This window comes from Chrysemys picta, chromosome 1 (assembly GCF_011386835.1).
Source record: "Chrysemys picta bellii isolate R12L10 chromosome 1, ASM1138683v2, whole genome shotgun sequence".
NCBI lineage: Eukaryota > Metazoa > Chordata > Testudines > Emydidae > Chrysemys > Chrysemys picta.
The window spans coordinates 318,737,202-318,809,018 of record NC_088791.1 but is presented as its reverse complement, the minus strand read 5'-3'; the positions used below and the strand labels follow the sequence as shown (position 1 = coordinate 318,809,018).

At 46.5% G+C, this 71,817-nt stretch overlaps 1 protein-coding gene across 4 annotated transcripts; it reads right to left on the bottom strand.

The window, feature by feature from the left end:
* Window positions 1-47,874: 47,874 nt before the first annotated feature.
* LOC101948749 (vitelline membrane outer layer protein 1-like) lies at window positions 47,875-71,527 on the bottom strand. Of its 4 annotated transcripts, none has more exons than XM_065581515.1 (3): window positions 68,107-68,554; window positions 49,815-49,918; window positions 47,875-48,254 (listed from the first exon to the last, which is right to left on the bottom strand). In XM_065581515.1, the coding sequence occupies exons 1-3, from the start codon at window positions 68,275-68,277 to the stop codon at window positions 47,960-47,962; spliced, it is 570 nt and encodes a 189-aa protein (XP_065437587.1). In that variant the 5' UTR covers window positions 68,278-68,554; the 3' UTR covers window positions 47,875-47,959. The 4 variants fall into 4 exon arrangements, 3 of the variants coding, with proteins under 3 accessions (XP_065437587.1, XP_065437588.1, XP_065437586.1); XM_065581516.1 differs by lacking the exon at window positions 68,107-68,554 and adding an exon at window positions 52,346-52,574; XM_065581514.1 differs by lacking the exons at window positions 47,875-48,254; window positions 49,815-49,918 and adding exons at window positions 64,634-65,007; window positions 66,568-66,671 and having other exon boundaries at window positions 68,107-68,488.
* Window positions 71,528-71,817: the final 290 nt, after the last annotated feature.

The window sequence follows — 71,817 nt, the reverse complement described above, 5'->3', positions numbered from 1 at the left end:
ATCGATAAGAATATCATGCGAGACCGTATCAAATGCCTTACTAAAGTCTAGGTATACCACATCCATCGCTTCACCCTTATCCACAAGGCTCGTTATCCTATCAAAGAAAGCTATCAGATTGGTTTGACATGATTTGTTCTTCACAAATCCATGCTGGCTGTTCCCTATCACCTTACCACCTTCCAAGTGTTTGCAGATGATTTCCTTAATTACTTGCTCCATTATCTTCCCTGGCACAGAAGTTAAACTAACTGGTCTGTAGTTTCCTGGGTTGTTTTTATTTCCCTTTTTATAGATGGGCACTATATTTGCCCTTTTCCAGTCTTCTGGAATCTCTCCCGTCTCCCATGACTTTCCAAAGATAATAGCTAGAGGCTCAGATACCTCCTCTATTAGCTCCTTGAGTATTCTAGGATGCATTTCATCAGGCCCGGGTGACTTGCAGGCATCTAACTTTTCTAAGTGATTTTTAACTTGTTCTTTTTTTATTTTATCTGCTAAACCTACCCCCTTCCCATTAGTATTCACTATGTTAGGCATTCCTTCAGACTTCTCGGTGAAGACCGAAACAAAGAAGTCATTAAGCATCTCTGCCATTTCTAAGTTTCCTGTTACTGTTTCTCCCTCTTCACTAAGCAGTGGGCCTACCCTGTCTTTGGTCTTCCTCTTGCTTCTAATGTATTGATAAAAGTCTTCTTGTTTCCTTTTATTCCCGTAGCTAGTTTGAGCTCATTTTGTGCCTTTGCCTTTCTAATCTTGCCCCTGCATTCCTGTGTTGTTTGCCTATATTCATCCTTTGTAATCTGTCCTAGTTTCCATTTTTTATATGACTCCTTTTTATTTTTTAGATCGTGCAAGATCTTGTGGTTAAGCCAAGGTGGTCTTTTGCCACATTTTCTATCTTTCCTAACCAGCGGAATAGCTTGCTTTTGGGCCCTTAATAGCGTCCCTTTGAAAAACTGCCAACTCTCCTCAGTTGATAAGAAGTGTGAGAATACTTACAAAGGGAGATAGATTCAATGTTTGTAATGGCTCAGCCATTCCCAGTCCTTATTCAATCCTGAGTTGATTGTGTCTAGTTTGCATATCAATTCCAGCTCAGCAGTCTCTCGTTGGAGTCTGTTTTTGAAGTTTTTCTGTGGTAATATAGCCACCCACATGTCTGTCATTGAATGACCAGACAGGTTAAAGTGTTCTCCCACTGGTTTTTGAGTATTATGATTCCTGATGTCAGATTTGTGTCCATTAATTCTTTTGCGTAGAGACTGTCCGGTTTGGCCAATGTACATGGCAGAGGGGCATTGCTGGCACATGATGGCATAAATCACATTGGTAGATGTGCAGGTGAACGAGCCCCTGATGGTATGGCTGATGTGATTAGGTCCTATGATGATGTCACTTGAATAGATATGTGGACAGAGTTGGCATCGGGCTTTGTTACAAGGATAGGTTCCTGGGTCAGTGGTTTTGTTCAGTGATGTGTGGTTGCTGGTGAGTATTTGCTTTAGGTTGCGGGGTTGTCTGTAAGCGAGGACAGGTCTGTCTCCCAAGATCTGTGAGAGTAAAGGATCATCTTTCAGGATAGGTTGTAGATCTCTGATGATGCGCTGGAGAGGTTTTAGTTGGGGGGCTGAAGGTGACAGCTAGTGGTGTTCTGTTATTTTCTTTGTTGGGCCTGTCTTGTAGGAGGTGACTTCTGGGTACTCGTCTGGCTCTGTCAATCTGTTTTTTCACTTCAGCAGGTGGGTATTGTAGTTTTAAGAATGCTTGATAGAGATCTTGTAGGTGCTTGTCTATATCTGAGGGGTTGGAGCAAATGCGGTCATATCTTAGAGCTTGGCTGTAGACAGTGGATCGTACGGTGTGTCCTGGATGGAAGCTGGAGGCATGTAGGTAAGTGTAGCGGTCAGTAGGTTTCCGGTATAGGGTGGTATTTATGTGACCATCGCTTATTAGCACAGTAGTGTCCAGGAAATGGACCGCTTGTGTGGATTGATCTAGGGCTGAGGTTGATGGTGGGATGGAAATTATTGAGGCACAGTGACAGGCAGTGAAGTAGAAGACTGCCTGAGACTGCTGGAGAGCAGGAAGCTAGATACACTCCTTCCCACCCCTCCCGGAAGGAGAAACCACAATAGTGACCTAGCCAGAGTGCTGAGTCATGAACAGGATACTTCCTGGAAGTAGAAAGGGGCAGCAGAAAAGTAATGGACAGGGTGTGATTGCTGGAAGGGGTGTGGGCCTGACCAAGCTAATCCCCAGAACCACTAGGAAGCAGCGCCCTCCAGCAGTGAGTGGAGCACTCTATCACAAGCAGACACATTCACAAAGAGATTTAAACAAAAAAAGTTTGATCAATCACAAGGTTTAAAATATCATTTGACAGCTGCCAGTGGAAAATGGACACCATGACTCATGCCATTACAGCAGCTGAATTGATTCAGTATTCCATTGTTCATATCCAGGGTCTCTAAGTTCTGTGTCTCAGGCATAAGCAAAAACTGCTGACACAAAACAGATTCACCCCCACTGGGCTACCACTGTGTAGGTTCTCAAGGCCTCTAGAAAAGTGTCAAACTGTTGAGAGATTTTTCAGAAAAGAAACAGCTGTGTCTGTCTGTCCCCCCCCACCCCCCACCCCGGTTTAGATCTAGGCATCCACAGGTCGGTTCCTACCCCATTACAACCCCATTGACCTCCACTTTTTATAGTCTAGTTACCTAAGCAACGTCTTCACAGTTTGGGTGATCAGATGTCCCGATTTTATCGGGACTGTCCCGATATTTCCTTGTTTGACCCGCGTCCTGACCGATGTGCGGTCGGGACACTGGACAAACAAGGAAATGCTCCAGAGCCCAGAAGTGCTCGCCCCTCCCCACCCCCCCCGCTCCGACTCCGCCCCCTCCTCCCCTGATTGGCTCCCTCCCCGAATCCCCGCCTCTTCCCCAGGCTCACCATTCCTCCTCCCTCCACAAGCGCTGGAGGGAGGCCCGGGAGACGCAGGGGAAGCGCGGGGCCGGGGTGAGTGAGAGTCCGGCCTGGCCCCGAGCAGGCAGGACTCAGTCGGGCGGTAGGGAGAGTAGGGGGCGGCCTGCGGGCCAGGCGTCGGCTGTTCTTCCCCCCCGGGCAGTGGGACTTGGGAGCAGCCGCTGCTGCCGCTCCCACTGCCGCGGGGGGAGGAAGCGGCCAAGCACATGGTGCTCGGCGGCTGCGGCTCTGGCGCCCGGGCCCGGGCCTGCTGCGGGGACCCAGCAGCGCGCACGCTGTGCCCAGCCCCTGGCCAGTCGCATCTGGGCTGCTGCCCAGCTGGTGCAATCCCGCAGGCGGCCCCGGGGCGGAGGCATCGGCAGCCCCGTTTGTTCCCCTGTGGGACCTGAGCGGGACGGGAGGGCTGGGGCCTGCTGCCCCCACTCCGGGACCGCCGCGGGATAGCACCAGCTGGGCAGCAGCCCAGAGGCGACTGGCCAGGGGCTGGGCTGGGCGCAGCGTGTGCGCTGCTGGGTCCCCGCAGCAGGCCCGAGCGCCAGAGCCGCAGCCGCCGAGCTTGGCCATCGGCCGCTTCCTCCCACCGCGGCAGTGGGAGCTGCAGCAGCAGCTGCTCCCGAGTCCCACTGCCCAGGGGGGAGAACAGCCGCCGCCTGGCCCCGCGGGCCGCCCCCCTCCTCTCCCTACCACCGACTGAGTCCTGCCTGCTCGGGGCCAGGCCGGACTCTCACTCACCCTGGCCCCGCGCTTCCCCTGCGTCTCCCGGGCCTCCCTCCAGCACTTGTGGAGGAAGGGTGGGTTTTTTTTGTTTTTTGTTTTTTGCCTTGCCTCCCCTGCCACACACACACACCCCCCCGCATCACCCTCCCGCCCCCATGCGTCCCGATATTTGACTTGGGTGATCTGGTCACCCTATTCACAGTTCACCTTGTCCAACAGTGGCTGGGGAACCATAGTTCCCTTCCTGATGGGGTTCAGACATCAGGCAGGTGTCACGCCTGTCGGCCTGACTCATGATGGCCTGGTTGTCATAGTCAGGTTCTGGCATATGCAGCAACAGCTGGTCCAAAGGGCTCCCCTTGGCTTCACCCTCCTCTTCAGAGCCATCACTGAAGTAGTGCTTTCTGTGCAGGTGACCCAGCACGTTGGAGCTAAAACGAATTCCATAGTTCTCACAGGCGTGGGGAAGGATACCATGTTTCCTCTGCCTTTCTATAATTTCTGAACACACATTCTTGAAACCAGATGCCCTCTTCCATAGGGTGAGGAGCTTCTGGGGGCAGCACTGCCAACCAGCCAACTGTTAAGCTCCAGAGGGTGGAGTTTAGAGCCTAGACACTTGTGCTATACCTATTCTGATAGGACATCCCAGAAGGGAAATGTGTACCAATGGGGCTGGAACCAATTCCAAGTGGTAGAGGGCAGTGGGAGGAGTTCTTAGAGGGGACACACAACCCTCTTATGGATGGGCCACACTGCCCTGGCCACCTGCTTCTGGCCACTGTGTCAACATCGGCCCTGGAAGTACCTCAGGGGGATGGAGGGTTTTATGGGGCCAGGCAACAGGGTCAAAATTTGAGTGACAGTAGACCCTTACACTACTTATGGTATGCTGTACCTAGCAGGAGGCACTCAATACCACCCAGGAACAGGCCCTATGTAGAAGAGGTTAGCCTTATATTAGACAGCATGCAAATAGCATGAGCTGCTTTGTAATCTGAATTGAATTAATTGATCTCCCAGGCTACTAATCTTGAATTTAGTGGGGGAACTTCCAGAGCAGAAATTTGCAAAGATGGACTTAGCTGTTAAACCACTGCTGGGAGTATACATTTAAAGATGAACGTAATACAATTAAGGAAAAGAACATTCAAAGTCTCATCCTGAAATAAACGAGACTCAAGCAATAGCTAACAAACGGAGCTGCCAGATTACCTGTAGAGTCAAGGGGACAGGATTCAGATATGGATTCCCTATGTCATTATGACCGGATATAACTGGCTAACCAGTCTGCATTCTCAAATGCTCCAGGATGTGAGGAAAGGTTAAAGAATGCAATTACAAGGTGGACTAAAAATTAGAAGGAGTGTCAGGTGCCTGCACATCTTACCAGAGTCACTATCATGAGCAAATGTTTTTCCCTTCTCCCTCACCAACTCCAGAATGCCATCCCCAGAGTAGGGCACAGTGGATGGAGGTAGACCTCACTCTGCATGCCTATCCCTGGAGGAAAAGGAGGAGAGGAGATGGTCCATGTTCCCTCACTCTGGGGTCTGTCCTCCCAGCTAACATGAAACATTTTCTCCAGGGTCCCATCCCCACAGAAGGATGAGGGGGAGCCCCCTCACTCCCCAGATTGGGGATAAAAGCAAGCTGACATTTTCAGGGCAACTGGACCTGTGTTCCCCCTCCATGGTCCCTTAAAAGCACCCACTTAAAGGTTTCCACTCCCAGCTGTCACCTCTTTTGAGTGGAGACCTGTATTTCACTCCCTCCCTGCCTTACAGTGTGATATCCCTAGCAAGCCAGGTTGCCTAAACAGGTGAGCACCTGCATTTTGCTTTCCCTCTGAGGGTTATAATCAGTGCATTGCCCACAGTTATAAGTTACCACACAGCTCCTTCTAATCAAGCACATTTATTCTGAATGTAAAAGCGTGACACAAACAAAAATAATAAAAGTTCCTACTCACATGCTGAAAAACTTACCAAAGGTCACTCCCAACCTCTGGTAGGTTTTAGTCCTTCAAACCCCACAACTGTTCATCCGTCTTTGATCCAGAATCTGAACAAAGGCTGGGCAGATCAGCCTTTTTTTAAATACAGTTTTGATCTTAGAGACTAACAAATTTATTAGAGCATAAGCTTTCGTGGACTACAGCCCACTTCTTCGGATGCATCCGAAGAAGTGGGCTGTAGTCCACGAAAGCTTATGCTCTAATAAATTTGTTAGTCTCTAAGGTGCCACAAGTACTCCTGTTCTTCTTTTTGCGGATACAGACTAACACGGCTGCTTCTCTGAAACCTGAGTTTTGATCTTGACCTTCATCTTCAGTAACAGGCAATTTGCAAACAAGGACCCTTTCCTCAGGGCATAGCTTTAAAAGAATGGATTTTTGCATAACCAGAGTTGAGGATTTTCATTAACTTCTCCTTAAGTATTCCTCAGGAAATCCATTTCACAGTGATTGTCCCAAAAATCACTACTTGTCTGGCATGTTTTTTAATTAGTATTTTGAACTGCTGAGTCTCACATCTGTCACATCTCCCCCTAGAGAGGTTACATACAATCCTGGCCCACAGGAATACATAAACTTAATACAATAAGATTTTCCCAGGAAATTGCTTTATCTGTCACACAGGCAACCTTTGATCTGGGGCCTATCCGTAGAGTCTGGAGGGATAAGCAGCTGGGAAATCATTTATGTAGAAGGGATGAAAAGGAGGAATCCTTCATTTCCCTATATCTGGAATAAAGACCAAGTATCTTCTGGGATCCTAGAGTAGAGCAGGAGCCAACCCATCCCTATAGTTGGGATAAAGGGTAGGTGAGACACAAGCATCTAGCTCTGTCTATGCGGCAACCTGGTGCCCATCGACTCCCTCACTCCTGTACTTCTAGCTCTTATGTGGCTAGGAAGTGTGTTTGGGTCAGTGCTGGAACCAAAATGGAGAATTCCCTAATTTTCTGGTATTTGAGAGTGGGGTTTTCAAAAGCGATAGGGAGTCAAGCACCCGAGTCCCATAGGAGTCAATGGGCGACTATTTTAAGATGGTAGTTGGGTGTATAATTCCCTTAAGCCCCTTTGAAAATCCCATCTTGTATTGTCTATCACAGTATAATGCCATAGTTAAAATTAATGTTTTGTAGGAACCCGTATTCTCTGCTTTAATTGTGCACTAGCTATTTATTGATTGATTTGCTGGGTGGGGAATATGTGTTTTGCCATCATTAGAAACATTTAGGGGAATTAACAGTGTGAGTACAGCTGATATGGGATGCTGGCCTCTCTTGTTGTCCATCATCTAGATACTCCCCACTCACTTTCTTTGATCTATTGACATTTTGCAGGTGAAAATATGTGGAGAGTGGGAGCAAGTGGCCATCTCAAGACAGAAGCAGGACCAGTAAGCAGTGTTATGGCAGGTGATATTACAAATAGTCTTGCCAGTTCTTTTTGTTAGTATGCAAGCAATTATTCATCCTGGGGAAGACATACTGTGTGTTGTTGTTAGCTTTATTATGCAAAGTTCTGGATAGAGGGACCTGTGCAAGCAGTGTGAGAGTTTGCTCTTTGCCCTGTACTCTGACTGGAGTCAATTCTTGAGGTAGGGTTGCTCCCTAGAAACTGAGAATTGGCATTGGGCTGAGATCCTGCATGCTCTGTGGCCATTTCTATTCCAGGACTGGAGGATGTAAATAAAAACAAGTTACACTTAGAATATCCCCACACTTCACATTGCTGATTTCTCTTTCAATAGGAAGCCAGCCTGCAAGTTCCCAGACATCTGCAACCACTTGGGAGAATGATGACAGCAGGAAGCTTTGCCCACAAGAATGGAAAGGGAAGCTGAGCTCTCAAGAAGAGCTTGGATTTTGGATAGACATCTGGGGCAAAGCTCAGATGTACAAGGCTCCATTGCCTGCCATATAACAGGACCTGAGAAAAAGTCTCACTGAGGGAGAAAGCAGAAAGCTTTCTAAGAAGGGGCCAGCAGTTGGAGCACAGGCCAACCAGAAGAACATGCAGTAGGTAGTGGTAGGGAGCAGGGAGAGGAAGGGGTGATGAGAAGTCATCATTTTAGGGGACAGAGCGCATGTGTTGTGTCTTGTGCAGCCCCAAGCACAGAATCATAGAAGTGTAGGGCTGGAAGGGACCATGAGAGGTCATCAAGTCAGCGCTGTGGCAGGAACAAGTAAACCTAGACCATCTCTGACAGCTGTTTGTCCAACCAAATTCTGCAAGGACAGGGATTGCACAGCCTCCCTTAGTAACCTACTCTAGTTCTTAACTATCCTTATAATGAGGAAGATTTTCCTAATATCTAACCCAAAGCCCCCTTGCTGCAGAATAAGCTGATTATGATGCTATTATGACGATCTTGAGGCCATACTGAGTGGGGATCCCACCAACAACAACAATGGATACCTTGTGAGCTCCAGGAACTGCAGACTGAAGGAGCAGCTCCCTGAGGAGGGGGAACATGGAGGATGTGGGGCTGACCAAGAGCCAGGACTTCTTCAAGACCCAGCTGAACCCAGAGAGAAAACCTATTGAGAAAGGGGATGAGAACTCAGATAGGTGCAAATTTACTGCATTACTGTACACCCTTCTATTTTGTTTTCTCCCAGGCCCCTGCAACTCCCTCTCCACACCCTTCTCCACTTATCTTCTGCTGTCTGCTAACCCCTTAAATTAACAATGCCTGTCTGTACAGTTGTTTATCGGTGAGCTCTGCTGGGGTATCTTTGAGGATCACCCCTTGTATCCCTGCTGAGACGCTCACCATGATAAGGAGGAAAAAGAGAAAACAGGCAAGAGAAGACCTGTTTTCAGAACTGATCAAGACTGCCAGTCCAGAGCCTGTGAGACCCAGAAGTTATAGGACCATCTGCTAGATGAAATACAAAGATCAAGAGGGATGACAGAAGGACAGACAGGTGCACCAAGACATCCTGCAGCTCCTCAAACACCACACACAAAGGCTTGAACACATTATGGAGCAAAGCACCAAAAGGGCAACAGCCCAGGAATCACAACACTGCCTGGACAGCAACACCTTCTTCGCAGGGCCATAACCCCCTACTCTATCCCCAAGACACCAGCACTCCTTACAGCAGTATCCCTTCGGCTCAACCCCGGGAGATAATAAGGAGAACTGCTTTGAATATACCTACACAGACCTGTGATCCAGCTCAGTGTGGCCAGCACCTAGCACTTCTTTTTTTAGTAGTTTATTATTGAAAAAAAAAGTTCTATTTTGTGAAAAAAACACATTTATTTACTTTGTCTTTAAATCAGGAGACACAACCACCTCAATGCAATAGCTTCACGAAAATTAATAAGTCAGTTAATTACTGTATGTGCAATAACACAAAGGGTCTCTCTATATTGCACTCACGGGGTATGATTGCAGCTCAATTAGTACAGCCACCCTGCGAGTAATCACCCAGGGTTCTGGGCATCACTGCCCCAGTACCCAGCTACCTAGATTAAAGCTAGCTCAAGTGGGTCTACTGGAGGTGCAATCTTGTGATTGCAGTATAGACATACCCAAAGTAACACACTGAATGGCGATAGCACACTGTCAAAGTGTGCTCTTAAGACTCCCTCCATACACATCTCATCTCCATGGGCTCCAGTAACTAGCCTTGTGTCAGGCTATGTGTATGTCTGCTGATTTTCCATCTGTCCACCTCCCTGCTCCACCCTGGTGGTAGCATCACCACCTTGTCCTCACAGATATTATGCATAACACAACATACATCGACAGCGAAGGCATCCAAATGAGAACTCACTCTGCTGAAATAGCGATGTGGCTAGCAATATGCTGGCAGACTTTTGGCTGGTACTGATTTCCAGTGCAGACAAGCCCTCACAAAAGTAGAAGAGGGAGAGCACAAGAAAGGAATGAGGACAGGGAAGGAAGAGAGAGGTCAGCACTAGTGGCAGCCGAAAGGGAAGCAGATTTTCCTCACTGAATGAGGTTTAATTTCTATAGGAAGGCTGTTCTCTCCCCTCGTTATGTCACAACTCCCATGAGAGCTCTGCTGTGGAATGAGGGGAATAAGAAGTCCTGATTGGACATCCCAGCCATAGACTGTAGCCAAACATGGAATCCAGCCCTTTCCTCTGAATGACTTTGACATGCTGTGACCTGGCGCACGGGGCAGGAGCACCACCCAGGTTTGGCTTGGCAACCCCTCCATCACAACGGGGAGGCAGAGCCAAATTTGAGTGAATTACATTGTGACCTGGCACATGGGGTGGCAGCACCACTCAGCGGCATGATGGTGAGGAGGGGGCATGGCCAGGCCAGCTTTGAGCGAGTAGTGTTGTGACCTGGAGCACTCAGATTAGGTGTAGAGGCTGATGGGTCAGGCTGGCTGGGAAGAGCCAAATTCCCCCCCCCCCCCCATTTAAATGACACTCCGCAGCCCCTAGGTTGACATTTCTCTTCTAGATACCACATGGCTCCATGATAGCCAAGTCTCTCATGATCATTAATGTATTTATCCCACCATACCTCTGTGAGGGAGTGAAGTATCCACTTTTTGCAGGTAGAGGAATTGAGGTACATACTCTTGGGGGAATTCTGCGCCAAAAAATAAAAATGTGGCGCACAATATTTTAAAATTCTGCAAATTTTATTTGTCAAAACAACATTACATAATCACACCAGTTTCAATTATTTTGGTAATTTATTTCAAAATACCTGTCAGCAAGTATGGCTGTAGCAATACAGATACACACAAAAGTTATGAGTTTTAAAAAACAAAGAAAAAAACTTAATTTTGCAAAGCACACCCAGCATTCAAAAGAAGCCATACAATTTGCCACAGATAAATCCCAAGGATGGAATGGGAACTAGGAAGTACTGTTGTTTACACTGTTCTATCTCAGCTGTCAAAATTCCACTTATTTTCATTACTCATATGGTGAGTATAAAAAAAGGCATTAGCTGCCTCCAGTTGTCCTTGAAGAAATAACTGTGGAAGGGAAATAGAGTAACAGATAATGGATACCTAAGGTCTCAGATATGCAATACAAAGTTCAGTCCTATTTGTCCCCATATAGAAATAAAATCCTGTCACACAATAATGATTAGAATCACTCCAGAGTCCAGCTGAGAAGATATATAAGTGCACACAGATTAAATCAAAGAACAAAAGTGTTGCTTGTCCAACAATAGATGTGCTGATTCAGTCTCAGCAGTACAATACCAGCCACTCACCTATTGAGATCATGCTCCAGATAGCTAATTTACATGATTATCAAAATGGTTATAATCAGAATGACAATAATTCATCTAGCAAAAGCTTCCTGGGTTCTGGTATGGAAAAGTGCATGGCAATCAAAGTTCTTCACACATGGGGTGCCAGCGCCTAGAACAGGGGCGGGCAAACTACGGCCTGGGGGCTGCATCCAGCCTGCACCCCCAGCTGGAGCCCCCCACACACCCCAACCCCCTGCCCCAGCCCAGAGCCCCCACCCACACCCTGAACTCCTCATTTCTGGCCCCACCCTAGAGCCTACAACCCCAGCTGGAGCCCTCACCCCCTCCCGCACCCCAACCCACAATTTCATGAGCATTCATGGCCCACCCTACAATTTCCATACCAAGATGTGGCCCTCGGGCCAAAATGCTTGCCCACCCCTGGCCTAGAAGCTCCTAAGCAAGATATGGTCCCATTCTGCTAGGTATTATATGCACAGAGTAAGAAACATTCACTGCCCCAAACAGCTTGCAAGCTATATTGAGAAGACATACAAACGGTGGGAGCGGAAATAGAGGCAAAGAGAAGTGAAGTGACTTGCCCCACGTCACGCCAATGACAGAGCTGAGAACAGAACCCAGATCTCCTGATTCCCAGTTCAGGGCCTAGCCACCAAGCTGCCTCTGAAAATAAAAGTGTATATACATTGGCACCTAGAGGGATGGTTGGATTGCAAATGCATAGTTAAGCACAAAAATAGATAAGCCAGAAAGAAAAGCAACTTTCATAGCATGCATATGCATCCACCTTTGTGTCTTCAATGATGCAGCAATTGCACCTTTGTGCTTTTATTATGTTGGTACCTAGGTCTCTCAACAACTTTAACAAACTCAGAGCAGGTAGGTAAGGTCCTTGGGAAGAAAATCTAAGGGAAAAGGGAATTCAGAAGAGCTGGCAGTTTCTCAAGGAGACCGTATTAAAAGCAGGCGGCAGAGCTCCTCCTCTGAAGCTGCGTTCTCGGCAGCAGGGGTCCTTCTGCTCCAGGTCTTTGGGGCACTTCGGCGGCAGGTCCCGGAGCAAGTGAAGGACCCACCGCCGAATTTCCACCGAAGACACGGAGCGGAAGAAACCCCTCTGGGCGGCCCTGGTTTTCGGTGGCGTTTCCGCGGCCACTTTTCTTCCCACCCAGAGGAATCGCCGCCAAAATTCCACCGAGGGCAACGAAATGCCGCCCCCCACATCCTGCCGCCCTAAGCAACCGTCTAGGGTCGCCTAGTGGAAGCACCGGCCCTGATTAAAAGCACATCTGCCAACTATCCCAATGCAGAGGAAAGATAGGAAAAATATTAAGAGGCCAATATGGCTCCATCAGCAGCTCTTTAATGACCTGAAAATCAAAAAAAATCCTACAACAAGTGTAAACATGGATGAACTGCTAAGGAGAAGTACAAGAGACTAGCACAAGCATGTAGTGACAAAAATCAGAAAGGCTAAGGCACAACATGAGTTAAACCTAGCACAGGACATAAAAGGCAGTAAGGGAAGGTTCTTTAAATACATTAGGAGCAAAAGAAGTGTAGGTCCTCTACTTCGTGGAAAGGAGCACTAATAACTAATGACATCAAGAAAGCTGAGGTGTTGAATGCGTATTCTGCTTCAGATTTCAGTAAAAAGGTTAATGGTGACTGTAGTGGTTTTGGGCCAAGGTTCGGCCCTCCGCGGGGCTGTGGGGTATCCCACCGCCTTGCTCTGGTCCGGCGGCAGTCGGGGACCGCAGACCCACAGTTAGGGGCTCAGGCCCGTAAGCAGGGGCTGAGCCAAGAGGTCCGAACGCAGGCCCTTAAGCAAGGGTTGAGGCAAAGTCTATAGCAGCCCAGGCCTTAAGTCAGGGCAGGGCAGTAATCAAATAGTCAATCAGAGGCCCAGGTCCCTAAGCAGGGGCGGGTCAGTAGCAAATAGTCAATCAGAAACCCAGCCTCTCTAGGCCAGGGAAAAAGAGGGAGTCTGCCACCCAAGGAGTGGGTGGCAGGGGGGACACAGGCCCTCCCACTCCACTGCGTCCCAGCCCGGGGCCCTAGCAGCGGCGGAAACTCGCTGCTGTCAGTGGGGATTCTGGCCGCAACACACTGACATCGGCTCTGGCAGTGTAGCAGCCAGACTGGGGTCGGCTGCCCCCAGGCTACTTCCACACTCCCCCTCGTATGGTACCTGGGCCGTCCTACTGTCCTCGGTGCTCTCCACCAGCATCGGCTCCTCAGGGTACTGGGCGAAGGGCAGGCTCGGGTCCTCCTCGGGATAGCTGGCACGGGGCAGGCGTGGCCAGTCCTCCTCAGGGTAGCGGGAGAGGGGTAGGCTCAGCAGGCCTGGTAAGTCAGCAGGCCGGTTGTGGCCTGCGGCTGTCTCCCAAGCGGGAGCTCAGCCAGAGACGTCTGCTGTCTCCGCCGGCGTGAGCTCTGCAAGCAGGCTTTTATACTTCCGGGTCGGCACCTGACCTCCAAAGGGTGGGCAACGGACCCGGTGGCTCCGCCCACGTCGGGATTAGGGGAGGTTCAGCCCTCAGCGGGGCTGTGGGGTATCCCACCACCTCGCTACAGTGACCAAATAATATTAATTGCGTTGAGTAACAACAAAAGGGAAAGAACGTACATCAAAATAGGGAAAGAACAAGTTAAAAAATATTTAGATAAATTAGTTGTACAGTATTCAAATTGGCAGGCCTGATAAAATTCATCCTAGTATACTTAAGGAACTAGCTGAAGCATCTTGGAACCGTTAGCAATTATCTTCGAGAACTCATGACTAGGGCCCTACCAAATTCGTGGCCATAAAAACGTGTCACGGACCAGGAAATCTGGTCTTTCGTATGCTTTTACACTATATTATACAGATTTCACTGGTCTCCCTGTGTTTCTCAACTTGGGACCCAAAAGGGAGTTGCAGGGGGGGTTGCAAGGTGTTTTTTTTGTGGGGGGGAGGGAAATCGGGATATTGCCACCCTTACTTCTGTGCTGCCTTCATAGCTGGGTGGCCAGAGAGTGGTGGCTGCTGGCCAAGGGTCCAGCTCTACAGGCAGCAGTGCAGAAGTAAGGGTGCCAATACCATACTATGCCATCCTTACTTCTGTGCTGCTGCTGGCGGTGGCTCTGTCTTCAGAGCGGGGCTCCCGGCCAGCAGCCACTGCTCTCCAGTTGCCCAGCTCTGAAGGCACCGGCGCCGCCTACAGCAGTAAAGGGCAGCAATACTGCACCGCCTCTATAATAACATGACCACCCCCCACTCCTTTTTGGGTCAGGCCCCTACAATTACAACACTGTGAAATTTCAGATTTAAGTAGCTGAAATCATGAAATTTACTATTTTTAAAATCCTTGACAGTGAAATGGACAAAAAATGGACTGTGAATTTAGTAGGGCCCTACTCATGATGAATGGCAGAGGATTGGAGAAGGGCAAATATAGTACCTATATTTTAAAAAGGGGAACAAAGAGGACCCATGGAATTATAGACCATCAGCCTAACTTTGATACTTGGAAAGATACTGGATCAAATTATTAATCAATCAATCAGTTTGTAAGCACCTAGACGATAATAGAGCTATAGTGAATAGCCAGCATGGATTTGTCAAAGAAGCTATTCTGCCATCAGAAACAGGAAACCCAGAAGAAAGTGGAGGGACATTACATAATGATAAATGACATGGACTAAACCCAGGGAGTCAAAAAAAGGAGTGAGGTCAGACCGAGGGGATGCATTCAGGTGTGTTTCTTGTGCTTTTTAAGAGGAAAGTGTTTAGGATTAAGAAATTCCTTGGTTGCTGCTTTACTGTCCTATTGTCCCTGAAGGAGGGAAATAGATAACCAGAGCTCCCACAGACAGGTGCCTCTGAGCGAGGAGGAGAAAAGTGTCTGAGGTACTGGTTCCAGGTGGTTCCAGGTGGCTGGACTGCAGGATTCTACTGCCCAAGAAGGGTTTTAGACACAGGGAGTGCACCTGAGTGACTCAGAGCTAGGAACAGTGATCAGTCACTACTAGATCGAGGGAATTTAGCAACATGTGGGATTCAGTGGCTGGGTCCAATAGCAGCAGACTAGTGTCTGTTCAGAAAGCCAGACTGGGCCCAGTTGGGACCGTGAGATTTTATTAATTTGATCCAGGGCAATGTTCTGCCCAGTTGTGCTACTGAATAACTTTAATTGACTATAATGAGAGTTAAAAGCATGAACTGCTGAGATAATTGGGCCCAGATGTTTTCCAGCAAAACACAGGGCCTGATCCTGCCCGTTGCTGAATGCCTCCAAGGCTCATTGACTTCAGAACTAAATTTAGCTTGCTATGGTCTATCCAGTCAACATGAGTTGTGGCTGCTACATACAGGTGCACCTTCCATTTTAAATATTCAGCATTCTGAAAGGTATGCCACATAGCAATTAGGACATCTGCTCCTGGGGAGATTTCTATTTGCATATTAAATGAAATGCTTTCTCAAAAAGCACTGAAAGCAAATAAGAGATGCTGACAGTATGAGAACTTTCTAAGACCATACACCAGTATAAAATTTCCAAAGGTTAATAGTTGTGCTTAGCCACATAAATGACAGATTTTCTATTTAAATGTCTAGGATTATTAGAAAGACAGGGTGGGTGAGGTAATATCGTTTGTTGGATCAACTTCTCTTGGTGAGAGAGGCAAGATTTTGAGCTACACCGAGTTCTTCATCAGGTCTGGGAAATGTATTCAGGGTGTCACAGTTAAATACAAGGTGGAACAGATTGTTTAGCATAAGTAGTTAACATAAGGATACCATTCAAGGTGAAGCGGACTGTTAACACCCCTCCAGTCACAGGGGAGAAAGGAAGCAGGCGAAGGGGTTGTTAGTGGGTGAGACAGGGTATGCATACCCCGCACTGGAGAAGAAAGGGTTAACCCCACACTGTTGGTGACGGAAGTCCCGCCCCTCAGGTCATGCTGGGCATGCTCCAATTGCTGCCTCAGTATAAAAGGAAGCAGCCCAGCTCATTCTGCCCTGAATGTCAGAGAGGAAGGACCTTCAGCTGAAACTCCAGCTGAAGACTGCCACAGCCCTTGCCTGCAAGAGCCAGAGACCCTGTGAGCCGATTTGGAGGCCTGGAGCCCAAGAAGCCCCAAAGGACCATCCGCACTGAGGAGTTTGGAGACCCTGACATCCCACAGACAGCAGTTTCTGGAACTACAGTACCCCAGGGAGACTAACTGCGGTGATATCGCCACCCTGCCCCACCTCAAAGGGGGATGGGGTGTGCATACACTGCGACAGTGGGTTACAGATTGTTGTAATAAACGATAAATACAGGGTCTTTGTTCAGTCTAACAATGTTATGAATTTCAGATCCCAGACATCTTTTGAATATGGTGTGCGGGTTTCCTTTGAAGATGGAGGACTGATCAGATATGGAGTGATTGCTTTGTGAAAAGTGTTCATCCACAGGTGATATGGAGTTTTTGGCTTTTATCATTTTCCTTAGCATGGTGATACTGTTGTTGACGTCACTAGGCATCACCCTAGGTAACTTGGGAGGGTGGAAGGCCACTAAGTGTCAATGAAGCCTTCCTGCACTAGGCCTAAGTGAACCAAACTCTATCCTTCCATGTTTAAACTCTAATCAACCTCAAAAGCCAGGTGCAATTGGAATATGTAAGCAACCAGTTATCTGTGTGCAACCCCCTGCTCAAGCGGTAATAATGAGGCTGCATGTTTCTGGCTGAAGGGAAAAAGGACAAGATAACAGTTTAAAGAAGTTACTAACAAGCTAGGCTTATAGCTGCCAAGAATGACTTAACTATTACCAGGGATGGGAGGGGTAGAGGGAGGAAGGGGGGGAGAAAGGGAGGGCTAGAGGGGAAAGGGGGGAGGGTGAGGCTTAACTGCAAAATGTATAAAAGAAGAAAAACTGTTCCTGTTAATGTGCTTGATTTGAGACTTGCCAGTCTCCTTGCACCGCTTTGGGATCCCAAATAAACTTTGTTTGCTTCTCCCCCTGGTGTCTTTATTGGCGCGAAGCACACCGGGCAACGAACCCACTGTTGCTGTCCTCGAGCACACCTGTGCTGGCAACAGTTTTGGCGCCCAACGTGGGGCTCGAGGCTGAAATTTAGCCTTGCCCGGACCCCTCTCGGAGGTCGACGGATTACAGCGACGCCCGACGCCCAGCGCGCACCGGTGACTTTACCGGGGGCCTCGGCGAAGACGTGGTTTGGTCGACCCCGGAGGGCACAACGGTGCAACGCGCTTGAGTAGTGGAGAAGCAGCTGCGGGCGACGGTGGGGAACCGGTCCCATGGATAGGGCGACGGTGCAGAACCGGACCCTTGGATAAGGTAGGAACAGTCCAGTGGGGACTTTATCTGTCTTGACCTGGGGACGCCCAGTGTCTACCTGTTATGACCTGGGGACGCCCAGTGTCTCCCTATGGGGCAGGGACAGAGTATGGCAGGCAGGGTAAGGTGTACACCCTTGGAATGCATTCTGGTGAACTGGAAAGTGTTTGGATCGGATCCGTTGGTTAAAAGTAAACTGAAAAGATTCTGTACAGTAGACTGGCCTCAATATCAGCTAGAGGACCAGGAAAGGTGGCCACCGGAAGGATCACTTAATTATAATACGATCCTTCAATTACTTCTGTTTTGTCAGCAAACGGGTAAATGGAATGAACATATGTATGTACAGTTGTTTATGTTGCTAAGAGATAGGTTAGATATTTTGCAAAAGTGTAATTTGACTCCGACAGGTTCGGTAGTAGCTACTGTTAGTCCCCAGAACCCCCCCCCCCCCCCCACAGCTGTAATGGCAGGTCCGGTGTCCCCTTCGGCTATCACACCCCCACCATATAAAGACAAGGTGTCTCAGGTCCCAGAGATTGCCCCCTCGGTGGAATTTTATCCGTTGATCACTGAGACCGTGGTGTCCAGACATGGCTCAGATAGGAATCAGGCCACTACTATGCAGGTTTACACCCATGTGCCTTTTAACCCAGTGGACCTAGCAGCCTTTAAGGCACAGGCAGGGGAATTCTCTACGAACCCAAGCAAGTTTATCTCAGTCTTTGAAGGGTGCCTGGCTAGCTGTAAGCCTGACTGGGATGATTGTAATGTCCTTATGCGGACCCTGCTGTCTGAGATGGAGCGTAATCAGGTTGTGTCTAAAGAAAAGGAAAAGAGGCAAGCGAAAATGATGGTCGCAGCAGTACAGGCTGGTGGCAGGGGAAAATTCCAGGAAGGTGGAAGGGGCCGGGGAATGAGAGGACATGGGCGTGGGTGCCCTGGCTCACAGGAAAGGCGTCTGGGTCGCAACCAGTGTGCCATATGCCGGAAGGAGGGACATTGGAAAAATGAGTGCCCCGAAAAGAGAAGGTACCCCTATGATGGCAGTGGAGGATCAAGAATAGGAGTGTCAGGGGAGACGGGCTATCCTGCCCCTGGAATCCCGAGTAAACATGAGGGTGGGAGACTTGGACATCAACTTTTTAATAGACTCTGGAGCTGCACGAACCGCCGTAAATCAACCCCTGCAGCTGCCTGTGTCAGAGTCCCTCACTGTGGTGGGTGCCACAGGGAAAGGAACCAAGTGCCCAGTATATGCCCCAGCGGAATGTGCTTTGGGAAACAGAACCCTATCTCACAAACTGGTTTACCTCCCTGATTGTCCAACACCTCTACTGGGACGGGACCTGCTTTGTTGCTTAGGAGCCACCCTGCATTTCACCCAAGATGAAATAAACCTCACCTTACCCCCAGAGAATACCTGGATAATGACCCTTGCAATTGAGCCCTCAGACATGCAAGCCCCAGAGTGGAGCAAGTGGGAAGACAAAAGGAGGGTTAAAAAGCAGCTTTGCTGGACAGTGTTGGCCCAGGGATTTAAAAATTCCCCCACCCTTTTCGGCCAGGCCCTGGCCAGAGACTTGGAGGAGTGGGACAATGAGGACAGGGTCCTCCTCCTGCAATATGTGGATGACTTGTTGATTGCTGCTGTGGGTCTCACTCCTTGCCTTAAAGCCACTGTGAGCCTCCTGAACTTTGTTGGACTCCTCAAAAGTGGGTGTGCTCGTTCTGGTTTGTTGCTCCAAAGCTCTGTATAGAAGTTATTTTGCTGGATAATGGCAATGTGTATGTGTTCATTGTTGGGAAAAGGTGTATGAGTGAAGAGTGGAAGTTTCCTTTGTAAGTTAAAAGAAGCCAAGAAGGAGAGAAGGAAAAAGAACAGAACGAGTTAACTGAGGGAAAAAATATAGCTAGCAAGCTCAGTCCAAAGATAAGATGCTGGCACCATCCAAGGACACTACCCAGAGCTAAGACTTGGCCGACAGCCAAGAAAAGGAGGGGCCTGAATGGGCCCAAGCAACTATGAGATCTGCAAAACACTGTCAGGCATTAATGAAATGTGTTAGGTTTCTTTTCTCACAAATAAAAGAAGTGCTACCCAAAGACCCTAGCAGCCCTGCCATTCATTGGAACAAGGAAACTAAGTCTACGTAAGGTCCATCAACAAAAAACTGCTTTGGCTCCACACTGGAAAGGCCCTTTCCAAGTCCTGTTCACCACCAACACCGCTGTGAAGTGCCAAGGACTGCCCACCTGAACCCAGGCTTCTCACTGTAAAAAGACCCCTCCACCTCGGGAGGACTCTCCGACTGATGATAAGCCTATTTAAAGACAGGGTGATGTGCTAGTAACCTCTCCCCTGTATGATGCTAAACCACACTGTTTCAGGAAAAGAGAAGAAGGAACACTTGCTTCATTGAAACCACAAAGTCCAGGAATTCCTGACTACAAAAGACATTAAAAACTGACGCTGGTGAAGAAACAAAGAATTATACGCTGGCAGGGAGGCTCTTACACCCCTGGCCTCCCAGGTACAGGCTGAATGTCTAGTCTGCCAAAAGAACAACCCTCGAGCTGGAGTGTCAGTGCCACCAGCCACTCTGGAACCTACCCCAGGCCCGGGGCTGGTTTGGCAAATAGACTTTACTGAGTTCCCCCGGACCCATGGATTCAAATACCTTTTCGTCTTGGTGGATCGATTCAGCGGATGGCCTGAAGCCTTCCCACGCCATAACAACACTGCCAAGACGGTGGCTCTGAAATTTGTCAAGGAGGTCATTCCCCGCTTCGGCCTCCCCCAGTGGATGGAATCTGACAACGGAACACACTTTACATCCCAAGTTGTTCAGAAGATATCGGATGCCCTGCAAATCCCCTGGAAGCTCCACACTCCATGGCGACTGCAGGCCAGTGGAGTAGTGGAACGCACAAATCAGACACTTAAGCGGCACCTCTCAAAGGTGTGACAAGAGGCTTCCCTTAAGTGGCCTGATGCCTTACCTCTTGTTTTGCTCCACATGCACGCTCTCCCAAAGGGCAGGTTAGGGCTCAGTCCCTTCGAGATTATGTTTGGAAGGGCATGGCCTATGAACGGTACACCGGTTCTGGCAGGGGAGTGGGAAATGGGGTGTGGCTTTTTATCTCAGTACATGTGCTGTCTGTCTGCTGTTCTCTGTTCTCTCCACAGGTATACCAGAGATTTGCAGCCTCTCCCTCTGGATGCCCCTGTCCATTCCTTGCAGCCAGGCGATTCCGTTCTCATTTGGACCTGGAAGGACAAGCCTCTCCAAGAGAAGTGGAAGGGACCCCACACCGTCCTGCTGGTCTCCCACACAGCAGCAAAGGTCAAGGGACACAAGAACTGGATTCAATCACTCCCGTCTGAAGGCAGTGCCCGCTCCTGAACGGTGGACCGTCCAGCCTACGGAAAAAGACTACCAGCGACGACCTGAGACTTAAACTGTTATTCAAAAGACAATAAGGCCTGCTGGGAATGCCCTGTGGTCTCTTTGGACAGTCGCAGCGCACTCCCCATGAAAACTCTAAGCGTTGGTTGTGTTTACTCTCTCAGGGCCGGCCTAACCTGGTGGCCTGGTCCTTTTGTTTTTAATCTGCCTACTATTGGTAAATGATATTTTGTAGGTATTTGGGGAATTGTAATTGTTAGGCCCTAGGGTCACCTGCCCAGCATGAGTTCAGGTCCAGGGTCTGCCACAGTGGTACTCTTTGCCATAGGGACACTCCTTTCGTTACCTCCCATTTCCCTCCAGGCACATGTGGGTTGGAAAGGGATCCCTACTAACTTGGAAACAAACACATATAAGTCCTTGAAGGTTTGCTTTGCCCAAGAGTTTAACCTCTCTAACTGCTAAGTATGCCACCTCCCAAGTCCCGCACCACGCAGCAGGGTTACCCTGAAGGGTAGTTCCCCAAAATTGGTCAGATATCTGTTGGGGATGGTTCAGTAGGGGAAGAAATACCTCGGGTACCCCCTTGTCACAAAACTGTACCATTGAATCCCAGTATGCATTAAGGGACAACCCCTGGCTGCCCCAGGCAGCGTAAATCTTTGTATGCCACCTCAGAGCCCATTAAGGAAGAAGCTTATGTCCCAGAAAATTCACAGGACATTAACAAGCACGTCCTGTCGGCCGAACAGGCTTTCAAGCAGTGGAAGGCCCAGGAAAGGAAACCCACAGTTTTCAATTCCCTTTGAAGTTGGTTGCCCGACCTAGGGGGGTGGCCTTGTGCGTCTCCTCCTCACGGGTGTGGTACTGTGCCTGGTCACCCTCCTCCTGATTGCTTGTTTTAAGATGCTCCTCCGTAAGCTTTGTGCCCCCCGTTCCTCAAAAATCCCGGCATACCCTCTCATTGAAAACCCCAGCTTCATAGCACTTAATCATAGCTTGTCCACAGAATATGAGAAAACTCAGCCAAAAGCTTGTTGAGTATTCTCAAAGGAGGGAGTTGTTGACGTCACTAGGCATCACCCTAGGTAACTTGGGAGGGTGGAAGGCCACTAAGTGTCAATGAAGCCTTCCTGCACTAGGCCTAAGTGAACCAAACTCTATCCTTCCATGTTTAAACTCTAATCAACCTCAAAAGCCAGGTGCAATTGGAATATGTAAGCAACCAGTTATCTGTGTGCAACCCCCTGCTCAAGCGGTAATAATGAGGCTGCATGTTTCTGGCTGAAGGGAAAAAGGACAAGATAACAGTTTAAAGAAGTTACTAACAAGCTAGGCTTATAGCTGCCAAGAATGACTTAACTATTACCAGGGATGGGAGGGGTAGAGGGAGGAAGGGGGGGAGAAAGGGAGGGCTAGAGGGGAAAGGGGGGAGGGTGAGGCTTAACTGCAAAATGTATAAAAGAAGAAAAACTGTTCCTGTTAATGTGCTTGATTTGAGACTTGCCAGTCTCCTTGCACCGCTTTGGGATCCCAAATAAACTTTGTTTGCTTCTCCCCCTGGTGTCTTTATTGGCGCGAAGCACACCGGGCAACGAACCCACTGTTGCTGTCCTCGAGCACACCTGTGCTGGCAACACTGTGGTTTCACCAACATGCAATAAATGCCACAATAATAGCTATTGGATGAGGTACACCACATGTTGTGATAGGCCTGTTTAAGACCCATGGATCTTGAAAGGTGTGTTGTGCGGGGTGATGATCAGTGTAGATACGTCTACAGGTTTTGCATCTGTTGTTCTGGCAGGATCTGGTGCTGCTTTGAGTTGGTGTCCTGGTCTGTGGGGACCTTATTTCAGTTGATAAGCTTGGAGGGTTGTCTGAAGGCCAGAAGAGGGTGTTCAGGAAAGATTTCTTTCAGGAAGAGGTTCATTGATTATGGGTTGTAAATTGAGGATACCCCAAATCGGTTCCAGTTTGGGTGGTAGGTGACAACTAGGAGCGTGCAATTGGAGGGGGGTATATTTCTGATTGAAGCAGATTCGAGGAATTTGGATGGCCCATTCCATGATGTAATCTACTTCTCTGTTGGAACATTGTTTGGTATAGGTAGTTTTCAGTGCAGTAAGGTGTATAGCCCATACTTTCTGCTTGGAGCATATTCTGTGGTATCAGAATGCCTGGTTGTAGATATCAGATTTCTTGGTGTGTTTGGGTGGTTTCTGGATCTATGATGGCAGGTGTGGTTATCTGTGGGTTTCTGGTATATGTGGGTTGTCTATCGGATCCCTTTATTGAAGTTGATGCTAGTGTGGGAGTGTTCCAGAGAGTTTAGTGGACAGATGGTGGTTGTTGAAGTTGTGGTGGAAGTCTGAAGGAATCGAAGTCATCTATCCAGAAGATGAAAATCATCTATGTGTGTCAGGTATATCACCAGGTTCATGGTGCATTTATCCAGAACTTCTTCAAGGTGGCTCATGAAGCAGTTTACATATTGGGGAGCCATCCTAGTACCCATGATTTGGGCAAAACTCCATAACCCCCCGCCTGCCTTTCCTCTCCCTCCCTTCCCCCCTGCCCCCATGACTGGAGGGGTGTTATCAGGCCACTTCACATTGAATAGTCCCTTGATGCATTAACTACATATGTGAAATAACCAGTTCCACTTTGTACTCAGTGTCAATTAAATACATTTCCCAGACCTGAAGAAGAGCTCTATATAAGCTTTCGACTTGTCTCTCACCTATAGAAGTTGGTCCAATAAAAGATATTACCTCACTCACCTTGTCTCCAATATCCTGGAACCAACATGGTTACACCACCACATGGGTATATTATTGTTATGATTAAAACACAGAAAAGAAACATGTGACTATCTGCATAAATCATAAAGCCGGTTTAACTGAATGGACCTATGATTATTAAATTCAAGCCTTACTTTCTATTTCCCTCTTAAAATAAAAGGGAACTACACTGCTTTGACAAAGCAGTTTAGCCTTGAGCAAAAACTGAAGTGGAAGACACTTGTGTACAGACAACAGTTAATGACTTTACAAGTCACTAAATACCTCTGCAAACCTCTGGTGGTTTTCATAATACAATACTTTGAATCCTGTTCTTGTTAGAAATACTCCTGACTAATTAGCCAGGTAATCCTAAAACTATCTTTCTTTCTAATCCACATGGATTCATTCAAGCTATTACCAGTAAAATAGGCACTCTCTCTGTAATTATATCCAAATAATTGGTTTAGAGTTCATGGCCTTAAGTTATAAAGCTGGATAATGCATAAGTGTCTCTAGAAGGGTTTGTTTCAAATTTATCTAGAGTCCTTGACAATTTTGATACTATGCAACAGGTTCCCCCTAGTGCCCTCTGGAATCTCTAGGAAGTATGTTATTGTATTTTGTTTACACCTGTTGTCAGTTAGGTGGGTGTGTGCTTTCTCCATATACTGTCCCAGCCCTGCTCAGATAGTTGGTTCAGACGACCTTGATAGTACTACCTAGAAAGAATGACAGTTGGCATAATTTGGTGTCAGAGACACTCGGCCAGGTTTCTTGCCATCAAGACACAATACTAGCACCCTGGCTCTGAGGTTACAGGTACACTAACACTTTAAAAAAAAATTAAGTTTTAGTTAAGTTTAGAAGAGTATTGGTTAAAATATTATACATACAGATATGAATAGAGTTCTTAGGTCAGTTTCATAGCAGAGATGGTGAGCTTTAACGTTGCAAAGAGTCCTTTCCAGAATCCATTCTATAACTATTGCTTGCAGTCCAATATCCAGGCAATCCAGAATGGACCTGGAGACCTCAGTCTTGCAACTCAAACTTTCCCTAATGAAGCTTAAGCAGATCTGAGATAAAAGGATCGAGGCTTTAGAGTTCTTTTTATAGTTGTCTAGCAGCCTCCTGACAGCATGCACTCCTGGGGTGAACAACAGTGGCTTTGAAGTAACCTCCTATTTCCTAAGTACCACTGATAATTAGCTGCATGGATTAGCATAAGGCAACTGCCCATCTCCTGCCTATAGATAGTTTATTACATACTTCAAAGAGAGAAGACAGTGATATTACTACATTCACAGTTCATCTAAATTTTAACATCTCCTTTTGACCTCTGAATTAACAAAATACAGTGATAGGAATCGTTCGGTTACATTACATATATATTGTTAGATGACAAACACATAAATACATAACTACGATACCCACACGAGGAAATAAGGAAACAGATCAACAGAGCCAGACGTGTATCCAGAAGCCTCCTACTGCAAGACAAGCCCAAGAAAGAAACCAACAGAACTCCACTGGCCATCACATACAGTTCCCAGCTAAAACCTCTCCAACGCATCATCAGTGATCTACAACCCATCCTGGACAACAATCCCTCACTTTCACAGGCCTTGGGTGGCAGGCCAGTCCTCACCCACAGACAACCCAACAACCTGAAGAATATTCTCACCAATAACTACACACCACACCATAGTAACTCTAACTCAGGAAATAATCCATGCAACAAACCTCGATGCCAACTCTGCCGACATATCTACACCAGCGACACCATTACAGGACCTAACCAGATCAGCCACACCATCACCAGTTCATTCACCTGCATGTCCACCAATGTAATATACGCCATCAGATGCCAGCAATGCCCCTCTGCTATGTACATCAGCCAAACTGGACAGTCCCTACATAAAAGGATAAATGGACACAAATCAGATATTAGGAATGGCAATATACAAAAACCTGTAGGAGAACTCTTCAATCTCCCTGGACACACAATAGCAGATTTTAAAGGTAGCCATCCTGCAGCAAAAAAAGCTTCAGGACCAGACTTCAAAGAGAAACTGCTGAGCTTCAGTTCATCTGCAAATTTGACACCATCAGCTCAAGATTAAACAAAGACTGTGAATGGCTATGGCTAGCCAACTACAAAAGCAGTTTCTCCTCCCTTGGTGTTCACACCTCAACTGCTAGAAGAGGGCCTCATCCTCCCTGATTGAACTAACCTCATTATCTCTAGCCTGACTCACTCTTGCTTGCATATTTATACCTGCCTCTGGAAATTTCCACTACATGCATCCGACAAAGTGGGTATTCACCCCGAAAGCTCATGCTCCAATACATCTGTTAGTCTATAAGGTGCCACAGGACTCTTTGCTGCTTTTATAAAAACAATAGTTATCTACTAATGTTTCTAAAGGTTGAATCTGTGTCAATTAGCTGGCTACCTGTGTAACTCTTTCTAGCCCTGTGTCACACCATCTCATGGGAAATTATATTTCAAAATAGGTTCCCAAACCAGGACAAAAAAATACAAAGTGTCAAAATTTGTCATGGAATAGACAAATTCCAAAAAAAATCAGTTAAGTGTTAATGTTTTGTTTCAGCTTGGTTCAACATTAATCTGTCACCCAGAGCTGCCATGATGCCTTATGGGGGTTGTAGTTCCAGTGCTTCATCCCTGCATTCTCCTTTATTGAACCAAGCTCCCTGGCCAGACTTCACTTCCCATGATGCAATGTAATCATGTGACTCCTATTAGACGCTGCATCCGTTCAGAGGGATGATCACAGTGCAGCATGGGAGATGTAATCTACCCAAGAATCCTGGTTCACAGACATTAACCTGCTATACTTTTTCTTAATTTATTTAAAAGATACAATCTTTTACTCACTGGTCTTTCCTGAAAGTTTCTCACACAGAATTTCTGCTCCATGTGAACTACTTCTAATCCACCTTAAACTCTTGGGTTAGGAACTAGGAACTGTTAGGAACAGTTACATAAAATAAATGCACAAAAAATAGCATGAATCTGACTTGCAATGCAAGTGTATTGAGGCAGCCACTAGGTAGATTTGAAAACAGTCACAAATGGAGAGTTTCAGGAGTTCTAGCACAGATTAGAGGGAAAAGCACACCAGAAGTGCCACATTTCACTTTTCATAATTCTCATGTGTAAAAAGTTTATCATCCAGTCAAGGAGCAGAAACAATGTCATGTGATTTGTGGCCACACACCACTAATAATAAATAGTGCATATTTGAAGTGAATAGTTTGTTACCTATCAAAATATTGCTCAAGCTATTAAGCAAATATCTATGAACAACAAATATAATTAAAGAAAATGATTATTCAAGAACAATTTGCTAGCTGTACAAGGGAATAAATTTGTAATAACTAATTTGTTTCACCATTTATATTTGGTCCCAATCCAGGAAAGTACTTGTATGTGCTTAATTTTAAGTGTTGAAGTCAATGAAGATACTTAACTTTAAGCATGTGAATATGTGCCTAAAGTACTTTGCTGAACTGAAGATTTAAGTGATGCATCATGTTCAATGGAACTGAAGTCACAGAGCCAATGTGCCCTGGGGGGCAGGGTAATTGATGGGACACCAGCAGAATAGGGAACACGGGGAGTTAGGCTGGAAGCAATTCAGCCACATGAACAGAGCAGTCTACAGGAATAAATAAAGTTTCCCTTGTTCAACTTAAACTGCCTTCAGCTTCACATTTTGTGCATGAAACACGGTGGCAGCATCTGAGCTGTGATTTGTCTGCAATGCAGCAACTGGCAGCATGAGCCAGGGAACTCAGTCTGAAGCACCCCAGAGCCCTGGCTTTGAGACAGAAGCCTAACCCAGCAAGGAACCTGGTGCAAGGAGGAATTTGAGCTGTACACAGACCTGGCCATGCAGGAGGACAACATCAGAAAAAATAAAATTTACTTTACCTTATTAGGGAACAAGACAGAGAGGTGTGCAGCACACTGAAATTCACCACTGTCCCGAGCCTCTCACAGCAGTCCTAGGAGCCCTGGGGACCTATAGCTCCCCAAAGCAGAACAAAACTGACCTTCAGTGAAAAACCTGCATCATGCCACAATCTGAAGGGGAGAAGATAGTATGTGCATAAGGCAGTAGCATAGGGGTCTGACTGCTACATGCCATTTTGGGGGCTTGACAGACTTCCTGATTCGGGACAGGATAGTCTGTGCCACTTGGGATCACCTTCAGTGGAAGCAGTTGCTCCAGAAAGGCAACCTCACATTTGAACAGATACTTAGACATGGGGCATGCAATGGAAGCCAGGAGAGAAAGGCAAAAACAAGGGACAATACCAATCTCTGTACAGGCAACAATGTTAATAGAGAAATGCCATCTGATATCAGCTGGAAAGTGAGGCCTCCTGCAATGTGATTCCTTGGGGTGAATTGGACCCAAAGGCAGCCATAATGTAATGATGTACAGTAAGTGCATAATGCAGGAAATGTGACCTCATAATAACTGAAGCAAGAAATTTCAGCTGGTACCAGCTGAAGTTTGTGGTGGTAGATGGTAAGCACCACAGACCCTCCTTGCGGGAATACAGCCATCCAAGCCATGGCTTTGATCTTGGTGCAGCATCAGAGTTTCATAGCTGCAGAGCAAGAAGGAAAAGGGGGGAGTCCCATCAACAAGGGAGACCATTTTAAATGCATAGGGGAATGTTTTCAGAGGTGATAGATGCTTTGAAGGAAAGCTGCAACTGGAGGTAGAACCTATGTGCTTACCAAGAAGGAAAATTCCAGTTGCACTACATAGTCCAACAAATAAGGAGCTTGAAAGTCTGCAGAGCCAGGGTATCCTAGCACATGTAGAGACCAGTACAGCCTGAGTAAGCAGCATGGTGGTGGTAAAGAAGCTATCAGGCAAATTACAAAACATCTGCATAGGTTCAGCGTCTTTGGTTCTGTCATTAAAAAAATGCCACTATTCACTGCCCGCAATGACATCTTTCAGAACTTTCTAGAGCCAGAATCTTTACTGTCTGATGTGAGGAAGAGGGTTTGGTACACAGAGGTTAAGACGAGAAGGGACCACTTTAGTCTGATCTCTGGTATATCACAGGCCACCAACACCACCCAGTACCTGCACTCTAAAACCCAACATTTGAAATTAGACCAAACTATTAAATGCCAGGATGAAGAGTCCAGCATTCTGACAAGCTTTGCAACAACATTTGGTCACTATGGATGCCTGCGCATGCCAAAGGGCATACACCCAGCACTCTGTGTTCCAGAGAAGACTCACCCTAGTGCTGGAATGACCGCCTGTGGATGTCCTCATTGTAGGTGAAGAGACCAATGATCCAGGAACTGATGGAGACTGACAAAACTACAAGCTTTTCTACAGTGATTCAGGGACAAGGATATAAATTCAACCTAAAAAAAAAAAAGACTCAAACAGCATGAGGTGACACATTTGACATCTGCTCACAGCAGAGGGAGTGAAAACAGATTCCGACAAGATCAAGGCAGTCAGAGACATGCCAGCTCCAGTGGGTGTGAAAGGGAACAGTGCTTCATAGGAATGAAAGAATTTCTGTCCAGGTTCGGGCCACACCTGGCTGCAGCAGCAGAACCTGTACATCAGCTCACAAAGCAAGATGATGAGTGGGCTGGACAAGTCCCCAACAGCAGGCATTTGACTCTGAAACAAATGATAAGATGCCCCTGTCCTGAAATACTAGCAGCCAGGAGAGGCAATGACACACTAGTGTGATAAAGGATTGGGTATAGCTCTGCTACAGGAACAGCCAGTCGCTTATGCCAGCAGAGCCCTGACAGACTGAACAGGGGTACAACCAAATAGAAACAGCTTCCAGCTGTGGTGTTTGAAGTGATTCCATCAGTATAGCTACGGCCAATCAGTAATAGTGCAATCAGACCACAAACCCCTAGAGATAATCGTGGCAAAGCCCTTTTAGTGCTCCAAAGAGATTACAGTACATGTTGATGCACCTCAAACTCTACCAGGTAGAGACCAGATATTGTCCAGGATGATTACTAATGTTAGCTGACATCTGGAACTGGGCATATATACCCAGCATCAGAGAGTTTGGGGACAGATCAGGACACAGTGCAGCATGTTAATGGATTCAATCTCCCAATTTCAACAGTGAAGCTGGTGGAAATCAGAGAGGCTACAAGCAGTCAAGAGAGCAATACTAGCAGGGTGGTCAGAAGACAAAAGCCAAGTACTGGTAGGAGCAGAACTATAGTTTCAAATTAAAGATGAGCTGAATGTGGAGGATGGAATCATATTTTGAGGTCTGAGAGCTGCTGCCTGCAACTCCTTACATAATAATGTTATTTTAAAAAAAAAATGCCTCACACTGTGGCATTGACAGCTGTCTTGGTGTGTTTGCTGGCCAGGAATGAACATGCAATTCTGCTCCTGAAAAGAAGGGCATGATCCCTGCTGATCATGTGATAAACCACCAGCAGAAAGAGACTCTTATCATGAGCTGGCCACCTGACCATCGGAAAAGGCAGGAGCGGATTCATTTACTTTCAGTAAAAGGCAGTACTTGGTTGAAATGGACTATTACTCAGATTTTTCGGAGGTCAGTGCCCTCTCTGATACAAGCAGCAGGTCACTGAATGGCAAACTGAGGGCCCTCTTTGTGGGATATAGCATTTCAGACACTATAGTTACTGACAACAGACCTAAATTTGCCTTGGAAGAATTTCAGGCATTTACACACAAAGGGTGGTTGACAACACACCTCCTCCCCAGCATACCCACAGAGTAATGAAATCATAGTAATGGAATCAGCTGTGAAAACAGCTAAGTGACTGTTACACAAAGTTATTTCTTCTGGCCAGACCCCTTGTTAACATTTTTGGCACTCAGGAATACCCCATCCCAGTGGTGCCAGAACAGTCCCACCCCAAGCATTGATGGGTCAAAACCCTATTACTAATAAGGGGCGACCTATTGCAGCCAGAATGATGGAGATGCCACCAAGAGGAAGTGGCCAACAATATGAGAAAGTAGGCACTAGAGTACAAGAGGCTAGCCAAGGATCTACCAGGCCTGGAGACAGGCAGTCCTGTGAGTATCCAGCCACTAGGGAGACATCGGAAGGAGTGGACTAAAGAAGCTGAGGGGTGCAGTGCCACTGAGGTCATGCAAGGTGTCTAAGTAAGAGGGACAAGTGACCCAAAGGCATAGGAGGCACTTATGAGTCAGCAACACACCACCGAGAGAGCCCACAGAGAAAGATCAGAGATAAAACCTGCTGGAGGCCAACCCCAAAGGGAGGTAGAAGACCTGGCACAGAGAGTTTTCTACATTCTGAGGCAGGTGACAATGGGAGGCCATTCCCAGTGTGGTTGCTTGTTGAGGAGACCAAACTTTCTCAATGACTATGTAATCAGATGAGTCTGTGGTAAAGATGAGACTCCAACTTGGCTATGTGCTAGCAACCTCTGGCCAAAGAGACATGGGGGTGGGGTCTGGGTGTCAATTATGTGCTTTTAGTGTTTAGATTAAAACATTTTTAAAATTAGGAAAGATGTATCATGATCAATAGAAGTGGAGTCAGAGTGTCAATGTTGTTTGGGAGGAATGTTACTGATGGGACACCAGTGGAAGAGGGAACATGGAGAGTTAGGCTGGGGAGTTAGCCACATGTACCAAGCAGTGCTTAGGGTTTAATAAAATTTCACTTGTTCAATTTAAACTGCATTCAGCATCATGTTTTGTTTATGGGTGTTCCATAAGCTTTTACAGTTACATCATCTGAAGATTTATCTGCATTATTTTAGTTTTCTGCTCACTCCCTGTTCACATTTCCAAACAGTTCAAAATGGCAAACAGAGCTAAATTTAGGTCTCTTAGATCCTCTGCCCACCTCAGTCTGGCTTTGCATTTTCACCCCACATTATCTCTATCAATCTGCAATTGGCTGGCTAGATATACTCTGCTTCCTAACGTAATTCATACTGTAGCTGAATATTTGTGCTCAAATAATTATCCCCATGACAGCTGGGTTGTGAAACTGTTTCTGAACTTCAAGGACCAGAACTTTAACTAGTGTTGAATTAACACACATCCATTGACGAATGCAGCTATGCTGATTTACATTAACCAGGGATCTGGCACCCAAAATTTAAACCATTTTATTAATATTTAATTTATACATATCCTTACTACCCTGTTTCCCCGAAAATAAGACAGTGTCTTATATTAATTTTTGCTCCCAAAGATGCGCTAGGTCTTATTTTCAGGGGATGTCTTATTTTTCAGAAATGAAAAATGCCTTATTATCGGTGGATGCCTTATTATCGGGGAGGTCTTATTATCGGGGGGATGCCTTATATTACAACGAGAGGCAAAACTGTAAGTAGGCCTTATTTTCGGAGGATGTCTTATTTTCGGGGAAACAGGGTATCTACCCTCATGTTTTTAGATTGGTTTATGGAGGATATACATGATTTTGTAGTTCATAGCCCATCACTAACTAGGTTTTGATGCAAGTATTTACTCATGCAAGGAGTTAGAAGGCCTAATTTGAGTGCTTTTTTTTTTTTTTGAGAGAGAGAGAGAGAGAGAGAGAGAGAGAGAGATTTGAACACTTATGGATATGCAAGGAGGGAAAGTATTTGAGACTAGTGAGGTGCAGTGGCTGAGTGGTTAAAGGTGCTTATCTCTCTCAATCTCACACTGAAAAGCCACCTCCAAAATGGTGGAAAGGCAGCTGGGCGTGATGCTGGTCACATCATTCCCTTGTGTACTGCTGGTTATGAAACTGAGGAGCTTTAATGTGTCAGCCTGATGAGCTATTGGCTCAGGGGAACTGTGACTTGACTAGTCTTCTCCACTACATGAAGTCAGAAGAACACCACAGACTGAAGGAGCTTAGAAGGGGATGATAATCAGTCTATAAATCCCTTCCAGGTAACTATGCATGGGGAAAAAAAACTATTCATAGACTCAGTAGCTGGAGGATTGCTCACAGCCTCAATACAAGGAGCGAGAGCTTGAAGCTAAAGGAAGAAAAAGTTGGTTAGACATTTGGACACTTGTGGGAGTAAGAGCAATTAGGTAGTAGAATGGACTCCTATGGGAGGTGAATGAGATCCTGTCACTTGCAGATGTTAAGAATCCCTGGGATACACAACAATGGGGATGATGTAGCATTGGGAGTTCTCAAACACTTCAATAGAACTCCGATACCATCATGATGGCCCATTAGAAATAGACATTTTGTAACCTTAAAATACGGACCATTTCATTGCCTGCAATCATCTTTTACTGGTTAGGCAAGTGGCAAGCTCTGTTCTGTTTTCTGCTCAACTCATTTGTTTTATTGTTACCTCATCTTCTAAAGCACCCTCATTTGCGTGTCTCATCCACATTTGGGGTGTCAACAACTTCCCTGAAGAGGAAGGGTCACTTTTTATCCAGCCAGAGTTCCTTTGTCTTCTCAGTTCCCAGTCTTTTCACCCTGCTTCAGTTCAGTAACCTGCAGGCAATAGCTCAGGCATTAGCTCTTAACCTACAACCCTTGAGTGTTTACTGCAGGGTGGCTTATCTCAAGCCAATCTTTGTTCTTCCCTCTTGTTTTCCTTACACCCACTATTAAACTAAACTATATTCCTACAGTAAACCTCCCAATAACCAGATCAAACACAATATTCATAAGTTTATAGGGCAGCCTGTGATAAGGTGAGAATTTGGGTAATATTTTTGATTCCTATGCATGCCTCAGTTTCCCTCTGTGGTTTGCATTGCTATGCATGGAGTGTAAAGGGTTAAATGCGGTTCTTGGGGCACAGCATGACACATGAGGTGTTGGTTCACATAACTGTCTGGGATGGTATAAAAAGGACTGGCTGAAACTGACCCATATCAATGGAGGAGCCAGAAAGACAATGGGAACCCCAAGAACTGAACAACTGATACAGGAAACTCCAGCAGGCAAAACATGTGAACGCAACATGGGTCTGCAAGAGGAAGACAATGGATCAAGAAGTAACAGCAGGAGAGGTTAAGAGCTGGCCTTTGGAGAAACACAGCAGCTCTAAACTAGCGTTGACAGAGTGAGAGAGAGAGACAGACAGACACACACTGCACCAAAATGGATTCTGCAGCAGCGTGGCTAGGCAGAGTCCTGAGGTTGGGCAGTCTAAACTCAGTCTTCACCTTTGCTTCTCTACACTAAACCTAAGGACTTTCCAGTGCTGTAGTCTTGCTGATTAATAAACCTTCCTTTGTTTTGATAAGGCTGCCTGGTGTCACCACAAATACAGGCTGAGGTGCACGGATCCCTGAGGAGAGCAAAAAGTCTCCGGTTCAGAGACTCTCTCAGTTGGATTCGCTGGACAAAGCTCACAGTGTGAAAGAGGAGTGTTGGAGCCTGGAGGCTCTGTCTTGGAAGCATTGAGGCTGCATGGCCTACTCTTAAAGAATGGGCACACGGCGGGGGTTTCTCCAACAGACTGTTTAAAAGATGGGGTATAGCTCATATTGATCTGTGACACCGCCCTCCATCTGTCACAGTGTGGTCTTATTCAATGTCTTCATTCATAAAAAAGAGTATGGGGTTCCTGCGTGGAACACAATTTTAAAAGGGGAAATTTTAAATTGAATGTCAGGGAAAAAGCTTTGACAGATAATTTTTTTTTTTTTAGATTGTGGAATAGCTTCCAAGTGAAGTGATGGGAGACCCATCTCTTGGGAAGATTTAAAACTAGACTTGACAGAATATGAGAAAATGTACAAATGAGACATTTCTGCACTGGAAGAGAGATAATAAATTTGATTGATTCTATTACTATTCTAATCTATGTTGGTGTTTTGCATTGTGACTCCATAGGTTTTAGTAAGTGGTTTATATATTTGAGCACTGCAGGGAATGGACCATCAGGGAAGATCAGGATGGCTGCAATGCAATTTTGTGATATGCAGTTTTAGCAGGGGCAGGGCGGGAATTTTACCACACATGATAAACTTGAGTAACAAGTGTGGCATTCTCTGTGACAGCATAAAAATGGCTTGACTATTTATGGCATATTTTGCAGGTCTGTAGAGATCTGAGATTACATTAGAGGAAGGATTTAGTTATGTTTCTATGGAAACCATAACTACTATATAAAGCCTGTTTAACAAGAGAGCTTGTGACACAGTATCTCATTCAAGGTGAACTACCTCCAAGCTGTACCACTGACCATTTTTCAACTGGACTTTAATCTTTAGCAGACACCAGTGAATTCCTGACACCTCTAATAGGAGGAAGAGAATCAGTGGGTGCTGATGGATAACTAGTTAGCACGATATCATGAGAGCTAGAAGGTTACAATGCAGAATCCCATTCACCCTGGTAACTCTTAATGAGGCAGTTTTCATATGGTAGAACATACAAGTATTGGCCCTGATTTAGAAAAGTATTTAAGCATGTGGTTCAGCACAAACATGTGTGTATGTGCTTTCCTGAATCAGGGTCACTTGGCCCGATTCTCCTCTCACTTGTACACCATTTATACACTAGTGTGGCTCACACTGAAGTCAGTGGAGGTAGAGGAGAAACAGACCCAAAATTTTTACTTTAAAATATTGAAGTGCCCACAGCTGTTCATTCACAAACACTTAGAGGCCAGAGGGATATTTTCTTGAGTAAGTTTACCACTTTGCCCTACGATGAGAGTCTGCTTTGAAATTAAAAAGTTTTCATGTTCAATGGCCCACCTGACCTCTTATTCATATTTATAATGAATACACAAAGGTTATCGCTTAGCTGAACTGAGTAGAAGCTGGTTGCCAGAATATATTTTCCTCTCTTCTTCAAGGAGGGAGGTTTTAAATAAACTTTCAGAAGGTGCTTAATGTGAAATTGACAGTGTTTCTTACCTTGTTGTGCATGGCAGTGCAATACAATAGAAATAATTAAGCTGGCCATATCTGATATTCGCCCTAGTGGCAAAAGCTAAGGTGGGACGTTGCTTTATAAATTGTTAGTTATCTAGCCATAAAAGGCTTACTGAAGTGGAAAAAGTTACCAGAGCTGGCTCTGAATGGGGGCTCAAGGTGGTTTCTGTACATTATCATATTTTTTTCCAAATCCTCAAATCTGCTACTGCAGTTTATTTTTTAAAAATGCAACAAATTACAAACATTTTAAGATAATGTGAAGGGGGGGATGGGGGAAATATATGAAATAGGTAAATGCCCCTTCTTAAAGTTGACAAAAAAATATGTAATTTTTTTTAAACGTAGCTTTGTATTTACCCACCAAACAAATAGAGCTTTCTCCCCAACATACCTCAGCTCTGGTCACCAGGGGCTAATTCATTCTCTGTATTCATTCAGGTCCTAGACTTGCAAAGACTTAGGCATATGCTTAACATCACAAGAATGTCACATGTAAGACAGAGGAGTTCTACTTGGCATTGGTGAGGCTTCAGCTAGAGTACTGTGTCCAGTTCTGGGTACCACACTTTAGGAAAGAGGTGGACAAATTGGAGAGGGTCCAGAAGAGAACAACAGAAATGATAAGAAGTATAGAAAACCTGACCCATGAAAAAAGGTTAAAAAACTGGGTATGATTAGTCTTGTGGAAAAGACTGAGGGGAAACCTAGTAACAGTCTTCAAATATGTTACGGGCTGTTAAAACTCAAATGTTCTCCATGTCTTGTAGGACAAGAAGAAATGGTCTTAATCTGCAGCAAGGGAGATTTAGATTAGATATTAGGAAAAACTTTTTAACTATAAGGGTAGGTAAGCTCTGGAATTGGTTTCCAAGGAAGATTGAATTCCCATCATTGGGAGGTTTTTAAGAACAGGTTGGACAAACACCTGTCAGGGATGGTCTCTAGGTTGACTTGGTCCTGCCTCAGCACAGGAAGCTGGATTTGATAACTTATGGAAGTCCCTGCTAGCCCTGCATTGCCAGGATTCACATGCTAGGAGTGTCCTATTGAAGTTAATGTGATTACTCCCAATAAGTAATGCTAAGGACATGCGTAGGTCTTTACAGAATTGTGGCCTCAGTCCTAAGCTTCTCTGCTATAACAGCCAATAAAGGAGCCACTTAATACCAATTGTGGTAGGGATTTTTACAAGGTATATGGACGTCTACTCACTAGGAAATGGACTGAGACCACCAAACTGGCATCACAAGGTAACAACTTCCAGTCACTGGCAACTGGAGTGGGTTTGAATAAGTGACCTAGAGGTGGGAGGCTGCTGTGTGAAGCTACCAATCCTCTGTCTGGGTGAATGAGTTACTAACATAGCCACATTTCTTAGAATAGGTTAATTGTTTCCCTGGCCAGTCACATGATACACCTGAATAATAATTGTTTGTAACAGACTAGGATTTGGCCCAGATTGATTTACTCTGGAGGAGTATGGAAAGTGCAGGAGAGATGCACCAAAATGAGAAGAGACGCCCTAAGGCAACTGTCTTTTCTTAAAAATCACCCAAAGCAAAATAGGGTTCTTGTCTGTTTGATGTTTCCACTTGGCTTTAAGTTCTTCAAAGAAATAAGAAACGAGTTATCAAATCTAGATCTAGGATTGCTTTCAAATCTCTGTAAAATATAGAAGCAAGAGAGTGATGCTTCCTCTCCACAAGCATGTGAGCTGCAAACAGAACTGAAGGGGGAATAATGTAGGATGCTTTGACCATAAAGCCTCCTGCAGGAATGTTGTAGAAAGGGAAATAGTGTTGGGCCACACCATCCCTTCTGCTTCCCTTGAGTTCAGTGGAGGCCCTTTCATGGGTCAGCAGATTTATGCAGACAAACTCCACAAGGGACACTCCAGCAAGAGAATGAGATGATAGAAATTGTGCAAGTGTCTCTTGTGGAGGTTTGACCCATGGAGGACATGATCTGGCTATTGATAATTTATATAAAGAGTCATTTTTTTCTTCCCTTTACTGGTAATACTAAAAAGGTGACTTTATTCAAACATGAGTTGCTGAGATTTCATCCTGCTGGTGTTCCCACCAAGCCAGGTGCAAAAGAGAATGAGGGAGATGGTCAGATTTGCTTTTTCTCCTTGGTCAGCAGCCATACATCTTCACAAGGAAGCAAGGAGCTTATCTTAAAGAGCACAAAGGACATATGTGGGCCCTTACTCGCCTCTGCTGGGGTTGGGGAGGTTACTCAAGTCCTATGACCCTTCTCCGTCCACCAGCTCCAGTTGCAGCTTGGGTGTGGGGAAGGCAACAGTGTTGAATACAGAACCCCAGCCATCAGCCTCCCAAGGGGTTACTGGGATGTGGTGATTTTTACCCTTTAGACCCATCACAACCAGATGCTAAGGGGAGGGTGATGCACCAGCCCAGTGATCCTCGTTGATGGCTCTTTTCAGTTTCCCCAGAATTCCATCAGCTGAGGAGGAACCCCCTCCCTGCTGAGACACTGGCTTCTGACATCTAGAGTATGTCAACACTGTGTCTTAAACCCACAGTAGCAAGTCTCAGAGCCCAGGTCTACAGACACGGGCTTGTGGTACTTGTACTACGGTGCTAAAACCAGTATTGTAGACATTGTGGCTCAGGCTGGAGCAGGACTCTAAAGTCCAGCCCCACTCCCCAGACTTCAGAGCTTGAGCTTCTACATAGCTGTTTTTAGTGCAGTACAGTAGCATAAGCCCCACAACCCTGAGTCTATATACCTGGGCTCTGAAACTCACTGCCACGGGGTTCTGCTTGCCCTAGCCCTCTGACTAACATATAGCAGTCAGGGTGCAGCATCACGAAGGCCCTATATAGCTTAGCTATCTCTGCAGCAAGTACTTAGGAGGCAGTTTCACTTCCACAGGAATAGAGCCCAGACCAACCAGAAAGTTCCAGAGGGCTCTGTGCTGCAGGGGTACCTAGAGCAAAGATTCAATAAATCCCCCCTTGCAAAAGCCTTTACTGTTTTAGTTTATATATTATAGAGCCACAGATTAACATTTTCTGCTGCTCATGTACAATAGCAACATTTCCAAATAATTGCATTCAGGAAATTTTCACTACTAGCTATTTTCAGTTGTTTTATCACCAACAGTCACCAGTTAATTAGGTTTGGCTCTACAGATACATGCATGCAACTATCATGGATTGAATAAGGACTGCTTGGTGCTTTTCATTCCCATACAGTGCAAAAAAGATAAGATTTGTTGTATAACCTATGAGAGGTGTTCACATGGGGGTATAATGCAGTTTAACGAAGCCACTTTTAAGTCACACCTTTAATTTGAATTAATTTTCCTGAGTGTCCCCATGTAGACAAGTCCCATATCTCATTTTCTAAAGGGATTTTAGGCACTTAGGAGCCTAAATCCTATTTGAAGGGCCTAAATCCCTTTTAAAAAGTGAGACTTTTTTAAAATCAGTGACTGGTTGCAATGCTGAGTGCAGCAATGCCAAAATACCTTTAAAAAAATCTGGTCTTACTCATCATTGTACAAAGCGAGCGGCATTTGGTTTTACAAGACTTTATTTCTATACAAGCAAATTCTATAAGCATAGAAACCTATGTCTAGCTATGACATTTTCTTGACCTCACTAATAGAAGCCCATTTTGTCAGGATAAATGCATGCCTATGGCATTTTGAGGGATATTTTTATTTTTATGAGGGATCATTTATTTTTATTTCACCATCTCTCCCCTTCATTGTTCTACTGCACACTCAGGGTAGGATATCCTAAATCTTGTTAAATGGAAGTCAGGCAACAAGCATACAAAGCAAGACGTTCGAGTGTGTGTAGGGACATAAAGTAGCCTGTCAATTCTGAACACTAAGTGTATATTTTTTCTAAAAAACAAACGCCAGCTCTAGACTCCAGCTAAATATGTGGTAGCTGGAGAAAATGTTCTTTCTGGGGGTGGGGGTGTGTGGAAGGAACCCACAGGTTGCTATCTCTGCTGGCATCTTACTACCTTAGGTCTCTTGTTACTAAGGGCCAGGAGAGATCAGACCTTGATTTTTTTTTTTATATATGAGTAGAATATGATAGGTTCCGCGCCCTCCCCCCCATCTCCTACATAGACAGTGGAGCTATTTAAAAAAAAATCTTTCCTTGAAACCAGGAATCTGTTATATTTCCAGTGCTGAGTCAAGATATAGCAAAACAAGCATCTCTGTAGCAGAAGAATTGCCCACTCAGAATGTCTATACTCAGAAGCTGGGGAGAAAGTTGCCGATTATTTCTGCTAGCTAAAAAGACATTGAAAAAAATAATAATAATTGAAAGTCTACAGTAACAAGCCTGATCCTCAGCTGGTGTAAGTCAGCAGAGCATCCTCACAATGGAGTGCGGCTGATTTACACCAGCTGAGGATCCATCTAATGAGTTTCCGAACACACAACTTAAAAACAGAAGCTCAAAGCCAGGAATATTGCAGGGCTTGATTTGACAGTGTAAAAGCTATGGGACAGAGCCTCAGCAGGTAGCAATCAAGCTGATATCAGTGGAGCTACATCAATTTATTCCAGCCAAGGATCTGGACCAGTAAGTGAAATCTTGGCAAATACCCTGCTTGTTAAGGATAGATCCAGAAGAAATATTTTATTCTGCATCTCGTAGGAGCGATTTGATCCTGTCTGAGTTCTGAATTGCTGCCTTCTCTATTTCTCACCCACAGTTCTTAAAATTGCTAATGTTGTTAAATAATGAGGGTTGGGGAGGGTGTGAAACAAAAATATCAGAAATTGCTTTGTGCTCCAAAAGTCCAGACTTTGAAAGTATTAGCAAACATTGGGTTGTTTTGCTTTCCTCAAAGCAATTCATTCTGATCACTTTTCTCTGTCAAAATGACTGTGACCATTTTGTTAGATATTGGCCATTGACCCCGGAGGCAGGAGACTGAGCTTAACAGACCAGTGGTCTGATCCCATATAGCAAACCCTGAGTTTCTGTAAAACCCCTGTAACTGCAGTAGTTGCTATGTTCATTGCATTCTTTCATCCCTCCATTTAAAGGACTACTTTGGTTTAAACAAGATCAAGCTATAATGAGATTTTCACTGGAAGCTGGAGAGATTTCACCAGGTTAAAGGGTCAGATTGTGAATGGCCACTGAATTCCTGGGTGGAGCAGAGGATGTGGCATGACACAAGGATCCCGTCCCCCATACATTTATTTTGGAACAAGGTGTGTAGCTGCATTCTTAGCACTTTTCTAAGTGCAAGGACCTGCTAGCCTGACTAGCCACTTCCAAAGGGGCAGAGAAGCAGCAGTACCAGGAGTCAACTCTCCTTCTGGCACAGAAGCAGGTCCACTGTATCTCTGAGGGGCGCAGCAACAGGAACATTCCCAGGTGGGTGCTCGGGGAGGCACTGTCTCCCTCGATCTCTTGCTGGAGTGGCCCACCTGCTCAGGACAGTGCCATAAAAGCACAATTGTGCTTCAAATTAGGAAAATGTGTTCTTTATGCCTAATATTCCAAAACCAGATAACCCCCAAAGTGTTCAAGCACCCTGGAGTGTAAAGCTTGTCTACATGACAGAGACAGTTTATTTTCACACTGCATTCCCCCTAATTCTGTTTAGCTTCTAAAGCTTGAAGACTACTAACAAGAGTAAATCCAATGAAAGTCAGATATTTTTATTAACAGTTTACTTAGCTGGTCCAGCAGTGAGGCAGAACTGGGCAGCAGTAACCTGTGGATGCTTTAGCTAGCCTCCTGCGTCAGATTTCCACTTTTGCAGAAACATTTAAAATCATCAGAGCTAAGTGTCTTGAGGAAATGGCCCCTTCCCTTAGCGACTAATAGATCCCTCACTGGTAGGCAAAGAAAACCCAGCCTGAGCTACCAGCAAAGCTTCCTTCCTAAATTTTATGCCGTTCCTCCTCGGCATGCTCTCCCCCAAGGGTATGATATAGTGCCATAACGTAGACACTTGCTACAGTGACGGAAGGGGTTTTTCTATCACTGTGATAAATCTACCCCCTCAAGAGGCGGTAGCTAAATTAACAGAAGAGTTCTTCCATCAACTTAGCTACATCTACAGTGGAGTAAGGTCAACCTAAATATATTGTGCAAGGGACAAAATTTTTCCCCAACCCTGAGCAATGAAACTAGGTTGAGCTAATTTTTAGGTCGAGACAGGCTCCGTTAAGAGGCTGGCACAAAATACTGCAAGGACACACCTCCCCCTTGTTAAGCAGTCTGAGGGTGTCCTCCCCTCTAGGATCTTGAAGATAAGTGATGTCTAGCACCTGGTTTGTCAAAGCCCCCAAGCTGACACAGGAGTCACTCTCCCCTTTTTCTTAAAGTGAACGGTGAGTTTTAAACTCAAAGCATTATAGGAATATTCTTATTCAAAATTATTTTATAAAATACTGTAAAGTCTTCATGTACCTTTAAAGGAAAGGTGTATAGTTGGGAAATGTTTTTTCAAAAGCCTTTGTTTATTCCTTAAATACATAGAAGTGGTGTAAGCTTAGAGAAACACCGGACCCTCACTAGAACGCGCGTCTATATAGCGCGAATTCGCATATAACGCAGTTACGGCCATGGATCCCAAATTTAATTACTTTAATTGCAATTCATTTTAACACGGTCCCGCACGTGGATCCCAAATCCCGCATTCTAGTGAGGGTCCGGTGTATTTGTAAATATTTGGTATTTAAATGCAAGCCGCAAATAACTCCTGATACCACTGCTATAACTAGTTATGGATAGAAGCCATGAGTGCATTATTATTAATTGGGGAATTAGTTATCTGGCAAAGCTTACACAACTCCTGAACAGCACAGAAAACCAAGGATCACCTCTCCAAAGGTGGTTAAGAATAAATTATTTAGGTTTGAAAGACTGTCTTTAAGAATTATTCAAGGTTAGACAGACTATTTTGAGAGCTACAAGACTTTTATGTATGTTATAAGGGTGATTTGAAAATTTTCAACTCTGATTAAATTCTAACGAAAACTAAAATATTATTTCAGAAAATGGACTGAGTACAAGAGTTAAAACTAAACTTTAAAGATATTCTGAGAGTTGCCTCCACAAGAACAAAGCAACAAATTGCCTATTCAGGAGCTGAAAATACTGCCAGATCCATGCATGAAGGTGTTAAGCCAAGGAAGGGAGTGAAAGCAGCTAATATTAAAATCCACCCACACCCTATAAGGTGTTGCTCCAAAATCCATTTTTGAGGTGCTGCTACAATAATCTGCCTATTGTCCCCTCAATCTGTTCTTCTGGAGGTAAAAGTTCCCGGGTTGCTAAGGAAACACTATAGGACCTTCCAATAAAGTAATTGACACTTTGTTTTGGAAATAATACTGCCTGTATCTTTTTATTGATATACACTGTATTTGGGATTATTAGTTATCCTAAACAAGGCACAAACACCCCGAGAAACAAATCCCTTATTGCAAGTTAAAAAACACTTAGAATCATTTGAACTATATGCTATTGTAGTTTAAGAGAAACAATTTGTTCCAAGTAGCCAGTTTGCAACAAATTGCTGACAGCAATTCTTAAATTGCTTTAAACTATCATACACACACATCAAGAATACACATATTAAACACACGTATACTATATTTATGCTGAACTATAATTAAGAATATTAAATCCATTGCTGCTTTAAAAAAAAGCACGCTGCTGCTATTCAGTTCCTGGTCAGTCAGCTCCGCTCCGCTCCAGCTTTCTTTTCTGTCTCTGCAGCAGTTTTTCTTGGACTTCTCTTGCTGGCTTCCCCGGCTCTTCCTGCACACCTCTCTCCTTCTCAGATGCAGCTTCTGGACTTGGAAACGGTTGCTGGCAGCTGGCCATTTATTCTACATTGTAGCTCTTTCTTTATATACCTTCCTGTTCTTAGCCAGGTACCTCACTCACACATGCTCAGCCTTGACCACTATCTCAGAATTCTGATTGACATCTGACCTTTAAAACATTTTGTGACCAATATGAGTGGGATCTGACTAGCTAACTCACCTCTGTCACCCCTTGCTGCACATGCTCAATAGTTGCCAATCTTGCATCCACACAGCTCTTTGCCAGGATTTTTTTTTTAAATCCTAAATTCTTACTGAGCATGCTCAAGGTCCACAGCATCTATCTCAGGGTGGAGTGACTTTTGCTTATTCAGAATGGAGATCAGAAATACAAAGTAGAGACTGGAGAATTTTTTCCTTTAGTAATAAAGGGGTGTGTCTTTCACCTCCAGTCAAACGATAAAAGGAGACGAGTGTAAGTCTCTCTTTCAGGCAGGCAGCACTCTCGGCTTCCATCTCTCAACTTTGATAGCACTTCCGTCTCAATATTCTCATTTCTTTCAAGCAAGCAAACAGCAGCAAGACAAAGAACAATACAGCAGCAAGAAGGAACAATCACTGATTCTGCCACATAATAATATCACCAACACTTCAACATCAAAGCACTGCCAAGGAATTAGATTTACCCTGGTGATGATTTTAACAGGATATTGAAATGGTTTAAACTATATACTCCCTGGAAAGGGCAACAGTTAAATGGAGAAAAATAGCAAATGACACTTGAATGTAATATTCTTAGGCAAATTAATGAATCTTATCTCAAGACAGCTCCTTGAATGGCTTCTTTTGAATAACGTATTTAAATACTTTCATCAGTTTCATAAGGCTTAGTTAAGACCACACTGTTACCTATTTATAAACTGTTTGTTATCCATTATGAACTAAACAGGCAACACCTACCCCTTAAACAAAAAGTCCTTTGCCCATCGCAGGCCCTGGTTCTCATGGGATACTTTAATCACCCTGATATCTGCTGGGAGAGCAATACAGCAGTGCACAGGCAATCCAGGAAGTTTTTGGAACATGTAGGGGACAATTTCCTGGTGCAAGTGCTGGAGGAACCAACTAGGGGCAGAGCTCTTCTTGACCTGCTGCTCACAATCCGGGAAGAATTAGTACGGGAAGCAAAAGTGGATGGGAACCTGGGAGGCAGTGACCATGAGATGCTCGAGTTCAGGATTCTGACACAAGGAAGAAAGGAGAGCAGCAGAATACAGACCCTGGACTTCAGAAAAGCAGACTTTGACTCCCTCAGGGAACTGATGGGCAGGATCCCCATGGAGAATAACATGAGGGGGAAAGTAGTCCTGGAGAGCTGGCTATATTTTAAAGAATCCTTACTGAGGTTGCAGGAACAAACCATCCCAATGTGTAGAAAGAATAGTAAATATGGCAGGAGACCAGCTTGGCTTAACAGTGAAATCCTTGCTGATCTTAAACGCAAAAAAGAAGCTTACAAGAAGTGGAAGATTGGACAAATGACTAGGGAGGAGTATAAAAATATTGCTCAGGCATGCAGGAGTGAAATCAGGAAGGCCAAATCACACTTGGAGTTGCAGCTAGCAAGAGATGTTAAGAGTAACAAGAAGGGTTTCTTCAGGTATGTTAGCAACAAGAAGAAAGTCAAGGAAAGTGTGGGCCCCTTACTGAATGAGGGAGGCAACCTAGTGACAGAGGATGTGGAAAAAGCTAATGTACTCAATGCTTTTTTTGCTTCTGTCTTCATGAACAAGGTCAGCTCCCAGACTGCTGCACTGGGCAGCACAGTATGGGGAGGAGGTGACCAGCCCTCTGTGGAGAAAGAAGTGGTTTGGGACTATTTAGAAAAACTGGACGAGCACAAGTCCATGGGGCTGGATGTGCTGTATCCGAGGGTGCTAAAGGAGTTGGCGGATGTGATTACAGAGCCAATGGCCCTTATCTTTGAAAACTCATGGCAATCAGGGGAGGTTCCGGATGACTGGAAAAAGGCTAATGTAGTGCCCATCTTTAAAAAAGGAAAGGAGGAGGATCCAGGGAACTACAGGCCAGTCAGCCTCACCTCAGACCCTGGAAAAATCATGGAGCAGGTCCTCAAGGAATCAATTCTGAAGCACTTAGAGGAGAGGAAAGTGATCAGGAACAGTCAGCATGGATTCACCAAGGGCAAGTCATGCCTGACTAACCTAATTGCCTTCTATGAGGAGATAACTGGGTCTGTGGATGAGGGGAAAGCAGTGGATGTGTTATTCCTTGACTTTAGCAAAGCTTTTGATACGGTCTCCCATAGTATTTTAGCTGGCAAGTTAAAGAAGTATGGGCTGGATTAATGGACTGTAAGGTGGATAGAAAGCTGGTTAGATTGTCGGGCTCAATGGGTCGTGATCAATGGCTCCATATCTAGTTGGCAGCTGGTTTCAAGTGGAGTGCCTCAAGGGTCGGTCCTGGGGCCGGTTTTGTTCAATAATTTCATTAACGATCTAGAGGATGGCGTAGACTGCACTCTCAGCAAGTTTGCAGATGACACTAAACTGGGAGGAGCAGTAGATACGCTGGAGGTTAGGGATAGGATACAGAGGGACCTAGACAAATTAGAGGATTGGGCCAAAAGAAATCTGATGAGATTCAACAAGGACAAGTGCAGAATCCTGCACTTAGGACAGAAGAATCCCATGCACTGTTACAGACTAGGGACCGAATGGCTAGGCAGCAGTTCTGCAGAAAAGGACCTAGGAATTACAGTGGATGAGAAGCTGGATATGAGTCGAAAGTGTGCCCTTGTTGCCAAGAAGGCCAACGGCATTTTGGGCTGTATAAGTAGGGGCATTGCCAGCAGATTGATGGACCTGATCGTTACCCTCTATTCAACATTGGTGAGGCCTCATTTGGAGTACTGTGTCCAGTTTTGGGCCCCACATTACAAGAAGGATGTGGAAAAATTGGAAAGAGTCCAGCGGAGGGCAACAAAAATGATTAGGGGGCAGGAGCACATGACTTATGAGGAGAGGCTGAGGGAACTGGGATTGTTTAGTCTGCAGAAAAGAAGAATGAGGGGGGATTTGATAGCTGCTTTCAACTACCTGAAAGGGGGTTCCAAAGAGGATGGGTCTAGACTGTTCTCAGTGGTAGTAGATGACAGAACAAGGAGTAATGGTCTCAACTTGCAGTCGAGGAGGTTTAGGTTGGCTATTAGGAAAAACTATTTCACTAGGAGGGTGGTGAAGCACTGGAATGCGTTACCTAGGGAGGTGGTGGAATCTCCTTCCTTAGAGGTTTTTAGGGTCAGGCTTGACAAAGCCCTGGCTGGGATGATTTAGTTTGGGATTGGTCCTGCTTTGAGCAGGGGGGTGGACTAGATGACTTCCTGAGGTCCCTTCCAACTCTGATATTCTATGATCTATGAACTGGCTTAGAAATCTAGGATCATGAGAACAGAACTAGCTCTTAATTTTACAACTGATACGTTTGATCTTGACTTTCCTAGAGAAGAGCACCTCCACCAGAAATGGGCCTACGAAGATATAATCTCTATTAAAAGCTGTCCATGGAGAGGCAAACCTGTGAACTGCTGGGTCATGGGTGGCCTACCTAGTAGGGGGAGCAGACCTCACCTGGTCGCTGTGGTGGCAATTCAGATAATGACAAGCATGGAATCAGGCACTAGTCCAAAGGTGAAACTGGTGTCAGAATCAAGCGACTAAGCTGAAGGTCAGCACCCAAAGGGTAAATTGGAGTCAGTCAGAGACATAGCCAAGAGTCCATCAGAGCCAGGAGTTAAGAACCAGACTAGAGCAGATAGGCTGGGACTGGAGCAGGAACTGGGTTGGGAGCAGGGCATGGCACAATGGCTGGAGTAGAAAGCAGCTATACGTATGGATGTAGTACATGTAGAGCAGCTGCTGCAAGGCTCAAGTAGCAGCAGGTTGGTTCCCCTGACCAATCAGGCAGTACAAACATTTGGAGAGGGCTCATTGGGTCCAGGTGAGCTTGCTGGGTTGCCTAGCGATCTGGCTGAGAGACATCTGTGCCCCCACAAGACCAAAGAGATTGTAATGGAAATAACCCTTGTTCAGAGCTGGCTCTAGGTTTTTTGCTGCCCCAACCAAAAAAAATTTTGGCTGCCCCCCCCACCCCAGCCCTGGGCTCCCACCCACACCCCCTGCTGCCCCAGCTCTGGGCTCTCCCCCCAACCTACACCCTCCTGCTGTCCCAGCCCTGGGTCACTGGTAACTCGCTCCCAGGGCGGGTCATTCAGCAGGAATTTTGGATGTGCACAGAACACAGACAGGATTGGTTCCCATATGGTTACAGAACTGCAGTAAAGTGGAACAATTTTCAGCTTGTGTGATTGGAGGATATCTGGATGCATATTATAAGACTGTCCTACATAAATGAGGAAAAGTTGAGGTGCCTTTATTAGTCTTTTGTTCCACTCTTTGTTTATATGGGGAATTTGCCAATGCAATATCACTGTCTTCCTTTTAAACAATATGGCCATGCCTCCCTTCTCTCTCCTTATCAGAGACATTATCTCTCCCCCTTCCACGCTCCTCCCTGTCTCTCCTCACAATCCAGCGTTCCCTTGTAGATATGGAGATGGTACATGATCACATGTCTGATTTGGGTCAATAAGACAGACACCTTCCTGTGCAAAAGCAGAGCTAAACTTTAATGGTGTTTAATGGGCAGGTGCTGGTGTTGGGGATTGGGTAGGAACAGGTGCTTGTTTAGTTGCAGCAGAAGAACTTCACGTCATTGAGCGCTGTGTCATCCCCACCTCTCTGGGATGCCTCCACCTTCGTCTGGATCCCACAAATCCCCTTAGAGCTGCAGCGAGTGCTCCATGGGCCAAAATCACCCCAGGACTGTGCAGTGCCCATCATCTTGGCCCCATCTGAGCATTCAAACTCGATGTTGTTGGCCGCCGTGTCATCGCCCAATCCCTGGGGCAGTTCCACTCTCAGTGAGAAGGAGATCAGGTCGCCCTCGGTGCACCTTTGGACCTCAGTCCAATCGCCCCACCTGCCAAAGAAGAAAATAATTACCTGAGACTTACTCAGGGTCTGCTACCCACCACGGGGCACCAGTCATCCTAGCTACTGTGCACCAAGCCCAGTGTTCATAGGACACACAGCAGTGACCTGAAAACAGGCCTGGAAGAACCTGGGGTATTCTGTTTTCTTTTTCTTGAGTAGTGTTTTTTCTTGCTTGTATTTAACCTCAGAAATATCAGACGTGTCAAGCCTGGTCTTCCCTGGTTTTGCTGGAGGACTTCCTTGGGGACTCAGGAGATGAGCCTTGAGTGACAATTTGGGGAAATGTGTGTAGAACTTATCAGTTCTGGTTGATATTACTGAGTTATGATGAAATGTTACTATGAAAAACTGCTGTATCATAAATGCCTCTCTGTATGTGGATCCACCACTGCTGACAGGACACCCACCTGTTATATTCTCCAGTCTGAAGACAACGGGGAGGTACTTAATGTTACTGACAATGTTTTGACCATGCAAAAGTTATGCAAAAGAGTACCTGCATTCCAATGCAAAAAATACTTCCTCCGCCGTCTGAGGGGAGGGTTTTTTTTTTTTTTTTTTTGAGCTATGGAAAGTTACCAAACACAGAACTAAAAAACCAGCTAGGTGACCAGGACTCAGGAGGTATTTAAAGATGCGGAAAAAGTCAGACAGGAAGAGGAATCAATGGGCAGGAAAGAGCAAGATCAGAGAAGCAGGGGAAGGGAACTCCATGAATGAGAAGTCCTCTGGCATGTGATACATGCTGACCCCAAATAAAACAAGGAGAGAGGACAGGATGGGATGATGGATGAAAATGTTTTGTTCGAATCAGGAAGTATGAGGAGTAGGGTTGGTAACTAACCACATCAGAAGGGTAATACATTTATATAAGTGTATGAAAGAGTGGTTTCAAAGGGGGTGTCTGTCTGGCCTAGGGGGAAACGGAAAGTCACGTCACTTACTGAGCTGATCCGTTGTCATGGGCATACATATATTAGTGTTCCTGTAGAGTCTATGGGGTACTAGTACCGTGCTTTGTTGACAGTAAACCTGGCCGAGTGCCTTCACCACTGAACCGAGTCTTTGGTCTTCTTGGGCAGTTCGATCGAGGCCTGCTGCACCAGCTACCTGGCCAGAGCCAGTGCAATTCACAGAGCCAAGAACTGACAACAATGTCAATGGCAAAATCCCACTCATTCCAGTTGGGCCAGGATTTCACCCAAAGAATATGAAAGGATGTAGTGAAAAATTTCTTTTCCCACCCGCCAATTGCTGTAGATTTCACACTGGACTCTGGGGTTGGTATCGTTTCACTGGTTCTCTCCAGTCCTTCACAGCAACTTCCAGGGCACACAAGATCTGAATTTTAACATGAAATGGCCAGCTGTGTCCATCATAAAGAAGCAGAAACAGCCAATGCCCTATTTCAATTTTCCTGTACAGATTTCCTCCAAACAGAGGGAATAGTCCGAGAAGAGACCCTGTGCAAATGGCATTGTTCATGGTTATTCTCTCTGCACTTGAAGAGCAGGAGGGATGGGAGAGAAACCAAAGAGCTACTCACGGCCCCACCGTGGACTCGATGACAGAGCCGTCAGTGCAGTACAGGCGAATGCCATTCAAAGCCGTGTCATCATATATTATCCCAGCGCCTTGTTCAGGCTCCACCTAGGAGAGGGGTACAGGAGATGGTGGCACAGGTACAGATTGGGAGAAGAAGGGTTAGGAATCCCACCCCCAAGCCAATAAACCAGGCATTGGCAACCTTTGGCACACGGCCTGTCAGGGGAAGCCACTGGTGAGCTGGGATGGTTTATTTACCTGCAGCGTCTGCAGGTTCGGTTGATCGCAGCTCCCACTGGCTGCGGTTTGCCGTTCCAGGCCAGTGGAGGCTGCGGGAAGCAGCGCCCAGCACATCCCTCGGCCCATGCCACTTCCTGCAGCCCCCACTGGCCTGGAATGGTGAACTGTAGGTAAACAAACCACTCTGGCCCGCCAGCGACTTTCCCTGACGGGCCGCGTGCCAAAGGCTGCTGATCCCTGAAATAAACCCTCCCAACTACCTGTTATTAAATGAACTACATTTTTTTTTAAAAGGAAAGGAAAATCTCCAGCAATGCACATCTCTCTCTCTCACATACACACGGTGTGTGTCTCTGTCGCTCTCCGCCATGCTGTATCTCCTCCCTCCATTTGTGCTGCCTTCTAGAGTGTGAGGCTACATTTACAACAATGTGTTAACCATTGAGGGCTCAGCCAAGTGCTAGTTCATCATTTAGCAGTAAAAACAACGAGGAGTCCTTGTGAAACCTTAGAGACTAACAAATTTATTTGGCCATAAGCTTTCGTGGGCTAGAACACATCCGATGAAGTGGGTTTTAGCCCACGAAAGCTTATGGCCAAATAAATTTGTTAGTCTCTAAGGTTTCACAAGGACTCCTCATTGTTTTTACTGCTAAATGATGAACTAGCACTTGGCTGAGCTCTCAAGGGTTAACACATTGTTATAAATGTAGCCTCACACTCTACAAGGCAGCACAAATGGAGGGAGGAGATACAGCCTGGCAGAGAGCAACAGACACATTTGTCCATTTTCCTTTCTTTAAAAAAAAATGCAGTTAATATCCAGCAATGCACATCTCTCTCTCACACACACACACACACACGGTGTGTGTGTCTGTCTCTGTCTACCATGCTGTATCTCCTCCCTCCATTTGTGCTGCCTTCATCGGATGTGTTCTAGCCCACGAAAGCTTATGCCCAAATAAATTTGTTAGACTCTAAGCTGCCACAAGGACTCCTCGTTGTTTTTGCTGATACAGACTAACACGGTTACCACTCTCAAACCTGTCATCTAACAGTAAGGCATTCCCTACGAAATATCCCATCCTCTGGCTCCACCACCTCAACCAAGCTTCACAATCATCATTGTATATATACATACACACACACACACACAGAGTCTTTTGTCTAACCCCCCTATTTACATTAATTCTTATGGGGAAATTGGATTCACTTAACATCATTTCACTTAAAGTAGCATTTTTCAGGAACATAACTACAATGTTAAGCGAGGAATTACTGTTATTCCCCTTTATGTTTTCCACCTCTTTGACATACACTCTGTCAGGCAGAGACCCTTGATCCTAGCTGGGAAGAGTGAGCAGGCTGCCCCTACCCATAACCCCCACACTAGATTTCCACACACAGATTCACAGCTGTTAGAGAGGGGAGATATCCAAGATGGATTTAAAAGCAGTGGTGATGGGACTCCCACTCATTCCCTTACTCCACAGACTAACAGTTCCTTCTCTGGCAGGGAAACCTGAGGCTTAGTTTACACTAGAATAGTTTTGCTGCTCTAGCCTTACTCGCAATGTCCTCCTTCTGTAGCTGTAACCGTAGTAGCAAAAAAAAATACTTTTTGTGGTATAACTTATTCCAGTTTGGTGAGCAAAATATACTGTTCTGGCAACAGCACTTTTGGCACATCTACTAGGACTTTTGCCAGCATAAAAATATTTTCAAAAAATGAAATAAATCATACCCTTAACAGGCATAGCTCTGCTGGCAAAACTTTCTAGTGGAGGCCTGCCCTCAGAATGAGTTTCAAGCAAAACTTCCTTCACTCATTTTATTCCCTTCCTCCTACTTTCCTCCCACCTCCTTTCATGTTAACACCTTTTGGATACTTACAGACAGCGGTCACCTCCCCACGTCTTACTCGCGGCTCACCCGAGCCAGACAGATTTAGCTCTTTTAGTATCGCCTCCTAACTCTGCTCCTACACCCCCTGACCTTTTCTGCTTTGACAGATGTTTCTGGTTGAGCCCAAAGCAAAGCCCCATTAACCCAGCTGTGCAGACAATTGTGTTCTCATCTCCTTTCTGCCCCAGCTCTGGGGTCACAGATATCCCATACCCCACACCCTTTAATAAACTCAGTGGCCCTGTATGCTGATGGCAACCAGAGTCTGAGGAAGAGAGGATTTAAAAAAAAAAAAACAGAAACAGCCTAGAGTCAAGAGAAGTTCTTGCTGAGAGCCTGGTGATGGGGAGGGGGGAGGAAATGGCAGGGAGGTGGGAAGAATTTTACCTTCAATGCAAATCCATTGGCGTTGCCATGGGGGCAAAACTCCTTTTTCCCCCATTCACCCCACGGGCCTCCATTGGGTACAATGATGGTGTCGGTGTACCTACGCGCCCCTGCATCTTGGAAGCAGCAGGAGAGGAGCAGGCAGAGCCCTACATGGATGAGGGGCTGCATGGTGAAGTATCAGCTCTGGAGCTACCCACAGAGAAGCTTATAAGTGACTAGCAGCCTCAGGCACAGGGAGATTTATACCTAGGAAAGCTAGGCTGGGTTTCCTTGCTGGCCTGGTGTCAAATCCATCTGGGAGCAATCACTCATTGCCACGTCCCTGTGCCTAGGTACCTACCCAACCCCGCTCGCACACAAAGGGCTCATCACTCCCCAGTAAGACTGTCAGGGGCTGAATGAAACTGCTGCCCAGGGCCTGGGCAAAAGAGTGGGCAAAGTGTGTCCTGAGGGCAGGCTGTGGATTTTAGGGCAGCCGCTGAAGGTTCAGAGGGAAAGAGAAGCAGGGGAGAGGACCTTGCGGCTGTGTTGGACAGAGGGTCCTGGGATTGCCGGGGGGGGAGAGAGAGATTTTTTTTCCCTTTCATAGCTTTATCTCAGGGTCTCATTTCTGCTCCCTGCAGCTCCCTGGCACTGAGTGGTGAGATTTTCCCCCACCCTCCCTGTCCATAAATCTGGGCACCAGCCAAATGGTAATTTTATCCATTCCAGGTTGGAACCACATGGTCCTGGATGAGCAAACACATTGCTTTACCTGCTTTTCCACTCATTGTTCCATGCTCTTCACCTGCCGGTTGCTGTCTTGCCTACCCCGGACTCTGCCCCATGGGCTGGTGGGGGAGGTGGTCCCCGTTCAGTCAGGATGTGGCACACCCATAGAATAAAGCTAAGACACTCACCCTTGGCTACTTACCTTTATGCAGAAGCAAAGGTCATCTGTAGTCTCTGTCTCCTGAGAGAAAACAAGGCTAGTTAGACCAGGGGCGGGCAAACTTTTTGGACTGAGGGCCACATCGGGTTTTGGAAATTGTATGGAGGGCCGGACCCCGCCCCCCATCCACACACCCCCACTTCTCAGCCCCATCCAACCCTCCCTGTTCCCTTATGGGGCCCCCCGGAACCCCTGCCCCATCCATACACCCCTACTCCCTGTCCCCTGACCGTCCCCAGAACACCCACCCCTGACTGCCCCCCGATGCCCCATCCAACCCCCACCTCCTTCCTGACTGCCCTCCCAGGACCCCTGCCCCTTCCAACCACCCCTTCTCCCTGTCCCCTTACTGCCCCTGGAACCCCTGCCCCTGACTGCCCCCCAACACCCCATCCAACCCCCCCACCTTCCTGACTGCCCCCCCGGGACTCCTGCCCCCATTCAACCCCCCTGTGCCCTGCCCTCTGACCGCCCTGCCCCCTGACAACCACCCCCAACTCCCCTGCTCTCTATCCAACCCCCCCTGCTCCCTGCCCCCTTACCGCGCTGCCTGGAGCACCAGTGGCTGCGCCACCCCACTAGAGCCAGCCACGCCACAGCGCAGCTCAGAGCACAAGGTCAGGTGGGACTCAGCAGCTGTGCTGCCCCGGGAGCTCACAGCCCCGCCACCCAGAGCATTGCGCTGGCGGTGCAGCAAGGTGAGGCTATGTGGGAGGGGGAACAGCAGGGGAGGGACCGGGGGCTAGCCTCCTGGGCCAGGAGCTCAGGGGCCAGACAGAAGGGTCCCACGAGCCGGATGTGGCCCATGGGCATAGTTTGTCCACCTCTGAGTTAGACTGTTTCTTCTGAGATGCCTACTCAATTCTTAACCCTTTCCCTTTAAATCTGCGCGACAAGCCCACGTGGTTAGGTCAAATCCAGTTTCTACAGAAAAGTTTCTTAAAGAATAAACAAGTCAGTTTCTGGGGAGAGAAGGGCCAACACAGAAAGGCTGCAAGATCTGAGGTCATTGTTAACAGTTGCATGTATCAGTCCTGTGGTTGAAGCTCCCAGAAGGCAGGGAGCTTGCTGCTATCATCTGTTGGTGAACAGGAGAAAGAGTGGCCAAGAGCTGCTTCAAAGTTGTTTACCCAGAACTTCAGAGAGACAGAAGCTCTACAGCAGGGGTAATCAATTCTTTTTGTCAAGGTCCACCAAATTTCTTGGTCAAGGTATAGTCAAGGTCCAGATTCTAGAGAAAATGCAAAAATAGTAAAAAATAATGATAATAAGTAAATAAAAAAATGTTGTGGCCTGTTCCAATGCATCTGGCAGTCTGGATTTGGCCCTAGGGCTGCCTATTGACTACTCCTGCTTTACAGGGTAAGAAGCTCTCTGCCACCATTGGTTGGTGAACAGGGGAAGTACAGCCACCGAGACTTCATTTGTATAAGTTTTCTTCCCATAAATCCTCCAAGTGACACTTTGGGGAGTCACCAGAACAATACACAAACTCCAAATTGGTGTGGGAGTGGGACTGAGGTGCAGGGAGGAGAAGGGATGCACCTTGCTTATGTCAAGGAATATGCTTGGGGGGGATGGGGTCTACAGATCATTAATCCCCCTTCATGGAAGAACTTGCAAAGAGATGTCAGAGGCTACTCTACAACAAGAGATTATTCAGAAGCAACTTTGTGGTGAGAGGCAGCAGAGTTGAGTGAATACTGGTTGAAATCACCATAGATGGGTTTTGTGGTGGAGCCTCAGGACCAGACCAAGCAGCACTTCCCCTGGGGGTGGGATGTAAGTTGACCAAGTGCTGTCCTGGACTCTGGGACTATGCTCCTCAGTGACTCCAACCATAAGTGGGGCTTAGTGGAGGGAAGGAAGTGATGTGTGAAAAAGGCAGCTGATTATTGGACATTCACCTGGAGGGTGGGGAACTGAATTAACAGTGCATCTGAAGAAGTGAGGTTTTTATCCACAAAAGCTTATGCCCAAATAAATCTGTTAGTCTTTAAAGTGCCACCAGACTCCTTGCTGAATTAACAGACTTCTGCCAAAGATACCAGAGGGTGGCTAGTTTATTCATTTATATGTATAGTTGGTGTGTTTCCCCAAGTTGATTCTGTGTCCCCTTGCACCCAAATACAGTCATCCTTGTTTTATAGGCAGATTCAGTGCTTGCGAGAGGGGAAGTATTGCCTGCTAAGGGAACACAGGGGAACCTATTTGGCCATTCTTATGTTCATTTTTCCCTGGTTTCTGGGTGGGGGCTTAAACCGCTGGTGTTTGTTAATTTAAAGAGAAACCCCTTAAGATATCTGAACCCAAACTATGTTGCTGCTGACAACATCTGGAAGAAGGGGCCCATTTATTATTATAGACTGAGCTGCTGGCACCCCCTATAATTAAAATTGCCCAACAGTTCTTCTAAGACTCTCTTTTCAGTTGCTTATAACTTTGTCAAACTGTAACCATTTGCCCTGAAATTTTCCATGCTGGGTGACTGCCTCAAGCTGAGTTTTTCTAGAAAATTTTCAGCCAAAATGGTTCAGTTGTTTCCAAGATTAAGCCTTGTTCAGCCCTGCTCCTGCCCTAGATCCTGCCTTGCCTCACCCCAGAGAGCCCAGCCTGACCCTTGGATCCAATTCCTGACTTCTGGCTCTGCCAGCTGGCCTTGGACTCAGGGGCTCAGGGTCAGAGCCTGTTCCGGGCTACCTGCTCCAACCACTAAGCATGACCACCCACATCCTGGTCTCTGACAGCAGCAGAAGAAACTCCAGCTCAGCCTCATGGAGCTAAGGAGAGGAGACCACGAGAGACATTTGGCTGGTGCTGGGATATGGCAGAAACCAGAGAAGAAAAACCTGGGATGTTTCAAAGGAAGAAGAACCAAAGAGCTATTCAAAGCTCCATGAAGGACTCAACAATGATGCTGTCAGCACAGTGCAGGTGAATGCCATTCAGAGCTGTGTTGTTGTGCTGTGCCCCGCTGCCTTGGAAGGGCTCCACATGGGAGAGGAGCATCAAAGAGACAGTGAGCCAGGGAGGGATTGGAAGAGGAAGGGGGCTGGGAAAACCTCTCTAGCTCAATAACCCATATTCTGGACTTGGGGGAGGGGAAATGACACTTTTCCACACTTCCCTTTATTAAATCAAAATTAACTGAATTTTCTTCCTTTTTTAAAACATTGCCCCAAAGGAGGCTTCTTCCACATGTACCATGCCACTGCCCAGGCAAACTGGGAGATGGCTAATCATCTAACCCAAATAGCAGCCTGAATGTTTCCCACCCTATTGCTGTCTTGGCCTTACAGACTGGACTCTGGATCCCAGTTGTTAAAAGAAGAGGCTGCCCTGCTCCCCTCTACACCTGCCCCCTCATTGGATTTCCAGTGGGGGAAGCAACATACAGAATCACTAGAACCAGAGAGGGGAAGATTTCCAAGCCAGATTTAAATGTCCTGTGGGAAGGGGCTCCCAGCTTTTCCCTTAGGGAAAGACTCCACAGGCTAAGAGATCCCTAATAAACAGACTGAGCTTCAAGTGTAACACCCTTCCTGCATTTCATTCCCTTCCTCCTAGTTTTACCCCTAAACTTCTCCCCTCAACCCTGAAGGAACATAAATCCACACCGTGTAGAGGTCAAAGCATAGGAGTTTATTACGCACAGCGCTGGCGGAGTGTCACCTTGCTTATTAGGCTCAGAGACACTGTTAATCAATAGATTAGAATGGAATATATGGATTTTCCATGGGCGGGTGCAAGTAACGGGGTAGGCAGTTCCACACCTCGGGGTAGGTTTTGCAGCAAGACAAGATAGCACATTAGCCAATGGTTAACAGATTACATGATGTCTCCGCCCATGGTCTCAAGTTAGCAAGTTAACATTAATTAATATTTTGATAAAATGTTATTAGTATAAAATATATATGTTGAATTCTGATTTGGGGTCCATAGGAATGAAGTAGCTCCTCTGATTGTCCAGCAGATACATTCCTAGGGGTTAAAGCAAAGAAAAAGTGAAAGTATATGGCAATAAAGATGGTCTCCTTTGTGTCTTAAGACCGGCATTGGTCCCTGGGAAAGGGAGGATGCCATATCTTATACTGACGTGCCAACCTTTCATAAGGTTGGATTGTGGGAAGAACATCTCCCTACAGAAGAAACTAACCCAATAACAACAAGGATTCTTTGTTCAATTTGAAACATTGGACGAAACATTTATTCAGTTATTACTTCAGCATCTGGCATTTCTACTGACCAAGCATATCTTAGCAAAGGCAATGTTATCTTGTTTATTCTGCTTTTTCTTAGCTAATCACTATTTGCTAGGCCTCTGGTCCCTTGACCAAGTTCTGGACTTTGGGTCTGGAAAAGAGCTGGCACAATCCATATGCCAAGTTGTTATATAAAAGGCACATGGATTTTAACCCTTCAACCCGCAGATCCTAACCCTCTTCAGATCTCTACAGACAGTGTTCACATGCTCGCCACTTGGTCACTGATTACCAGAGCCAGACAGATGTAGCTCTTTCAGGCCTTGTATACAAAAGAAAAGAGCTGGAGATCAGGCTGGGGTGTGATAGCTAACCTTCACAGTGAACATTTCCCTAGTGGCAATGCAGTATAAGTGCTCAATCTTGGTTTAACTAGCCAAGGTGGAGCCTGTGGTGAGCTTGGAGAACCCCCTGAAAAGTTAACTGACAAATTGGTACCCTGCACCATCATTAGTAAAGAGGTCACCTTTAGGGTCAGGTTAGCCCATTATTCAGCTACTGCAGTCCCAGAGCCTTTCTGCTTCAATAGACATCCCTCTCTGTGCACAAAGAGAAGTCCCTTGCACCCAGCGGTGTAGATAATTCTTTTTGTCATTGGCCCTTATCAGCCCCAGTTCTGGGACAACCTGCTTCCCCTCCTGTAGTAAACAAAAGGGACCATGCACTGAGGGTTGGCTGGAGGGGTCAGGAAGGAAGGAATCAAAAACCTAGATGCACCCTGGCATCAAGCAACGTCCTCCATGTGAGACTGGGTGATTTGCACTGTGGGGAAATGGCAGAGAGAAGAGGGGGTAATGTTACCATCAGAGAGAATCCAAGTCTCTGGAGCCCAATTTCTGAGCTCCCCACTCATCCCGCACACCTCCACTGGGCACAGTGAGGGTGGAGATACTGTTCTGTCATCTTGGAGGAAGCAGGAGAGGAGCCGGCTGAGGACGGCACTGGCACAGGGCTGCATGGTAGTTCCTCTCACTGCAAAGGAAGAGAAGCTGGTGAATGACTAGCAGCCCTAGGCACCGGGGGAAACGTATACCCAGATAAGTTGGAGTTCTTTTCACTGGCCTGGTGTCAACCACATGTTGGAGCAATCGCTCATTGCCACATCCCTGCAACCGGCACTGACCGGGCACTCACTGGCCTGACCACCCCTTGCACATAAAGGGCTCATCATTCCCGAGTGATCATTCCAGAGATGGAGGAGATGGGGGACTCCCTGCTCAGTCCAGAGGCAGAGTGGGGAAAAGGGGCCCATAGGACAGGCTGTGGATTTCAGTGATTGATGTTTGAGGTACAGCGGGGTAGCGGAGAGGATTTCAGGACTGGCAGGCGAGGGATGCAGAAAGGTGCTGGTTTTTTTAAGTTTATAGCCTTCACTCTAGGGCCCCACTCTGCTCCCTCCCACCTCCTTTCAGGACGTGGGGGATCCGGCCCACTAGTACATCTGTTTGACCCACACCAGCTGGTGTGTGCAATGCTGGCTGAGCAAACTATGACAGAATATATTACTGTGTTCACACTATACACGTTGTTGTAATGGTGATCATAAAAGATACCTCACAAGGCATACCTTGTAAATACTCATAATTTGTTTATCAGTAATATCATGGCAAAATGTCCATAGCAGCGTTATCTGTGAAGATGTAAACATAAGCTGAGATCATGACTAAAAGTATGTTTTCCAGAGAAGTCTGGGGAGTGGCCAAACCTGTTCCTCAGAGACAGAGGGCAAGCCGATGCCTCGGCCAAGCGTAAACAAGGCTGATGGACCATTACCTGCTCAGTGGCCATTCTTTGGCAGGAAAGGCGGCAGGTGCAAAAATCTACATCTTAGCTGTTAAACAGCATGGAGCGTCCTTCCACACAGACAGCCAGTCACCTTGCTCCCAGCTGGAAATGCTTCTCAAAGGGGGCACAGGACTATAAAAACGAGGGGCAGACACCCCATCTCTCTCCTTGTCACTCACATTCTCTGCACCTGAAAAGACAAAAGATGCAGCCATTGGCCTCTGGGGGAGGGGTCCTGACCTAAAGAGTTTGGTCTGAAAGCTGCTGAAAGCACCTGGTGAGAAACCTTTGCTTTGAAACTAACATAGTGTAAGTTTAGCGCCCTTGTGGCCAAGATGGAGTCTGCTCTGCAAGCAACTCTGGCCAAGAAAAAGTGTGCACAGGAACGCAGCAGTGAAAGTCCCTTCCACCCCTGGGGCACCTGTTCCAACCCCCCCCAAAGTGAACACACACACACAGCTAAAGAGTACAGTGAATATAGGAAAGGGGAATATTTATTTACATTGGGTTGAAAGGAGAAAAACAGGGGGAAAGATAGGGGGAGCGGTAAAAAGAGGGTTGCATTCAACACAAGGTCCCACCTGCCCAGTGGTACCACAGTTGGAAGGGGCAGACTCCAAGAAGAGTTCAGGAGTCCTGGGCAAAGTTCCAGTCCAGTGATGAGTCTTGGGTTCTCCTGGTCATCTACAGCACCAGAAAACTTCCCCCAACAAACCCCCTCTTCTGCCGCTCTCTGCACAGAGCGACAATCTCCCCACTTAACTAGCTACAGCCTCCCTCTTTGTTCCCAATGCAAAGTAGGGTGACCAGATCGCAAGAGTGAAATATCAGGACACTTTGGGTGGAGGGTGGGGGGAAAAAGAGAGATGAGACGGACACAGGTACACAGCCCCAACCGGAGCCAGAGGCACACTGGTCCACCTGGCCCTGTGCTACCAGCATGCCCCTTCCTGTTGGGGTGGGCCCATGCTGCGCCACACAGCTCCCCTGCCCAGCGCCCCCTGGATCCACTATGCCCAGAGACCCCCTACAACCCTTCCACCACAAATGCACAGTGCTGTACACACAGACTCCCGCCCAGCGCCCCCTGCCTACAGCCCCACCACAGCTACCCAGCACCCCACACAGAACCCCCCACTGGCTAGTTTCCCAATACACACAGATTTCCCCTCCATTCCTCTCTCCCAGTGCCCTTCCCCACAGCCCCATCACCACAACTACACAATGCCCCACACAGACCCCCACTGCCCAGTGCCCTGACACACACACACACAGATCTCCCCCACTGCCCAGCAGCCCCCTCAACAGGCCCCCCACTGTTTAGCATCCCAAAACACACAAACCTCCCCCACTGCCCAGCGCCCTCCACACCCTCACAGCCCAGCACCCCACACACACCTCCCAGACACTTACTTCATCACACCCTGCCCCCTTCCCTAGCCACACTCACCAGCCCTGTGGGAGGTCTCTGGCTCCTAGGGTCAGAGGAGTCTCCAGACCCTTCACGTGCTGCGCCCGCCACAAGCGTGAGCTCTGTGGTTCCCATTGGCCGGGAAAAGCGCCAATGGGAGCTGCCGGAGCCGTGAAGCGGGGCTTGCAGGCGCCTGCAGCACTCAGAGCCCCCCCACCCTAAGAGCCAGAGGGACCTGCCAGGGGGTGAAGTGGGGAGTCCCAGCGGTCTCTCTTTCAGGCAGGCAGCACTCTCAGCTTCCAACTCTCAACTTTGACAGCACTTCTGTCTCCCTAGTCTCATTTCTTTCAGGCAATGAAACAGCAGCAAGACAAAGAACAATACAGCAGCAAGAAGGAACAATCACTGATTCTGCCATATAATAACATCACCAACACTTCAACATCAAAGCACTGCCAAGGAATTAGATTTACCCAGGTGATGATTTTAACAGGATATTGAAATGGTTTAAACTATTTACTCCTGGAAAGGGCAAAAGTTAAATGGAGAAAAATAGCAAATGACACTTGAATGTAATATTCTTAGGCAAATTAATGAATCTTATCTCAAGACAGCTCCTTCAATGGCTTCTTTAGAATAACTTAGTTAAATACAGTCATCAGTTTCATAAGGCTCAGATAAGACCACACTGTTACCTATTTATAAACTGTTTGTTATCCATTATGAACTAAACAGGCAACACCTACCCCTTAAACAAAAAGTCCTTTGCCCATCTATGAACTGGCTTAGTTATCTAGGATTCATTGGAACAGGACTAGCTGTTAATTTTACAACCGATACGTTTGATCTTGACTTTCCTAGAGAAGAGCACCACCACTAGAAGCAGGCCTATGAAGATATAATCTCTATTAAAAGCTGTCTATGGAGAGGCAAACCTGTGAACTGCAGGGTCATGAGTAGCCTACCTAGTAGGGGGAGCAGACCTCACCTGGTGGTTGTGGTGGCAATTCAGGTAGTGACAAGCATGGAATCAGGCACCAGTCCAAAGGTGAAGCTGGTGTCAGAGTCAAGTGACTAAGCTGAAGGTCAGCACCCAAAGGGTAAATTGGAGTCAGTCAGAGACATGGCCAAGAGTCCATCAGAGCCAGAAGTTAGGAACCAGACTAGAGCAAGTAGGCTGGGACTGGAGCAGGAACTGGGTTGGGAGCAGGGCATGGCACAATGGCTGGAGTAGAAAGCAGCTATACGTATGGATGTAGTACATGTAGAGCAGCTGCTGCAAGGCTCAAGTAGCAGTAGGTTGGTTCCCCTGACCAATCAGGCAGTACAAACATTTGGAGAGGGCTCATTGGGTCAGGTGAGCTTGCTGGGTTGCCTAGCGATCTGGCTGAGAGACAGCTGTGCCCCCACAAGACCAAAGAGATTGTAATGGAAATAACCCTTGTTTATTCTTTCTCTTTTGTTGTCATTGATTTTGTTTTTCTTTCATGATGAAACAGGCATAGTTCACAACAGTGATTATTTGGCCTGTTTCAAATCATGGTGTTCCCTAAAGCACAGCAAAGAACACCATGTGACTAAAATAGTGGGAGTCACTTTCCTGAATGGGCATTAAGAGAGACAATTATCAAGATTGGGCCCCTAATAAAGAGGAACTCCATTAGTCTGGAGTTCTTTGTGAAAGTGCTGAAGGGGATTGGTCACAGCCCTTGAAAAAAACCCTGTGCTAAAGCATATTATGTAATATTAAAAATGCTTCTCTGGCTCTCAGGCTCCATTTAATACAACAAAAGATTTTATTCAAAATGTATTGGACACCACAGAGATTGCCCAAGATAAAGGCCTTATCCTCTGATGTTAGTTGGCCCTGTAACAAAGAAAAAGGAACCCAGGTTCTTAAAGGCTCCAATGATTATCAAGTGCATACGTTTTACAAAATTGTTTGGGTAGGCTTATGCCCAGAACACAGCAGTGGCATTAGGACATGGCCGAGTAATTGCCAAAGAAAGAATAGGTTATCGCTACTGTTAGTACATAGGCTTCTTTGTCAGCCTAAGATAGAATTTTGGGTTTGACTTTTTGATACTCTTATATCTTATACTAATGTGTGAAAAAAGGACAAAGACACTGTGTATGTTGCTTCTACCTGGTCAGACGGGTTTGTTAGTATAATGGGAAGACATAAGGGATAGAACTACAGGATGTGGTGGGAGTGTAATTGAAAGGCTGCCTGGCTTCTTTCTCAAGCCAAGGTCAAGCAACCACTTAGGAGGGGAATGGGGGGGGGGGAAGGCAGGGCCAGTGCTACCATTTCGGCAAACTAGGCGGTTGCCTAGGGCGCCAAGATTTGGGGGCGCCAAAAAGCGGTGCCCCCAGTTTTTTTTTTACAGCGTTCCTACGCTCCCTCCCCGAGCGTTCGGTCGCCGCTCCACTTTCTCCCACCTCCCAGGCTTGCAGCACCAATCAGCTGTTTGGCACCGCAAGCCGGAGGGGAGGAGAATTAGAGCGGGGGCGGCGTGCTCGGGGATGAGGCGGAGCAGAGATGAGCTGGGGTGGGGAGCTGCCACACGGCTCCCCGGGGGGGAGGAGCTGCCGTGGGGGGGGGCACCTCAGGGCAGGGGGGTGGAACTCCCACGGGGGGTGTGCCTCAGGGCAGAGCGGGGGCGGGGAGCTGCCGCAGGGCGGTGGGCGCTCAAGGTGGAAGTTTCACCTAAGGCGCAAAACTTCCTTGCACCGGCCCTGGGGAGAGGCATAAGAAACACTAAAAGCCAAAGAAAAGCCTGGCCTTGGCCAGAACACAACCTCACTCCTTACCCCTCCCATGGGATACAAAAGAGGTGTGATGAAGACCCCAGACGCACGACCCTCCAAAACGGAACATGACCATAAGTTGTAAGGGGTGTGAGTAGGGGCGTGCACTGCAGGTATATTTGGGCCTGCTAAGAAGGAGGAGGGGGGAATAGGGAACAGGGAGACAAGCAAGGCTCTGAGGAGTCAGAGCTGGGAAGGGGGACAAGGCGTAAACGCTCTGCAGCATCCAAGCTGGGAACAGAACACTGGGAAACAGACTCTGCTGGCATGTAGAACTATGGATATGCTTGCTTGGAACTAACCCCAATAAGCATCACATTGCCTGCCCTTCAGACTTCTGGTCTTCTGCTTTCTGTCTGAATGACAAAAACCAGGGCAGGGAGGGGAGGGAAAGTCCTCCAACAGCCACAGAGATCAATTATATGAAGTTGAAGAAATTTGGACCCTGTTTCTAGATACATTTGGATAAAAATGTTGAGATAACTCAAATAATGCCATGCTTCCATTCAAACTTACCCCTCTGCTTTTTTACTCACCACCAGTTCCCTCCCTCCCTCTATTCATGTATGCCTTCTCTTATTGTATTACTGTTACTCACACCCTAACATGTTATGTCTATGTAGCATTGCCTGGATTTGTTGTGTCTAGTCTTGCAACTTTGACAAATTGTAAAATTGTGTAATTGCATAATTTTATTGGAGATCCTGTGAAGCATGCCATATTTGGAAACACACACAGGTGTAAATCATTTACCTTTTTGAATCTTTCATTGTCTACTTCTTTACATAAATCAGTCACACACACAAGATTTAGCCCCAGTCGTTTCTTGGTTCTCTGGACAACATTTTTTAACAGTTTTTAGAATAAAAGTACTTGGTTCCCAACATCTTGAAAAAACCCTTTCTACCCAATATGGCCATGCCGCCCTTCTCCGTCCTTATCAGAGACATTATCTCTCCCCCTTCCATGCTCCTCCCTGTCTCCTCTCCTCCTGGCTCACCTCACAATCCAGTGTTCCCTTGTAGATGTGGCGAAGGTACAAGATCACATGTCTGATTTCGGTCAATAAGATAGACACCTTCCTGTGCAAAAGCAGAGCTAAACTTTAATGGTGTTTAATGGGCAGGTGCTGGTGTTGGGGGTTGGGCAGGGACAGGTGCTTGTTTAGTTGCAGCAGAAGAACTTCACATCATTGAGCGCTGTGTCATCCCCAACTCCCTGGGATTCCTCCACCTTCGTCTGGAGCCCACAAATGCCCCCAGAGCTGCAACGATTGCTCCATGGGCCAAAATCACCCCAGGAATGTGCAGTGCCCACCATCTTGGCCCCATCTGAGCATGCAAACTCAATGTTGTTGGCCGCCGTGTCATCGCCCAATCCCTGGGGCGGTTCCACTCTCAGTGAGAAGGAGATCAGGTCGCCCTCGGTGCACCTTTGGACCTCAGTCCAATCGCCCCACCTGCCAAAGAAGAAAATAATTACCTGAGACTTACTCAGGATCTGCTACCCACCACGGGGCACCAGTCATCCTAGCTACTGTGCACCAAGACCAGTGTTCATAGGACACACAGCAGTGACCTGAAAACAGGCCTGGAACAACCTGGGGTATTTTGTTTTCTTTTTCTTGAGTAGTGTTTTTTCTTGCTTGTATTTAACCTCAGAAATATCAGACGTGTCAAGCCTGGTCTTCCCTGGTTTTGCTGGAGGACTTCCTTGGGGACTCAGGAGATGAGCCTTGAGTGACAATTTGGGGAAATGTGTGTAGAACTTATCAGTTCTGGTTGATATTACTGAGTTATGATGAAATGTTACTATGAAAAACTGCTGTATCATAAATGCCTCTCTGTATGTAGATCCACCACTGCTGACAGGACACGCACCAAATATTCTCCAGACTGAAGACAACGGGGAGGTACTTAATGTTAATGACAATGTTTTGACCATGCAAAAGTTATGCAAAAGAGTACCTGCATTCCAATGCAAAAAATACTTCCTCCGCTGTCTGAGGGGAGGGTTTTTTTTGTTTGTTTTTTTTTGAGCTATGGAAAGTTACCAAACACAGAACTAAAAAATCAGCTAGGTGACCAGGACTCAGGAGGTATTTAAAGATGGGGAAAAAATCAGACAGGAAGAGGAATCAATGGGCAGGAAAGAGCAAGATCAGAGAAGCAGGGGAAGGGAACTCCATGAATGAGAAGTCCTCTGGCATGTGATACACGCTGACCCCAAATAAAACAAAGAGAGAGGACAGGATGGGATGATGGATGAAAATGTTTTGTTCGAATCAGGAGGTACGAGGAGTAGGGTTGGTAACTAACCACATCAGAAGGGTAATACATTTATATAAGTGTATGAAAGAGGGGCCTCAAAGGGGGTGTCTGTCTGGCCTAGGGGGAAACGGAAAGTCACGTCACTTACTGAGCTGATCCGTTGTCATGGGCATACATATATTAGTGTTCCTGTAGAGTCTATGGAGTACTAGTACCGTGCTTTGTTGACAGTAAACCTGGCCGAGTGCCTTCACCACTGAACCGAGTCTTTGGTCTTCTTGGGCAGTTCGATCGAGGCCTGCTGCACCAGCTACCTGGCCAGAGCCAGTGCAATTCACAGAGCCAAGAACTGACAACAATGTCAATGGCAAAATCCCACTCATTCCAGTTGGGCCAGGATTTCACCCAAAGAATATGAAAGGATGTAGTGAAAAATTTCTTTTCCCACCCGCCAATTGCTGTAGATTTCACACTGGACTCTGGGGTTGGTATCGTTTCACTGGTTCTCTCGGTCCTTCACAGCAACTTCCAGGGCACACAAGATCTGAATTTTAACATGAAATGGCCAGCTGTGTCCATCATTAAGAAGCAGAAACAGCCAATGCCCTATTTCAATTTTCCTTTACAGATTACCTCCAAACAGAGGGAATAGTCCGAGAAGAGACCCTGTGCAAATGGCATTGTTCATGGTTATTCTCTCTGCACTTGCAGAGCAGGAGGGATGGGAGAGAAACCAAAGAGCTACTCACGGCCCCACCGTGGACTCGATGACAGAGCCATCAGTGCAGTACAGGCGAATGCCATTCAAAGCCGTGTCATCATATATTATCCCAGCGCCTTGTTCAGGCTCCACCTAGGAGAGGGGTACAGGAGATGGTGGCACAGGTACAGATTGGGAAGAGATGTGTTAGGAATCCCACCCCCAAGCCAATAAACCAGGGATTGGCAACCTTCAGCACATGGCCCCTCAGGGGAAGCCGCTGGCCGGTCAGGCCGGTTTGTTTATCTGCAGCGTCTGCAGGTTCAGCCGATCGCAGCTCCCACTGGCCACAGTTCACTGTTCCAAGCCAATGGGGGCTGTGGGAAACAGCGTCCAGCACATCTCTTGGCCCATGCCACTTCCCGCAGCCCCCATTGGCCAGGAATGGTGAACCGCAGGTAAACAAACCGTCCCGACCTGCCAGCATCTTTCCCTGACGGGCCGCGTGCCAAAAGTTGCTGATCCCTGAAATAAACCCTCCCAACTACCTGTTATTAAATTAACTGCATTTTTTAAAAGAAAGGAAAATGTCCAGCAATGCAGGTCTCTCTCTCTCTCTTTCACACACACACACACACACACACACGGTGTATCTCCTCCCTCCATTTGTGCTGCCTTGTAGAGTGTGAGGCTACATTAACAACGTGGGCTCAACCGAGTGCTTGTTCATCATTTAGCAGTAAAAACAATGAGGAGTCCTTGTGGCACCTTAGAGACTAACAAATTTATTTGGCCATAAGCTTTCGTGGGCTAAAACCCACTTCATCAGATGTGTTCTAGCCCATGAAAGTTTATGCCCAAACAAATTTGTTAGTCTCTAAGGTTCCACAAGGACTCCTCGTTGTTTTTCCTGATACAGACTAACACAGCTACCACTCTGAAACCTGTCATTTAGCAGTAAGGCATTCCCTGGGAAATATCCCACCCTCTTCCACCCTCTGATTACACCACCTCAACCAAGCTTCACAATCATCATTGTATGTGCATATACAATATAGATATAGTTATATATAGATATATAGATATATACACACACACACACACAGTCTTTTGTCTGGCAAAAAAATTTTTTATTCCCTTCCTCCTACTTCCCCCAGCCCCTTCATGTTAACACCTTTCAGATACTTACAGTGGTCACATCCCCACCTCCTACTCACGGCTCACCTGAGCAAGACAGATTTAGCTCTTTTAGTATCGCCTCCTAACTCGGCCCCTACACTCCCTGGCCCTTTTTGCTTTGACAAATGTTTCTGGTTGAGCCCAAAGCAAAGCCCCATTAACCCAGCTGTGTGGACAATTGTGTTCTCATCTCCTTTCTGCCCCAGCTCTGGGGTCATGGACATTTCCTGCCTCACACCCTTTAATAAACTCAGTGGCCCTGTATGCCAATGGCTGACCAGAGTCTGAGGACGAGAGGATTTTGAAAAACCTAGAAACAGCCTAGAGTCAAGAGAAGTTCTTGCTGAGAGACTGGGTGATGAGTGGCCGGGGGATTGAGGCAGTGGCAAGGAGCTGGGAAGAATTTTACCTTCAATGCAAATCCATTTGCGAATCCACGGGGGCAAAGGTTCTTTTCCCCCCATTCACCCCATGAGCCTCCATTGGATACAGCTATGGTGCCGGTGTACCTACGCGCTCCTGCATCTTGGAAGCAGCAGGAGAGGAGCAGGCAGAGCCCTGCATGGATGAGGGGCTGCATGGTGAAGTATCAGCTCTGGAGCTACCCAGGGAGAAGCTTGTGAGTGACTAGCAGCCCCAGGCACAGGGAGCTTTATACCCAGGAAAGCTGGGCTGGGTTTCCTTTCTCGCCTGGTGCCAAATCAGTTTGGGAGCAATCACTCAATGCCGCGTTGTTGCCAGCACAGGGGTGCCCAAGGACAGCAACAGCGGGTTCGTTGCCCGGTGTGCTTCGCATCTATAAACACACCAGGTGGAGAAGCAAACAAAGTTTATTTGGGATCCCAAAGCGGTGCTAGGAGACCGGCACGTCTCAGATCAAGCACACTAACAGGAACAGTTTTTCTTCTTTTATACATTTTACAGTAAAGCCTCACCCCCCCCCCTTTCCGCTCTAGCCCTCCTTTTCTCCCCCCCATTCCTCCCTCTACCCCTCCCGTCCCTGGTAATAGTTAAGTCATTCTTGGCAGCTATAAGCCTAGCTTGTTAGTAACTTCTTTAAACCGTTATCTTGTCCTTTTTCCCTTCAGCCAGAAACATGCAGGCCTCATTATTACTGCTTGAGCAGGGGGTTGCACACAGATAACTGGTTGCTTACATATTCCAATTGCACCTGGCTTTTGAGGTTGATTAGAGTTTAAACATGGAAGGATAGAGTTTGGTTCACTTAGGCCTAGTGCAGGAAGGCTTCATTGACACTTAGTGGCCTTCCACCCTCCTGAGTTACCTAGGGTGATGCCTAGTGACGTCAACAGCGTCCCTGCACCTAGACACTGACCCAACCACCCCTTGCACACAAAGGGCTCATCACTCCCCAGTGAGACAATTCTAAGAAATAAATGCACAGTATGTACTAACCGATAAGGCCTGGTTAGAGGCCTTTGCTCTTTGTTTGCGGGTTAACCTATAAATTTATGTGTAACCCTTCTGCCCATCTGAGTTGGCAGCAACAAGGGCCGGGTTCAGTATCTAGGGCTTCCGTTTCAATAATGCAATGCAAAACCGGCTCGAGCCCCCACCCAGTGACCTGGGCGCCTCTAAGAGGCAATACTTACCCTCTAGCAAGCACGGAGTCTGAGTGTAGCAGAAAATGTTTAATAACATGAGGTAAACAACACCAGCATTAAATTGGGAAAACACCACAAACAGGATTCATAACACAAACCATGAGCAAAAGACCCACCCCCAAAGTCCCAAAAGTTCAACAACCCAAAAGTCTCTGTCCCTGGTCAGTGCAGCCCCAGAGTTCAAAAGTTTATCTGCAGAGTCTTACCCACCCTAGGCTGGGTGGAAATTGATGGTATTAAGGGGCACCTTACGTGGTCTGAGGCCAACTGCCCCACCTCTCCATGGGGTTCTGCTGCAGCCTTCACCACTAGCCGCAGAGGTGAAAGTAAGCCGGTACGGCGTACCGGCAAGAGCCAGTACACCATGCTAGACCGCACCGGCTTCCGTGGCGGGGATTTAAAGGGCTTTGGGGTCGGCTGGGCTGGGGCCGGGATTTAAAGGGCTCAGAGCTCCCTGCCGCTGCAGGCAGCCCAGAGCCCTTTGAATCCCGCCCACAGCTCCAGCGGCTGGGCTGGGGCTGGGATTTAAAGGGCTCAGAGCTCCCTACGTCTGAGGACAGCCCAGAGCATTTTAAATCCCACCCGCAGCTCCGGCTGCTGGGCTGGGGACGGATTTAAAGGGCTCAGGGCTCCCCGCAGTGGCAGTAGCTCCGGGCCCTTTAAATCCCAGCCCAGCAAGGCCCGGGCCCTTTAATTTGCCCGTGAGCCCCGGGGGCACCCAGCCACCTCTGCATCTGGGAGCCCCGGGTTGATTTAAAGGCCCTGGGGCTCCCAGACACAGCTGGTGCCCCAGGGCCTTTAAATCTTGAGGCCCCACCTCTTTTGGATGAGGCCACGCCCCCCTCAGGACTCCAGCAGTACCGGTAAATCCTGTAAATTACTTTCACCCCTGACTAGTCGCTCCTCCAGCCGTCCTGTGAACCTATCCTCCATTAATCCTCCATTAATTTATTTGATTCTTTCTTTTTTTTAAAAAAAATTGTTACAGTCTTGGCCTTTACAATGTCCTTCTGCAAGAAGAACCACAGGTTAACTGTGAAGAAAATATTTCCTTTTATTTTAAATCTGCTGTGTATTAATTTTATTTAGTATCCCTAGCTCTTGTGTTATACGAAAAAGTAAATAACATGTTCCTATTTACTTTCTCGATACTAGTCATGATTTTATGGACCTCTATCATATTCCCTCCTTCGTCATCTCTTTTCCAAGCTGAAAAGTCCCAACCTCATTAATCTTTTCTCATGTGAAGTTGTTCCAGACCCTGATCATTTTTGTTTTTTTTCCTGTGCCTTTTCCGATTCCAATACATTTTATTGAGATGTGGGAATACCATGGATTTATATGAAGATAGAAAGGGGATAGATAATAAAACAGGAAATACTTTCCTAATGATTCCCAACATTCTGTTAGCTTTTTGATGGCTGTTGCACATTGGGTGGATGTTTTCAGAAAACTATCCACAATGATTCCAAGATTTCTTTCTTGGATGGTGGCAACTGATTTGAACCCCATTATTTTGTATAACTGGATTATGTTTTCCAATGTGTTTTATTTTGCATGTATCAACCTTGATTTTCATCTGCCATTTTCTTGCCCAGTCATCCAGTTTTGTAAAATCCCTTTGTAACTTTTTGCAGTCTGTTTTAAACTTAGCTACCTTGAGTAGTTTTTTATCATCTGCAAATATTGCCATCTCACTATTTGCCCCTTTTTTCCAGATCATTTATAAATATGTTTAACAGTACTGGTCCCAGTACAGACCCCAGAACACCACTATTTACCTCTCTCTATTCTAAAGACTGACCATGTATTTGTTCCAAAACCTCCTTTAATGACATCTTAATCAGGGACAGTTCCTCAGATTAACTCTGATCACCCAGTGGCCTCACAGATTATTTAGCAGGCTTCCTGCTTTTAATGTCCTTTTAAAAAAATGTAAATTAGTAGTTATTGAACCAGGTGCATAGAAAAATAAAACAAACCTACCAATAAAAGTACTCTATTACCCTGTTTAAACCCTTAACAGACCAAAGAAATAGAAGAAAAAAGTCCCAAACCTGAATGTAGCCTCCAGGATTAACTCTCCAAGGGAGGGGAAAGTTCCAAAAGAGTTTTCAAAAAGTCTAAATTCCAGTATTGGTGTAGATAATGGTACAGATTCGATCAAAGTCCCAGCCAAAGTAAACCTTACTGTGAAAAGCTACTTGGAACCAATCCCTGCAAAAGTGCTGTACAAAAGTACAATCAGCACACACTGGGGAGCAAGGGAAAAAAATGGATTAAAAAAATGGGATACTCTGTATTGGAACTAAGTGAACTCCTGGGGAAAAGTGTTTTAAAAAATTGTTAAGCAAATAAAAAATATCAGTTCAGAATTGTCCTGGAGAAAAAAGTGTGTATAAAAGCCCAGGGAATCTTGGGAGAACAATGAAAAAATATCTTGAAACAAAGTCAGAGAGGTCATTGGCCAAACACACTTAATTGGGCATTGAGTT

Excerpts from the sequence above, each read along its gene's own strand:
- LOC101948749 (XM_065581515.1), bottom strand. The coding sequence starts at position 68,277 with ATGCAGCCCCTCATCCATGCAGGGCTCTGCCTGCTCCTCTCCTGCTGC. Across the intron at positions 49,919-68,106 it reads CAAATGGATTTGCATTGAAG|GTGGAGCCTGAACAAGGCGC; the intron begins GTAAAATTCTTC and ends CCCCTCTCCTAG. Across the intron at positions 48,255-49,814 it reads ATCGAGTCCACGGTGGGGCC|GTGGGGCGATTGGACTGAGG; the intron begins GTGAGTAGCTCT and ends CTTCTTTGGCAG.